The 72,089-nt window shown below is 47.1% G+C and overlaps 2 protein-coding genes across 12 annotated transcripts in view; one reads left to right on the top strand and one right to left on the bottom strand.

The window, feature by feature from the left end:
• znf704 (zinc finger protein 704) overlaps positions 1-2,785 on the top strand; it is a 95,994-nt gene extending 93,209 nt beyond the window's left edge. Inside the window, exon 9 of the mRNA XM_045694933.2 lies at positions 1-2,785. This exon is cut by the window's left edge and continues 4,401 nt beyond it. The gene's annotated coding sequence lies outside the window, so the exon portion shown is untranslated.
• A 19,656-nt stretch (positions 2,786-22,441) lies between these two features.
• Positions 22,442-68,378, bottom strand: LOC106590894 (tumor protein D52). 11 transcript variants are annotated; one of them, XR_014380454.1, is made up of 9 exons: positions 45,925-46,072; positions 38,895-39,019; positions 38,655-38,803; positions 38,281-38,382; positions 28,990-29,016; positions 28,303-28,344; positions 27,562-27,610; positions 25,067-27,337; positions 22,442-25,010 (listed from the first exon to the last, which is right to left on the bottom strand). XR_014380454.1 is itself a non-coding variant. In XM_045694938.2 (8 exons), exons 1-8 carry the CDS (start codon positions 68,238-68,240, stop codon positions 27,200-27,202), a joined length of 651 nt encoding a protein of 216 aa, XP_045550894.1. In that variant the 5' UTR covers positions 68,241-68,378; the 3' UTR covers positions 22,442-27,199. The 11 variants fall into 11 exon arrangements, 10 of the variants coding, with proteins under 10 accessions (XP_045550894.1, XP_045550895.1, XP_045550896.1 ...); XM_045694938.2 differs by lacking the exon at positions 45,925-46,072 and adding an exon at positions 68,222-68,378 and having other exon boundaries at positions 22,442-27,337; XM_045694939.2 differs by lacking the exon at positions 45,925-46,072 and adding an exon at positions 67,429-67,867 and having other exon boundaries at positions 22,442-27,337.
• Between the last annotated feature and the right edge of the window lie 3,711 nt (positions 68,379-72,089).

The following is a 72,089-nucleotide window of genomic DNA, read 5'->3' as shown; positions in this document are numbered from 1 at the left end:
ATAAACACACTATCATACAGTACCCACTCAGTACACAACCCAGCTTCCTCCTCACCTCGATTATACTCTATAGGACTATCCTTTATTTTACTCAACACTTTTCTATTTTTGGTCTTCTATTAGTATGTTTATGTAGATGGAGCTCTGATTCAATTGTTTATTAAGCTAAATGTTCTCCACTTTAAAGCTAAAATATCTATCCAACACTCAATGAACAAGAGAGGTTCAGTCGGAAGCGAAGAAGGGTGACAATTATTTAAGTGTTGTATCATTCATTCACCTGTAGGCTAAACCTATGTTGTAAACATGGTATGACCTGGGTCGCTCATTCATTCACCTGTAAGTTAAACCTATATTGTAAACATGGTATGACCTGGGTCGCTCATTCATTCACCTGTAAGCTACACCTATGTTGTAAACATGGTATGACCTGGGTCGCTCATTCATTCACCTGTAAGTTAAATCTATATTGTAAACATGGTATGACCTGGGTCGCTCATTCATTCACCTGTAAGTTAAACCTATATTGTAAACATGGTATGACCTGGGTCGCTCATTCATTCACCTGTAAGTTAAACCTATATTGTAAACATGGTATGACCTGGGTCGCTCATTCATTCACCTGTAAGTTAAACCTATATTGTAAACATGGTATGACCTGGGTCGCTCATTCATTCACCTGTAAGCTACACCTATATTGTAAACATGGTATGACCTGGGTCGCTCATTCATTCACCTGTAAGCTACACCTATGTAGTAAACATGGTATGATCTGGGTCGCTCATTCATTCACCTGTAGGTTAAACCTATATTGTAAACATGGTATGACCTGGGTCGCTCATTCATTCACCTGTAAGCTACACCTATGTTGTAAACATGGTATGACCTGGGTCGCTCATTCATTCACCTGTAAGCTACACCTATGTTGTAAACATGGTATGACCTGGGTCGCTCATTCATTCACCTGTAAGCTACACCTATGTTGTAAACATGGTATGACCTGGGTCGCTCATTCATTCACCTGTAAGCTAAACCTATGTTGTAAACATGGTATGACCTGGGTCGCTCATTCAAAGTCATTGTGTTTATATTATGTCATCTCTTCATTGAAGTTTCTTTAAGAGTAAAACAATATTTAGATTATCAAACAATTCACTGCCATTGTATTATTATGTGGACATATGGTTGTTTAGAGAGAAATCTATATATACTTAAAGAAGAGGACATGTTTCAATCTAAAGTGATGGATCTGGCTGTTGTTGTTTTTCTACTGTTTTGCGTTTATGAATGACTTATATTTCGTTTTTAAGTTCAGCTGAAAGAGGACAATGTAATTCTGAGGAGAATTCTTTCATTCTGGAACCAAGGAAAGCTTGTTTTGTTACATAGCATCAGCAGGTGAACCCCATAGTCGCCTAAATACACACACACACACACACACACACACACACACACACACACACACACACACACACACACACACACACACACACACACACACACACACACACACACACACACACACACACACACACACACACACACACACACAGTAACCCTCTATAATATCTGGAAGTGTCGTTTAGCAGCTCCAACCTGACAGCTCGCTCTGTGTGTGTGTGTGTGTGTGTGTGTGTGTGTGTGTGTGTGTGTGTGTGTGTGTGTGTGTGTGTGTGTGTGTGTGTGTGTGTGTGTGTGTGTGTGTGTGTGTGTGTGTGTGTGTGTGTGTGTGTGTGTGTGTGTGTGTGTGTGTGTGTGTGTGTGTGTGTGTGAGAGAGAGAGCGTGAGTGAGTGAGCTCTTCGGCTAGTGTCTGGCCCAATGATGTGTATAAACTCTGGATGACTGACAGGGGGCGCTGTATTGAAGCCACCACCCAGCCATCTTAGTATTCCTCCATTGTAAAAAAAAATTACATTAAAAGTTAAAAAAGACATGTTGAAAGCTATAGAAAAGCATGTATTAATGTCTATATTCATTTTGACACGTGTATTCTGTTACAGACACCTTAATGCAAACTTTGAAATTAGATTATTTGAGCTAAACATGACAATTTAATATGTAAAAATGTATTTTTTTAAGTCCTTAAAGTATCATTTTTAGAGTACTAATGTTACTGTCCTCACTACAACAAAAAATACTTAAATACATGTCATTTAGTCCTTTACATTTAATTACTGTAGAATTCCACTCATTCCTATGGAGGACTGATCTTACTGGGGAGTGGCAATATGGCCGACCACTGGCTTCAAAGCCTCTCATTGGTCAATACATAGCATCAGCAATCCAGGGTTTATATGCCCCCCAACGTGGTTGTTCCATCCTCGCCTCCTTCTGTTAAAAACAATAACACATATTATTTGTTATGAAATGGCAGGACGGGCAACATTTAAGCTACAGGAGTCCACCCTCACGGGATTCTGTTGTTTTAACGTTGACTGATGTTTTGTTTATTGTCAACGTTCCCTCTGTCTGGTATCTAATGGTGATGCCTTGTTTACCTCACTGTGGTGCTTTTTAAAAATGTTGTTTAATAAACTCGGTATCCCCGTTCACAGAAATATCGTTCTCGTCTTTTTCTATGTCGCCGTTGTTGTGTGTAGATTGTCAGCCTGAGAGGTGCTGTGCACTCCGCTCGCAGGAAACGCAGTGGAAGGGGGTGGTTCTATTCTGGTCCAATGCTGTTTCACTATAATGCCCTTTTATATTTCTATGCCCTCTGTTACACTGTAGAAGAACATGAAAATAAAAAACAGAGAACTTGGTGTGTCGTCACCAAAGCTGTGGTCTTCCTCGTCCTCTGGTTTACTGTGTGCGTTGTAGCCAGGTTATTTCAGTGGATATCAACCGACCACGTTCCAATTCTGACAGATATAGTACTGAACACAAAGGGGAAATATATAAGCTAAAATGTTGTTTACATGTAACAGTTAATGTCTTTATACCTATTATATATCTAGCTACAGTATTATTGAGCGAAGGCAGGTTTGAATCCAGTTCTTGTATAAAGTGTACATCCACCCTATCAGCCTACATCACCTTGTCTCTCTGAAACGGAAATACCTTTCAGCTAATTCTGAGTAACTGTGTTTAACCATCATGCTACTAAATAAACTAGGGTATATGGTTCACCTGATTTCCCTACAGGTGTCAGGTTCAATGATATATCATCCATTATTTACATCGGTCAGTGAAACAGAACAGAGCTGGATGAATGGATCCTGGGGGAATAACAGAACAGAACAGAGCTGGATGAATGGATCCTGGGGGAATAACAGAACAGAGCTGGATGAATGGAACCTGGGGGAATAACAGAACAGAGCTGGATGAATGGATCCTGGGGGAATAACAGAACAGAACAGAGCTGGATGAATGGATCCTGGGGGAATAACAGAATAGAGCTGGATGAATGGATCCTGGGGGAATAACAGAACAGAGCTGGATGAATGGATCCTGAGGGAATAACAGAACAGAGCTGGATGAATGGAACCTGGGGGAATAACAGAACAGAACAGAGCTGGATGAATGGATCCTGGGGGAATAACAGAACAGAGCTGGATGAATGGATCCTGAGGGAATAACAGAACAGAACAGAGATGGATGAATGGATCCTGGGGGAAGAACAGAACAGAACAGAGCTGGATGAATGGAACCTGGGGGAATAACAGAATAGAGCTGGATGAATGGAACCTGGGGAATAACAGAACAGAGCTGGATGAATGGATCCTGGGGGAAGAACAGAACAGAACAGAGCTGGATGAATGGATCCTGGGGGAATAACAGAACAGAGCTGGATGAATGGAACCTGGGGGAATAACAGAACAGAGCTGGATGAATGGATCCTGGGGGAATAACAGAACAGAGCTGGATGAATGGATCCTGGGGGAATAACAGAACAGAGCTGGATGAATGGAACCTGGGGGAATAACAGAACAGAGCTGGATGAATGGATCCTGGGGGAATAACAGAACAGAGCTGGATGAATGGATCCTGGGGGAATAACAGAACAGAACAGAGCTGGATGAATGGATCCTGGGGGAATAACAGAACAGAGCTGGATGAATGGATCCTGGGGGAATAACAGAACAGAACAGAGCTGGATGAATGGATCCTGGGGGAATAACAGAACAGAGCTGGATGAATGGATCCTGGGGGAATAACAGAACAGAACAGAGCTGGATGAATGGATCCTGGGGGAATAACAGAACAGAGCTGGATGAATGGAACCTGGGGGAATAACAGAACAGAGCTGGATGAATGGATCCTGGGGGAATAACAGAACAGAGCTGGATGAATGGATCCTGGGGGAATAACAGAACAGAGCTGGATGAATGGATCCTGGGGGAATAACAGAACAGAGCTGGATGAATGGATCCTGGGGGAATAACAGAACAGAGCTGGATGAATGGAACCTGGGGGAATAACAGAACAGAACAGAGCTGGATGAATGGATCCTGGGGGAATAACAGAACAGAGCTGGATGAATGGATCCTGGGGGAATAACAGAACAGAACAGAGCTGGATGAATGGATCCTGGGGGAATAACAGAACAGAACAGAGCTGGATGAATGGATCCTGGGGGAATAACAGAACAGAGCTGGATGAATGGATCCTGGGGGAATAACAGAACAGAGCTGGATGAATGGAACCTGGGGGAATAACAGAACAGAGCTGGATGAATGGAACCTGGGGGAATAACAGAACAGAACAGAGCTGGATGAATGGATCCTGGGGGAATAACAGAACAGAGCTGGATGAATGGATCCTGGGGGAATAACAGAACAGAGCTGGATGAATGGATCCTGGGGGAATAACAGAACAGAGCTGGATGAATGGATCCTGGGGGAATAACAGAACAGAGCTGGATGAATGGATCCTGGGGGAATAACAGAACAGAGCTGGATGAATGGATCCTGGGGGAATAACAGAACAGAGCTGGATGAATGGATCCTGGGGGAATAACAGAACAGAGCTGGATGAATGGATCCTGGGGGAATAACAGAACAGAGCTGGATGAATGGATCCTGGGGGAATAACAGAACAGAGCTGGATGAATGGAACCTGGGGGAATAACAGAACAGAACAGAGCTGGATGAATGGATCCTGGGGGAATAACAGAACAGAGCTGGATGAATGGATCCTGGGGGAATAACAGAACAGAACAGAGCTGGATGAATGGAACCTGGGGGAATAACAGAACAGAACAGAGCTGGATGAATGGATCCTGGGGGAATAACAGAACAGAGCTGGATGAATGGAACCTGGGGGAATAACAGAACAGAGCTGGATGAATGGAACCTGGGGGAATAACAGAACAGAGCTGGATGAATGGATCCTGGGGGAATAACAGAACAGAGCTGGATGAATGGATCCTGGGGGAATAACAGAACAGAACAGAGCTGGATGAATGGAACCTGGGGGAATAACAGAACAGAGCTGGATGAATGGATCCTGGGGGAATAACAGAACAGAGCTGGATGAATGGAACCTGGGGGAATAACAGAACAGAGCTGGATGAATGGAACCTGGGGGAATAACAGAACAGAGCTGGATGAATGGATCCTGGGGGAATAACAGAACAGAGCTGGATGAATGGATCCTGGGGGAATAACAGAACAGAGCTGGATGAATGGAACCTGGGGGAATAACAGAACAGAGCTGGATGAATGGATCCTGGGGGAATAACAGAACAGAGCTGGATGAATGGATCCTGGGGGAATAACAGAACAGAACAGAGCTGGATGAATGGATCCTGGGGGAATAACAGAACAGAACAGAGCTGGATGAATGGATCCTGGGGGAATAACAGAACAGAGCTGGATGAATGGATCCTGGGGGAATAACAGAACAGAGCTGGATGAATGGATCCTGGGGGAATAACAGAACAGAACAGAGCTGGATGAATGGATCCTGGGGGAATAACAGAACAGAACAGAGCTGGATGAATGGATCCTGGGGGAATAACAGAACAGAGCTGGATGAATGGATCCTGGGGGAATAACAGAACAGAACAGAGCTGGATGAATGGATCCTGGGGGAATAACAGAACAGAGCTGGATGAATGGATCCTGGGGGAATAACAGAACAGAGCTGGATGAATGGATCCTGGGGGAATAACAGAACAGAGCTGGATGAATGGAACCTGGGGGAATAACAGAACAGAACAGAGCTGGATGAATGGATCCTGGGGGAATAACAGAACAGAACAGAGCTGGATGAATGGATCCTGGGGGAATAACAGAACAGAACAGAGCTGGATGAATGGATCCTGGGGGAATAACAGAACAGAGCTGGATGAATGGAACCTGGGGGAATAACAGAACAGAGCTGGATGAATGGATCCTGGGGGAATAACAGAACAGAACAGAGCTGGATGAATGGATCCTGGGGGAATAACAGAACAGAGCTGGATGAATGGATCCTGGGGGAATAACAGAACAGAGCTGGATGAATGGAACCTGGGGGAATAACAGAACAGAGCTGGATGAATGGAACCTGGGGGAATAACAGAACAGAGCTGGATGAATGGATCCTGGGGGAATAACAGAACAGAACAGAGCTGGATGAATGGAACCTGGGGGAATAACAGAACAGAGCTGGATGAATGGATCCTGGGGGAATAACAGAACAGAACAGAGCTGGATGAATGGATCCTGGGGGAATAACAGAACAGAGCTGGATGAATGGATCCTGGGGGAATAACAGAACAGAGCTGGATGAATGGATCCTGGGGGAATAACAGAACAGAACAGAGCTGGATGAATGGAACCTGGGGGAATAACAGAACAGAGCTGGATGAATGGAACCTGGGGGAATAACAGAACAGAGCTGGATGAATGGATCCTGGGGGAATAACAGAACAGAACAGAGCTGGATGAATGGAACCTGGGGGAATAACAGAACAGAACAGAGCTGGATGAATGGAACCTGGGGGAATAACAGAACAGAACAGAGCTGGATGAATGGAACCTGGGGGAATAACAGAACAGAGCTGGATGAATGGATCCTGGGGGAATAACAGAACAGAGCTGGATGAATGGAACCTGGGGGAATAACATAATAGAGCTGGATGAATGGAACCTGGGGGAATAACAGAACAGAGCTGGATGAATGGATCCTGGGGGAATAACAGAACAGAGCTGGATGAATGGATCCTGGGGGAATAACAGAACAGAGCTGGATGAATGGATCCTGGGGGAATAACAGAACAGAGCTGGATGAATGGATCCTGGGGGAATAACAGAACAGAGCTGGATGAATGGATCCTGGGGGAATAACAGAACAGAGCTGGATGAATGGATCCTGGGGGAATAACAGAATAGAGCTGGATGAATGGATCCTGGGGGAATAACAGAACAGAGCTGGATGAATGGATCCTGGGGGAATAACAGAACAGAGCTGGATGAATGGATCCTGGGGGAATAACAGAACAGAGCTGGATGAATGGAACCTGGGAGAATAACAGAACAGAACAGAGCTGGATGAATGGAACCTGGGGGAATAACAGAACAGAGCTGGATGAATGGATCCTGGGGGAATAACAGAACAGAGCTGGATGAATGGAACCTGGGGGAATAACAGAACAGAGCTGGATGAATGGATCCTGGGGGAATAACAGAACAGAGCTGGATGAATGGAACCTGGGGGAATAACAGAACAGAGCTGGATGAATGGATCCTGGGGGAATAACAGAACAGAGCTGGATGAATGGATCCTGGGGGAATAACAGAACAGAGCTGGATGAATGGATCCTGGGGGAATAACAGAACAGAGCTGGATGAATGGATCCTGGGGGAATAACAGAACAGAGCTGGATGAATGGATCCTGGGGGAATAACAGAATAGAGCTGGATGAATGGATCCTGGGGGAATAACAGAACAGAGCTGGATGAATGGAACCTGGGGGAATAACAGAACAGAACAGAGCTGGATGAATGGATCCTGGGGGAATAACAGAACAGAGCTGGATGAATGGATCCTGAGGGAATAACAGAACAGAGCTGGATGGATGGATCCTGGGGGAATAACAGAACAGAGCTGGATGAATGGAACCTGGGGGAATAACAGAACAGAGCTGGATGAATGGATCCTGGGGGAATAACAGAACAGAGCTAGATGAATGGAACCTGGGAGAATAACAGAACAGAACAGAGCTGGATGAATGGATCCTGGGGGAATAACAGAACAGAGCTGGATGAATGGAACCTGGGGGAATAACAGAACAGAACAGAGCTGGATGAATGGATCCTGGGGGAATAACAGAACAGAGCTGGATGAATGGATCCTGGGGGAATAACAGAACAGAGCTGGATGGATGGATCCTGGGGGAATAACAGAACAGAGCTGGATGAATGGAACCTGGGGGAATAACAGAACAGAGCTGGATGAATGGATCCTGGGGGAATAACAGAACAGAGCTGGATGAATGGAACCTGGGGGAATAACAGAACAGAACAGAGCTGGATGAATGGATCCTGGGGGAATAACAGAACAGAGCTGGATGAATGGATCCTGGGGGAATAACAGAACAGAACAGAGCTGGATGAATGGATCCTGGGGGAATAACAGAACAGAGCTGGATGAATGGAACCTGGGGGAATAACAGAACAGAGCTGGATGAATGGATCCTGGGGGAATAACAGAACAGAGCTGGATGAATGGAACCTGGGGGAATAACAGAACAGAGCTGGATGAATGGAACCTGGGGGAATAACAGAACAGAGCTGGATGAATGGAACCTGGGAGAATAACAGAACAGAACAGAGCTGGATGAATGGAACCTGGGAGAATAACAGAACAGAACAGAGCTGGATGAATGGAACCTGGGGGAATAACAGAACAGAGCTGGATGAATGGAACCTGGGGGAATAACAGAACAGAGCTGGATGAATGGATCCTGGGGGAATAACAGAACAGAGCTGGATGAATGGAACCTGGGGGAATAACAGAACAGAACAGAGCTGGATGAATGGATCCTGGGGGAATAACAGAACAGAGCTGGATGAATGGATCCTGGGAGAATAACAGAACAGAGCTGGATGAATGGAACCTGGGGGAATAACAGAACAGAGCTGGATGAATGGATCCTGGGGGAATAACAGAACAGAGCTGGATGAATGGAACCTGGGGGAATAACAGAACAGAACAGAGCTGGATGAATGGATCCTGGGGGAATAACAGAACAGAACAGAGCTGGATGAATGGAACCTGGGGGAATAACAGAACAGAGCTGGATGAATGGAACCTGGGGGAATAACAGAACAGAGCTGGATGAATGGAACCTGGGGGAATAACAGAACAGAGCTGGATGAATGGAACCTGGGAGAATAACAGAACAGAGCTGGATGAATGGAACCTGGGGGAATAACAGAACAGAGCTGGATGAATGGATCCTGGGGGAATAACAGAACAGAGCTGGATGAATGGATCCTGGGGGAATAACAGAACAGAATAGAGCTGGATGAATGGATCCTGGGGGAATAACAGAACAGAGCTGGATGAATGGAACCTGGGGGAATAACAGAACAGAGCTGGATGAATGGATCCTGGGAGAATAACAGAACACAGCTGGATGAATGGATCCTGGGGGAAGAACAGAACAGAATAGAGCTGGATGAATGGATCCTGGGGGAATAACAGAACAGAGCTGGATGAATGGATCCTGGGGGAATAACAGAACAGAGCTGGATGAATGGATCCTGGGGGAATAACAGAACAGAGCTGGATGAATGGATCCTGGGGGAATAACAGAACAGAACAGAGCTGGATGAATGGATCCTGGGGGAATAACAGAACAGAGCTGGATGAATGGAACCTGGGGGAATAACAGAACAGAACAGAGATGGATGAATGGAACCTGGGGGAATAACAGAACAGAGCTGGATGAATGGATCCTGGGGGAAGAACAGAACAGAATAGAGCTGGATGAATGGAACCTGGGGAATAACAGAACAGAGCTGGATGAATGGAACCTGGGGGAATAACAGAACAGAACAGAGCTGGATGAATGGATCCTGGGGGAATAACAGAACAGAGCTGGATGAATGGAACCTGGGGGAATAACAGAACAGAACAGAGATGGATGAATGGAACCTGGGGGAATAACAGAACAGAGCTGGATGAATGGAACCTGGGGGAATAACAGAACAGAGCTGGATGAATGGATCCTGGGGGAATAACAGAACAGAGCTGGATGAATGGATCCTGGGGGAATAACAGAACAGAGCTGGATGAATGGAACCTGGGGGAATAACAGAACAGAGCTGGATGAATGGATCCTGGGGGAATAACAGAACAGAGCTGGATGAATGGATCCTGGGGGAATAACAGAACAGAGCTGGATGAATGGAACCTGGGGGAATAACAGAACAGAGCTGGATGAATGGATCCTGGGGGAATAACAGAACAGAGCTGGATGAATGGATCCTGGGGGAATAACAGAACAGAACAGAGCTGGATGAATGGATCCTGGGGGAATAACAGAACAGAACAGAGCTGGATGAATGGATCCTGGGGGAAGAACAGAACAGAACAGAGATGGATGAATGGATCCTGGGGGAATAACAGAACAGAGCTGGATGAATGGATCCTTGGGGAATAACAGTCATAATAGAATGACTTGTTTGCTTTATTCAGTATGCCCTCTAATGGCTTCCCACTAGAGAAGTCAGGAGGAAATGTCTGCATTACAGCGGCTCAAAACGAGGTCCCTGTAGTGGCTAAATGGGTGATAAGAATACATATAATGAGGAGGAGGACTCTTTCCTCCATCCCTCTCTCTTCCATCCCTCTCTCCTTTCTGTCCCTAGCACCATCCCTCTCTTCTCTGTTCTTAGCTCCATCCCTCTCTCTTCCATCCCACTCCTCTGCCCCCAGCTCCGTCCCTCTGTCCTCCATCCCTCTCTCCTCTGTTCCTAGCTCCATCCCTCTCTCCTCTGCCCCCAGCTCCATCCCTCTCTCCTCCATCCCTCTCCTCTGCCCCCAGCTCCGTCCCTCTCTCCTCCATCCCTCTCCTCTGCCCCCAGCTCTGTCCCTCTCTCCTCCATCCCTCTCCTCTGCCCCCAGCTCCGTCCCTCTCTCCTCCATCCCTATCCTCTGCCCCCAGCTCCGTCCCTCTCTCCTCCATCCCTCTCCTCTGCCCCCAGCTCCATCCCTCTCCTCTGCCCCCAGCTCCGTCCCTCTCTCCTCCATCCCTCTCCTCTGCCCCCAGCTCCGTCCCTATCTCCTCCATCCCTCTCCTCTGCCCCCAGCTCCGTCCCTCTCTCCTCCATCCCTCTCCTCTGCCCCCAGCTCCGTCCCTATCTCCTCCATCCCTCTCCTCTGCCCCCAGCTCCGTCCCTCTCTCCTCCATCCCTCTCCTCTGCCCCCAGCTCCGTCCCTCTCTCCTCCATCCCTCTCCTCTGCCCCCAGCTCCATCCCTCTCCTCTGCCCCCAGCTCCGTCCCTCTCTCCTCCATCCCTCTCCTCTGCCCCCAGCTCCGTCCCTCTCTCCTCCATCCCTCTCCTCTGCCCCCAGCTCCATCCCTCTCTCCTCCATCCCTCTCCTCTGCCCCCAGCTCCGTCCCTCTCTCCTCCATCCCTCTCCTCTGCCCCCAGCTCCATCCCTCTCTCCTCTGCCCCCAGCTCCATCCCTCTCTCCTCTGCCCCTCTGTTCCTCTGACAGTGGTCTCATTGTGCTCTTCAGAGGCACCGCTCAACAATAAGCTAACGGCAGGTGGGCTGGGCTGAACAGAAACCCACTGCACTGGTACAATACTGTGTGTATGTGTCTTGGTTAAATGGACCGCAAAGCAATGAGGAGAGGATTTATCAGCCACACGCACACACAGCAGGCCTTTATAATAAAGAAATTAATTAAAAAGTTGCTGATGTATTTTTCAGGAATTTAAATAAATAAATAAAACACAAGATGACCACCTGTAACCTTCACAAAAGTACAAAAGTTATTTGAGAGAGAGTTATGAGAATAGTCATGGGAATGTGGTTTGTATTGTACGAACCCAACAAAAGGTCTAACGACGCATTCCAACAGCTAACAGGGCTTCCACCAACAAACCATGAGAGCGTTTCCATGGCGCCTGCACTTGACGAACAGGTTATGTCTGTCTGGTCCCTCCCACTCTGTTAGTGGGGTTGGACACTATTGTTGTGTTCTGGGGTTTGGGGAGTGGGGGCTGCCACTCTGACTGCTTTCAGGAATGTTAAGTCATGTGAAACAGGATGATTCTTCAAATCAAATTTATTTGTCACATACACATGGTTAGCAGGTGTTAATGCAAGTGTAGCGAAATGCTTGTGCTTCTAGTTCCGACCATGCAGTAATATCTAACAAGTAATCTACCAATTCCACAACAACTACCTTGTACACACAAGTGGAAAGGAATGAATACGAATATGTACATAAAAATATAGAAATGAGTGATGGCCGAGCGGCATAGGCAAGATGCAGTAGATGGTATAGAGTACAGTATATACATATGAGATGAGTATTGTAGGGTATGAAAACATATAAAGCAGCATTGTTTAAGGTGGCTAGTGATACAAAGTGGCATTGTTTAAAGTGGCTAGTGATACATCTAATTACATCAAGATGGCAAGATGCAGTAGATGGTATGGCGTACAGTATATACATATGAGATGAATAATGTAGGTTATGTAAACATGATCTAATATAAATAATATAAAGTGGCTAGTGATAAATTGATTACATCAATTTTACCATTAATAAAGTGGCTTGAGTTGAGTCAGTATGTTGGCAGCAGCCACTCAATGTTAGTGATGGCTGTTTAACAGTCTGATGGCCTTGAGATAGAAGCTGTTTTTCAGTCTCTCGTTCTCAGCTTTGATGCACCTGTACTGACCTCGCCTTCTGGATGACAGCAGGGTGAACAGGCAGTGGCTCGGGTGGTTGTTGTCCTTGATGATCTTTATGGCCTTCCTGTGACATTGGGTGGTGTAGGTGTCCTGGAGGGCAGGTAGTTTGCCCCCGGTGATGCGTTGTGCAGACCTCACCACCCTCTGGAGAGCCCTGCGGTTGCGGGTGGTGCAGTTGCCGTACCAGGCGGTGATACAGCCCGACAGGATGCTCTCGATTGTGCATCTGTAAAAGTTTGTCAGTGTTTTTGGTGACAAGCTGAATTTCTTCAGCCTCCTGAGGTTGAAGAGGCGCTGCTGCACCTTCTTCACCACGCTGTCTGTGTGGGTGGACCATTTCAGTTTGTCCGTGATGTGTACGCTGAGGAACTTAAAACTCTCCACCCTCTCCACTACTGTCCCGTCGATGTAGATGGGGGGCTGCTCCCTCTGCTGTTTCCTGAAGTCCACGATCATCTCCTTTGTTTTGTTGACGTTGAGTGTGAGGTTATTTTCCTGACACCACACTCCGAGGGCCCTCACCTTCTCCCTGTAGGCCGTCTCGTCGTTGTTGGTAATCAAGCCTACCACTGTAGTGTCGTCTGCAAACTTGATGATTGAGTTGGATGCGTGCATGGCCTTCTTCATGGGAACCTGGAGTGTGACTGTGATGAGTTTGGGATGGATGTGGACGCCGGGTGTGTAGAAACACAGCTATGATGGAATGTCTCCAGTGTCGGCTTGTCTGAGTTCTGTCTATTCCTTCTATTAAGATAACGTGTGAGTTCAGGGGAGCCGTTTGGCTAGAGTGACTGACTCCTTGCTCTTGTTCGAGGACATTTAGAAGGGCAAGGAGGGAGGGACTTTTCATATCTTCACGTGTTCTTTATTAAACGGTTTTCGATCCGTGATCTTTTTTTTTTATTCTGCCTTATCAAACATGTATTTCCCCTTGAATGAGGGCTTGTTTCTAACATGAAGAATCACAATCATGATGGCAAAAAAGGTTGACTATATAATAGATATGTTTAGGAAATCAGGAACGCTTCTTTTAAATGTTTTGAATCCGTAAAATGACCCGTTCTATTCAGACTCAACAATACAACTACTGCACCAAAAGAAGTTGTGCAGGTACAGGTGTTCATTGTATCTTCCAAATGCTTACACCAAACCATTCCTCTGTGACCGGCACAGTCCAGGCACAGTCTAGCAGCATTTTGATCAGACCAACTAATGTGATCCAGAATAAGACACCTCAGCCCTCCCAACTAGCAGCATGTATTAGTGGCTCTCACGTTCTAGTCGTTGCACAAATACTTGTTTACTTCACAGAAAAGGAGAGACCAAATGGAGACTGAGCATCTCCTTCAGTGTAAATGGATCATCTCACTGTCCTGTCCTTTACCTGTCTTACACCTGTCCTTCACCTGCAGCTATAACCATGTTAACCTCAACCAACTCATTGACGGTCACACTGGATGTGGACAATTTTCCAATAGGGCTACAAACTCCATGATTATCTACCTGTATTTCTACATACTCCATGATTATCTACCTGTATTTCTACATACTCCATGATTATCTACCTGTATTTCTACAAACTCCATGATTATCTACCTGTATTTCTACATACTCCATGATTATCTACCTGTATTTCTACATACTCCATGATTATCTACCTGTATTTCTACATACTCCATGATTATCTACCTGTATTTCTACAAACTCCATGATTATCTACCTGTATTTCTACATACTCCATGATTATCTACCTGTATTTCTACATACTCCATGATTATCTACCTGTATTTCTATATACTGCATGTGCATGCAAAACTTTAAGAGAAATGTATTTCTAAATGTGCACATTATTGTGTTGTGTCCTTGCAGAGGGCAAGCAGGTTGCCATTCAAAATTCCTCCAAAGTCTCCTTGTCCGTGAGAGATTTCCATGGTTGTCAAAACGTCACCCCAGGGTAAAGCCTACACGAAACACAGCCCTTATTTAAAGTGTATCTAAAATCCCCTATGGGAAAAATGAATGGTGGAAAAACAATTGGAACCATTTCCCTGTTTGACCGCTAGGTTTTTATTTTGTTCTCTCTCTCGCTCGCTCCCACTTTTTTTCTCTCTCTCTCATATCTCTCTCCCACTTCTTTATTTCACTCTCTGTCTCTCTCTCTCTCTGTGTGTGTGTTATCGTGTGTAGAGTGGGTTGGTTACTCCTCTGAGACCCTGTTGGTTGGATGTGATTGGCAGGTCAGATTAATAGAAGTAGTGTGCTACATTTTACAGCTGTCCAGGACAACCAGATCTGGGCTTAGAGCCAGCCAGAGAGTTCTGTTGGTCCTCTCTCTCTCTCTCTCTCTCTCTCTCTCTGTCCCTCTCTCTCCCTCCCCCCTCTGTCTGTCTCTCTCCCGCTCTCTCCCTCGGTCTTTCTCTCTCTCTCCCTCTCTGCCTCTCTCTCCCTCCCCCTCTCTCTGTCTCTCCCTCTGTCCCTCTCTCTCCTATCTCTGTCTCTCTCCTCTCTCCCTCTGTCTCTCTCCCGCTTGCTGTCTCTCTCTCTCTCTGCCTCTCTCTCCCTCCCCCCTTTCTCTGTCTCTCTCCCTCTGGCCCCATCCTAACAATAGCAGCATGTGTACATATATTTTATAGTACATGGCTGAATTACTCCGATAAAACCAATATGGATACAGTAGAAAATGGCAGATTGATGCAATGCTGATGGTTAAACTAAGCTGGCACACGCCCAGGATATAAAATGGGCCATTATTTTACTCTAAGACTCTTCCAAGAGGACATAACCACCTGGCCTGCAGGGCACAGATCTAGCTAAGTGACTACAGTACCTGCTAGCTAAGTGACTACAGTACCTGCTAGCTAAGTGACTACAGTATCTGCTAGCTAAGTGACTACAGTATCTGCTAGCTAAGTGACTACAGTACCTGCTAGCTAAGTGACTACAGTACTTGCTAGCTAAGTGACTACAGTACCTGCTAGCTAAGTGACTACAGTACCTGCTAGCTAAGTAACACTAGCTAAGTGACTACAGTACCTGCTAGCTAAGTGGCTACAGTACCTGCTAGCTAAGTGACTACAGTACCTGCTAGCTAAGTGACTACAGTACCTGCTAGCTAAGTGACTACAGTATCTGCTAGCTAAGTGACTACAGTATCTGCTAGCTAAGTGACTACAGTACCTGCTAGCTAAGTGACTACAGTACCTGCTAGCTAAGTGACTACAGTACCTGCTAGCTAAGTGACTACAGTACTTGCTAGCTAAGTGACTACAGTACTTGCTAGCTAAGTGACTACAGTACCTGCTAGCTAAGTGACTACAGTACCTGCTAGCTAAGTGACTACAGTACTTGCTAGCTAAGTGACTACAGTACTTGCTAGCTAAGTGGCTACAGTACCTGCTAGCTAAGTGACTACAGTACCTGCTAGCTAAGTAACACTAGCTAAGTGACTACAGTACCTGCTAGCTAAGTGGCTACAGTACCTGCTAGCTAAGTGACTACAGTACCTGCTAGCTAAGTGACTACAGTACCTGCTAGCTAAGTGACTACAGTACCTGCTAGCTAAGTGACTACAGTATCTGCTAGCTAAGTGACTACAGTACCTGCTAGCTAAGTGACTACAGTACCTGCTAGCTAAGTGACTACAGTACCTGCTAGCTAAGTGACTACAGTACTTGCTAGCTAAGTGACTACAGTACTTGCTAGCTAAGTGACTACAGTACCTGCTAGCTAAGTGACTACAGTACCTGCTAGCTAAGTGACTACAGTACTTGCTAGCTAAGTGACTACAGTACTTGCTAGCTAAGTGGCTACAGTACCTGCTAGCTAAGTGACTACAGTACCTGCTAGCTAAGTGACTACAGTATCTGCTAGCTAAGTGACTACAGTACCTGCTAGCTAAGTGACTACAGTACCTGCTAGCTAAGTGACTACAGTACCTGCTAGCTAAGTGACTACAGTACCTGCTAGCTAAGTGACGCTAGCTAAGTGACTACAGTACCTGCTAGCTAAGTGACTACAGTACCTGCTAGCTAAGTGACTACAGTATCTGCTAGCTAAGTGACTACAGTACTTGCTAGCTAAGTGGCTACAGTACCTGCTAGCTAAGTGACTACAGTACCTGCTAGCTAAGTGACTACAGTACCTGCTAGCTAAGTGACTACAGTACTCGCTAGCTAAGTGACTACAGTACTTGCTAGCTAAGTGGCTACAGTACCTGCTAGCTAAGTGACTACAGTACCTGCTAGCTACGTGACTACAGTACCTGCTAGCTAAGTGACTACAGTACCTGCTAGCTAAGTGACTACAGTACCTGCTAGCTAAGTAACTACAGTACCTGCTAGCTAAGTGATGCTAGCTAAGTGACTACAGTACTTGCTAGCTAAGTGACTACAGTACTTGCTAGCTAAGTGGCTACAGTACCTGCTAGCTAAGTGACTACAGTACCTGCTAGCTAAGTGACTACAGTACTCGCTAGCTAAGTGACTACAGTACTTGCTAGCTAAGTGGCTACAGTACCTGCTAGCTAAGTGACTACAGTACCTGCTAGCTACGTGACTACAGTACCTGCTAGCTAAGTGACTACAGTACCTGCTAGCTAAGTGACTACAGTACCTGCTAGCTAAGTGATGCTAGCTAAGTGACTACAGTACTTGCTAGCTAAGTGACTACAGTACTTGCTAGCTAAGTGGCTACAGTACCTGCTAGCTAAGTGACTACAGTACCTGCTAGCTAAGTGACTACAGTATCTGCTAGCTAAGTGACTACAGTACTTGCTAGCTAAGTGGCTACGGTACCTGCTAGCTAAGTGACTACAGTACCTGCTAGCTAAGTGACTACAGTACCTGCTAGCTAAGTGACGCTAGCTAAGTGACTACAGTACCTGCTCTCTGCCCGCTCTAGGCCCAATTTACTGCTTTTATGTGTCGTTTTAAAGCTTTCTATGTAAATATGTTGTTTAGTTTGTGAAGTGTCTCTCTGGATAAGAGGTATACATCTGTCTCCCTTTGACATTCCTGGTTGTGAGCAGTGGGAGACAGGAAGGGGGATGCTTAACATTACAGTTACCACATTGTAGAATATTTGAAAAATAGACTTTGTTTGTTTTTAGTGACCCACCTGAATGAATATGGTTCTATTAGTTAAAATATATCTTGTGTAGAGCAAACCTGGGTTAAATATAGTATGTCAAATGATTTAAAAAGAGCTGCACTGAACCCATGGAACCAATGGAATAGTCCCCAAACGTTCAAACTCAAAGCTAAATCAAGCACACCTGGGAGGACGTCTAGGGAATATGGAGAGATACATATTTGACCCAGGCCTGTGTGTGGAGGGAAGGGAACCTCAGGATGTGTCCTTAATACGCGCCACTGTTGTTGGTGCAGTCTGAACCTGAAGCCATCGAGGGGGTGTCTAGCCAGTCCTCAGCCTCCACTAACAAAGTCCACAACCAGAATCCCAAGCTGCACGTTGACGTATCAGAAGCTCATATTGACATATAGCCCATACTCCTTCATCCATCCCTGTTGCTCTGCGTGACAGGCCTAAGCCAACGACCCCATTATGATTAAAGACAGGCAGCCAGAACTAATCAAACATCAATCCCTCTCTGTTATCCTAATGATATAGCAGGGCTCAAGGCATGGAGGGTGTATCATCTGTACGTTAAGTCTGTTAAACCTATGGATTAGACTCAAATTGGTGGATGCATTTTATATCTAGTTTAAGCCATAGGCGTTAGGATGTATGGATGACTTGGCATGGTGTGGCTATAGTGTGTGTGTGGGGCTACAGAAAGCGAGCCTTGTGGTCGCAGGGGGTTATCTGGGCTCCTCACACGCTGTGGGCTCGTCTGCTGGTCCCTGAGGAGCGGAGAAGAGCTGCTGGCTGCATATGTTTAAGGCACTCAAGCAGGAAGACACAGAGGCTGTTTACACAGGGAGCCCAATATCTTTCACAGTGTATATAGTGACTATGTTTATGCTCTCTCTCTCTCTCTCTCTCTCACACACACACACACACACACACACACGCACACACGGCCCCTTTTTTGTAAGATTGACTAACACACAGTAGAAGCTTGCTTAAAGGGGCCATCTGGTTGTTCTGTTTTGTGCTGATGGTTGATAAGAATCACTGTGGTCCATAAAATCAACAGCTTCCCCACATGAGAGGAGGACAAAGCCCCTCTCTCTCTCTCTCTCTCTCTCTGTTTAATGATGGGAGACAGACAGACAGACAGACAGACAGACAGACAGACAGACAGACAGACAGACAGACAGACAGACAGACAGACAGACAGACAGACAGACAGACAGACAGACAGACAGACAGACAGACGTAGGGGAGGCAGGGGGTGACATCAGAGTTGTTGTTATGGTCCTCATCGTGTCTGTATCAAGCCTGTTTTCCATTACAGTGTCCACATCTCCATATTCTCATCATGTTTTTATCATGGAAACTCCATTAGTGTCTTGGCCACAAATATCCATATTTCAATGTTGATAACATTTTTAGGGCTTGGCACATTAGACACCATTTAACCACCGTGTCTCTCTCCACAAGCACCCGTGTTTGAATGTTGAATGATTGTTTACGACTGCACATTGAGATGCAGACACCATTTAGGCTACACACAGAGATTTGATTTGATTATGCACCACGATCACACTTGGTCACACACACAAGCACACGGCTGTAGCTAAGACAATAGAATAGACAGTGGCAGAGTTGACAGTGTACTAGATGCCATTATCGTTATATCTGGGCATTCTACATATTATTGCGACCCATCAGCCTGTGTTTAGGCTGTGTATATCTCACACATTGTACCCTACTGCACCACGATGTTTCCTTTCTGCGTGTACAGCACTGTCCATTGAAGCTACAAATAAGTTGAATGTTGATTATATTTCTCTTTAGGAGAATCAACACATGGTGACTGTTACCTCTTCATATACTGACTGTATACTTCAGAATGTTGTTACTCGCAGTGTAAATAAAAACTCTACTTCAGAAAGTTGTTACTGAGCAGTGTAAATAAAATCTCTACTTCAGAATGTCATTACTGAGCAGTGTAAATATAAACTACACTTCAGAATGTTGTTACTGAGCAGTGTAAATATAAACTACACTTCAGAATGTTGTTACTGCGCAGTGTAAATATAAACTACACTTCAGAATGTTGTTACTGAGCAGTGTAAATATAAACTACACTTCAGAATGTTGTTACTGAGCAGTGTAAATATAAACTCTACTTCAGAATGTTGTTACTGAGCAGTGTAAATAAAAACTATACTTCCGAATGTTGTTACTGAGCAGTGTAAATAAAAACTACACTTCAGAATGTTGTTACTGAGCAGTGTAAATAAAAACTATACTTCAGAATGTTGTTACTGAGCAGTGTAAATAAAAACTATACTTCCGAATGTTGTTACTGAGCAGTGTAAATAAAAACTACACTTCAGAATGTTGTTACTCGCAGTGTAAATAAAAACTACACTTCCGAATGTTGTTACTGAGCAGAGTAAATATAAACTACACTTCAGAATGTTGTTACTGAGCAGTGTAAATATAAACTCTACTTTAGAATGTTGTTACTGAGCAGTGTAAATATAAACTACACTTCAGAATGTTGATACTGAGCTGTGTAAATATAAACTCTACTTCAGAATGTTGTTACTTGCCGAGTAAATAAAAACTACACTTCCAAATGTTGTTACTGGGCAGTGTAAATATAAACTACACTTCAGAATGTCAATTTGTAAGTCGCTCTGGATAAGAGCGTCTGCTAAATGATTTAAATGTAATGACTGAGCAGTGTAAATAAAAACTACACTTCAGAATGTTGTTACTGAGCTGTGTAAATATAAACTACACTTCAGAATGTTGTTACTATAAACTACACTTCAGAATGTTGTTACTGAGCAGTGTAAATATAAACTCTACTTCAGAACGTTGTTACTGAGCAGTGTAAATAAAAACTACACTTCAGAATGTTGTTACTGAGCAGTGTAAATGTAAACTACACTTCAGAATGTTGTTACTGAGCAGTGTAAATGTAAACTACACTTCCGAATGTTGTTACTGAGCTGTGTAAATATAAACTACACTTCAGAATGTTGTTACTGAGCAGTGAAAATATAAACTACACTTCAGAATGTTGTTACTCGCAGTGTAAATAAAAACTACACTTCCGAATGTTGTTACTGAGCAGTGTAAATATAAACTCTACTTCAGAATGTTGTTACTCGCAGTGTAAATATAAACTCTACTTCCGAATGTTGTTACTGAGCAGTGTAAATATAAACTACACTTCAGAATGTTGTTACTATAAACTACACTTCAGAATGTTGTTACTGAGCTGTGTAAATATAAACGACACTTCAGAATGTTGTTACTATAAACTACACTTCAGAATGTTGTTACTGAGCTGTGTAAATATAAACTACACTTCAGAATGTTGTTACTGAGCTGTGTACATATAAACTACACTTCAGAATGTTGTTACTGAGCTGTGTACATATAAACAGCCATTTTAATGACGGTGACGGTCATGTCCATGAAGTGGTTCTCGTCCATTCAGCTGTTGTTGTCGTCCTCTGTGTAAGAACTCTCCAGGGTTGTGTTCATTAGATACCAAACGGACTGAAACAGAGAGGGGGGAAATACATGGGCTTGTTGAAAGAGAAATGGTCATTTTAGTTTTCCGTTGCAAAATGTTTTGTAACACTTTTTGTTGCATGTCCTAATGAACATGGCCCAGGCTGTGTAACTAAAAGCTACTGTTGATCATTCACACTGATAAACAAAGATACTTTTTGGGAGCTGTTTTACTACTACCTGACATCTGCATGTGCTTTTCTTGTGTGTGTGTGTGTGTGTGTGTGTGTGTGTGTGTGTGTGTGTGTGTGTGTGTGTGTGTGTGTGTGTGTAAGCGAGAAAGAAGAGTGAGAGAGGGTGTGTGTGTGATCTGTGGCCTGATGATATTAAATACATACAGAGAAACAAATTCGCTCTCTCCCTTAAAACACCATTCTAATCCCATCATTATAAAGGTCTTCTGAATAATTTAAATGTAACATATTCCCTTTTCAAAAACTGTTGGAACAGAACAGTCCTGCAGCTTGTTGATACACATTAGTCTCACTTCTATAGTTCTATAGCTCTAGATACAGCCACTAGTTCCTCCTTATTGACCATGAAGGTCAATACAACAGCAGATGGCTTGGAGCAAATCTGGGATGAAACTATTTGTGAGGTTTTTGTTCCACACTGCTATCTGGTGGTTTTGGGTGGTAATACACTATGTCGCTGTCATTGTACACTGAGTGGACAAAATATTAGGAACACCTTCCTAATATTGAGTTGCACCCCCTTTTGCCTTACAATGCTAGGATTGTGGGTTCAATTCTTATGGGGGACCAGTACAAGAACAACAAAATGCTAAAACATAGCAATCGCGCTGAATAAGAACGACTGCTAAATTACAGTAAATCATCATGGAAAGAGCAGGTGTTCCTAATATTTTGTACACTCTGCATATTCCAGGGCCAAACACACACAAGTGAGGTGTCATTTGTTATGTTTTATTTGGCAGCAGACATACAAATAAAGTAGATAAGCAATTTGTGCAGACAAAGCATCACCATCATCGTCAACCCACTAGAGTGAAGTGTGGCCGTTTTATTACTATAGCTAACCCAAAACAAGTGAAGTGCACAATTATTCAACTCACGCTCTGTAAAAAGCCACCATGAAGATACACGTTCATGACTCATCATATACACATTCATCTAAGTGACCCTCACTCAACCCATAATATTGACCGTGTTCTGCAAACATACACAATGCATTCAGAAGCACCTGAGCTTGAATGATAAAATATAGGCGTGAAAATGTATAGGTTGACTAGTAGAGCGCAGAAAGTAAATGGCATTGTGGGTCAATTTCCTCAACAACTAAAAAAGTGTTGAAGCCGCGAGGATCAACTTCCCCCTCTGTTGTGATCCCGTACCTACCATGCTGTAACAGCGTGAAGCCAACCCGTGCACATGCACAGATACAGCGTGACTGTGTGAGAGAGGTGTTGCATCTCACTCAGATTAATATCTGTGGTGCTGCTGCTGGAAATGTCATTTTGCTGAGTCAACCTTGTATCCAGCTCTACAGTCAACACATGTAATAAATTCAGTAAATATGGCACTTTACAAAACAAAAGCAGTTCAAACGTTCTCATAGATTAACAGTGTAAATGCTTTCCTAAATATAACCAGGCCAGACTGAAATGTTATCACAAATCCAATTAACCATTAAGACTCAAATCAAGGGCAGGCTGCTTTGTTAATGGTAATGTCCCACATTCCTCAAGGCAGCCATATTTAAGATTTGCCACATTTAGCAACACACTGAGTGGTGTCAAGTGCCCAGTGTAGACTCTGAAGTTTCAGAACAGAACTCCCACGAATCAAGTTGGTTCTAGAAGGTTCTAGAATCCCATGCAGGTTCAGTAACCCCAGACAAAGAGTGTAGCTCCAAAATGAAACAACAGCCGCTCCAAAAAATATTGAATGTACTGTATCATCTACAACTTCTGAACTATACTGGCAGGTGTTACCCTGCTCTATTCACTATTAGTCATGTTAGTCCTCAGTATCATAGGCATCTTTAAACTTCTACAGACATTACAACAAAAAAAAATGTATGTTTCAAAATGAACCAAGGAAAGGAGATATCTATTATTCATATATCTATAGTACTGTATATCTATGTGGCCATTGGCACACATGTCCTCCTGACAACGTCTGAGCTTCTTATCCACCTCCTGAAGCCTGTCCTGCCCTCCAAATATCCTTTATGAAACAGTGGCATTACTATTGTCTCTGACAGTGTGACACCAGAGTGGATCTAAGGATTCCTCGTGATCATGCTTTGGTACAGATAAAAGGTGAAGAAGAAAAAAAATGGATGAGAAATGAATTCTCCTCTCATGCCTCCTAAAAGGGAGAAACAACATTTACAACAAAAAAATCCCCAATGTGTGTTCTCTTTACAAGAGTTTAGTTGAACATTGCCCTGTCTTTGTGTGTCTCCTTCAGCATCTCTCACAACCTTCCTAATGAGAAAATAAGGGACGTCAGCATTCCAGTTACAGACCAGATCAGGGGGCTGTTGAAGGCCTATCTGGCAGTCTCTATCAGGGGGCTGTTGAAGGCCTATCTGGCAGTCTCTACCAGGGGGCTGTTGAAGTCCTATCTGGCAGTCTCTATCAGGGGGCTGTTGAAGGCCTATCTGGCAGTCTCTACCAGGGGGCTGTTGAAGTCCTATCTGGCAGTCTCTACCAGGGGGCTGTTGAAGTCCTATCTGGCAGTCTCTACCAGGGGTCTGTTGAAGTCCTATCTGGCAGTCTATCAGGGGGCTGTTGAAGGCCTATCTGGCAGTCTATCAGGGGGCTGTTGAAGGCCTATCTGGCAGTCTCTACCAAATACTGTTTTATCATACAGATCATCTGACAGAAACTATTTGTGGCCACAACGAGGTGGGAAACCCCCTTTCCTGAGAGATATATCTGTGAAAAAAGTTATGATTAAACACACAAATGAACAGCATGTACTGTCGTACTGCCTTATTGTCCTACTGCCATACAACCCTACAGCTTTACTACTGCCTTACTGCTCTACTACTTTACTACTGCCCTATTGTCCTACTGCCTTAATATCCTACTGCTTTACTACTCTCCTACCCCCTTACTGACTTACCGTCCAACCGCCTTACTTTCCTGTCCTACTGCCCTATTGTCCCACAGCCTTACTGCCCTACTGCCAGACAGCCTGTCCTACTGCCCTATTGTCCCACAGCCTTACTGCCCTACTGCCAGACAGCCTGTCCTACTGCCCTATTGTCCCACAGCCTTACTGCCAGACAGCCTGTCCTACTGCCCTATTGTCCCACAGCCTTACTGCTCTACTGCCAGACAGCCTGTCCTACTGCCCTATTGTCCCACAGCCTTACTGCCCTACTGCCAGACAGCCTGTCCTACAGCCTATCCTACTACCTTACTGCCCTACAACCTGTCCTACTGCATGTCCTTCTACGCTATAGCCTGTCCTACTGCCCTACAACCTGGCCTACTGCCCTACAGCCTGTCCTACAGCCTGCCCTACTGTCCTACAACCTTACTTTCCTACTGCCCTACAGCCTGTCCTACTGCCCTACAGCCTGTCCTACTGCCCTACAGCCTGTCCTACAGCCTGTCCTACTGCCCTAGTCTGGCCTACTGCCCTACAGCCTGTCCTACAGTCTGTCCTACTACCCCACAGCCTGTCCTACTGCCCTACAGCCTGTCCTACAGTCTGTCCTACTGCCCTACAGCCTGTCCTACAGTCTGTCCTACTACCCCACAGCCTGTCCTACAGTCTGTCCTTCTGCCCTACAGTCTGTCCTACTACCCCACAGCCTGTCCTACTACCCCACAGCCTGTCCTACTGCCCTACAGCCTGTCCTACTGCCCTACAGTCTGGCCTACTACCCTACAGCCTGTCCTACTGCCCTACAGTCTGGCCTACTACCCTACAGCCTGTCCTACTGCCCTACAGTCTGGCCTACTACCCTAGCAGTTGGGTTAAATGAGGACAAGAGATTTTATTAGCCATAATTCATTCTTAATGGTGGAACCAAGGCTTTTCTCACAAAAGTTTTCACTTCCTCAATAAATCCATGCCATGATGTGGCCAGTCGTCTTCCAGTAGGGAAGGACTTGCATCAGGCATGTATTTACACCAAATATTCACTAGTGTCCAAGGCTGTATGTATCATCACCAATGTGGTTTGTAATAAAAAAAAATTGGTTACAGATTTGTTTAAATCAGAAGCCATCCCCTCACATAATGTAAAAAATGTATTATCACACTTTATATGGATATACTTTGAGAGTATAATTTTTTTTTAAATATCATTCAACAGTAGAGAAGTACACAGCATCCAGTGACTATCCTGTTTCAGCATTCCAAGCAGAGAGAAAATAGCCAAGTCCCTCACAGAAACCAATGAGACAAGTGGTCCAATATTGACTTTGGCCCCACCATGCGTGAGGCAGTGAGTGATATAGATTGGACTGAACGGAGAGGTAAGGCCAGCTGACACCATAATAAGAAACCATGCATCTACTGCTGTGACCACCATTTCACACAGATCTGAATGCATTGGCCCACCCTCTCGAATGGCAGAGTTGAGCACTATGAACTGCTTGGAGGTCAGATTTAGACCACCCCCCTATGATTAAGGTTTGAGAGGAGTGTGAGCAACACTGATCTGGGATTAACTCTGCTCAGCTGTGCTCTACACCACATTACTAGTGCTATTCAGACAGAGATGGACACGGTTTGAAGATATCGGTGAGAGTAACAAATGTCTTTAACCAAAGAAATGGTACGAGACGGAGACCATCACTTCATGTGTTAGAGGACCACGCGTTCTCTAGAAATCAAATCTTAAAGTAGTACAGTGATTCAGAATAAAATGGTACACTCCAAAATACACTCCAAAATACCTGTTCCAACTCAAAAGACATGCAAATATAAGGGCTCTGTGCTATTAATAAACAGAATAAATCCTCCCTCGCTATGTCACATTCTATCCTTTGTGTGACATATATTGTCTTCTACATGTGCAGGTTCCTAAACCACAGCCATTCTAATACAAAACACACAGTCATACAAACTTAAGTGTTATGATTTCACAACAATATTTTCAGCATTTTATTTGTATTCTTTGGTTGCTGGATCTGTTGCGTTGTGCTGTGGGGGTTTGTAGCGAGAGGAGGTGAAGAAGGGAGGAGGTGAGAGAGAGAGGGGAGACAGAAGGGAAGAGAGGAGGTGAGAGCGAGGGAGAGAGGGGAAACAGAAGGGAAGAGGAGAGAGGAGGTGAGAGCGAGAGAGAGAGGGGAAACAGAAGGGAGGAAGTGAGAGAGAGAAGGGAGACAGAAGGGAAGAGGAGAGAGGAGGTGAGAGCGAGGGAGAAAGGGGAAACAGAAGGGAGGAAGTGAGAGAGAGAAGGGAGACAGAAGGGAAGAGGAGAGAGCGAGAGAGAGGGGGGAAACAGAAGGGAGGAAGTGAGAGAGAGAAGGGAGACAGAAGGGAAGAGGAGAGAGGAGGTGAGAGCGAGGGAGAGAGGGGAAACAGAAGGGAGGAAGTGAGAGAGAGAAGGGAGACAGAAGGGAAGAGGAGAGAGGAGGTGAGAGCGAGAGAGAGGGGGGAAACAGAAGGGTAAAGCGGGTATAGTTCCAGCAGATGTCAATCTGGCTGGGGGTCAGGGGTGAAAGGTCAGGCTGGTCTCACTGGGGATGTTCTTCCTGGATGGCGATGGGCGTGGCCTCTGGCTGTTTCTCCACGACAACAGACGGGTCAGAGGTTGCTGTAGAGGTCAACACGTCGCCAAAGTCACCCTGAGACACCGTTGGACTCATCTTGACCTGCAGGAGAAAGAGATACAGGTGTTGAATGAGTGAATTGATGAAGGAACCAACAAATGTATGAATGAATGTATAAATTAACAAATGGACTGAACGGATGAATTATTTACTTTTTAATTGTCTGTTTTGTTTCGATAAAGTTCTCCCCAAATATTGAAAGAGAAATATTTTATGGCTCCTCCAAATGTACTGAGAAATTCTTCGTCACTTCTCTCATCCATTACCTTTAAATTCTCTACTTTCTCCTCAAACGACTTGAAGGTGGGTGTGTTCCTGTGAAGACAGTGACACCTGACGTGAGTAGAGAGGTACGAGGAGGAGTGATATCGCCCAGAGACAGGAGTGCAGTGTCTGAAATGGTACCCTATTCCCTATGTAGTGCATTACTTTTGATCAGGGCCCATATTAGTGCACTACGTAGGGAATAGGGAGCCATTTTGGACACGGACTAACAGACACCGCGCTCTTACATGAACACCACACCTAGAGGACTCTGAGAAAGCAGAGATGGGAGGTCGAAGGTCAGGGACATGACACACAAAGGACACACATTTATCATCATTGTTTTCAAACGTTAACCCGACAGCCCATCCAGACTGGTTAGTTAACTACTGATGATTCCAGAGTGGCTACATTCCATCCTCTTCTATTCACAGATCATTTAGTCTATTGTCCAGAGGGTAAAACAGTACAAATACAAGGACAAGGAAATAACCATACATTTTTATGGCAGCAAAGCACCTCAATCCCTATAGACTAGAGGGGTGTTGGCAGTGGCACCTTGACCGAAAGATACAACTCAGCAGTTTCCATAAAACACCTTCACAGTTCTACCATCCTGAACTTCTGCCAGTTTTTCAAGTCCGCAATGCTACAAAACGTTGTTGTAAAAGGTGCCACTGGGGAGTAGAGGGTTCCAGCAAGCCGCGGTTTGGTTGTGTGTGTGTGTGTGTGTGTTCCCTTACCTCATTACAGGCATACTAGCAGAATGCTGTAGGGAGCGTATGCTATCCGACAGCATGAAAGAAGAGAGAGAGAGAGATTAGTGAAGAATGAGAGTGCACTGCTGTTAGTATGGAGAGGTACAGACACATCCATTCATCCTTTATTCCATTTGTTCGTTCGTTCGTTCGTTCATTCATTCATTAATTAATCCATCCATTCATTCATCCATTCATCCATTCATTCATCCATTCATTCATCCATTCATTCATCCATTCATCCTTTATTCCATTCGTTCATTCGTTCATTCATTCATTCATTCAATCAATGTGTCTATTATCCCAGTGATCAATCTATTATTGATGATTGACTGTAAAGAGCATGTTGAGGTGACAGACATGACAACATGGATCAGTTACCATAGTCCTGTATGGAAATGTAGGCTTACATAGACAACCATTCAATCAAATGAAGCACTTGAATGAATCCTCACACAACCTCAAAATCACCCCAGCACAAGTTACCCCATGCGGGAGAGAGTGCGAGAGAGCGAGAGAGCGAGAGAGAGAGAGAATAGTCATAAACACTACAGAGAGTAGCCATGGATTAATACACTTCAGAAGACTGCCTGGAGAGTAATGATCTCAGCAGCATCCAAAATGACGTCGTATGAATTGACTGACTAACGGCACTACCGGGGACAGCCTTACCCAAAGGAACTGGAAATAGACTGCAATCTGTAAAGGCCAAGAATTGTATTAAAGACATGTAGAGACAATGAACAATGAAGATAAGATAGATTAGTACGTGTATTCTCCCTGCCTGACAATTCAGTCTCCACTCGATGCTTTATAGAAATCAGTAGCAAACTTCAGGGAGAAGCTTAGCTTACATTTATCAATCCATCTTGCTGCAAATTCACCATTATTTGGATACGGGCTCCATACAGTACATTCTGAAAGTATTCAGACCTCTTGACTTTTACCACATTTTGTTACGCTACAACCTTATTCTAAAATGGATTAAATTGTTTCCCCCCCTCCCACATCAATACCCCATAATAGAAAACTGAAATCTTACATTTACAGAAGTATTCAACCCCTTTACTCAGTACTTTGTTGAATCACCTTTGACAGCGATTACAGCCTCGAGTCTTGTTGGGTATGACTCTACAAGCTTGGCACACCTGTATTTGGGGAGTTTCTCCCATTCTTCTCTGCAGATCCTCTCAAGCTCTGTCAGGTTGGATGGGGAGCGTCGCTGCATAGCTATTTTCAGGTTTCTCCAGAGATGTTCGATCGGGTTCAAGTCCGGGCTCTGGCTGGGCCACTCAAGGACATTCAGACACTTGTCCCGAAGCCACTTCTGCGTTGTCTTGGCTGTGTTTTTAGGGTTGTTGTCCTGTTGGAAGGTGAACCTTCACCCCAGTTTTGAGGCCATGAATGCTCTGGAGCAGGTTTTCATCAAGGAGCTCTCTGTACTTTGCTCCGTTCATCTTTCCCTTGACCCTGACTAGTCTCCCAGTCCCTGCCGCTGAAAAACATCCCCACAGCATGATGCTGCCACCACCATGCTTCACCATAGGAATGGTGCCAGGTTTCCTCTAGAAGTAACGCAATTCAGGCCAAAGAGTTCAATCATGGTTTCATCAGACCAGAGAATCTTGTTTCTCATGGTCTGAGAGTCCTTTAGTTGCCTTTTGGTAAACTCCAAGCGGGCTGTCATGTACCTTTTACTGAGGAGTGGCTTCCATCTGGCTACTCTACCATAAACGCCTGATTGGTGGAGTGCTGCAGAGATGGTTGTCCTTCTGGAAGGTTCTACCATCTGCACAGAGCAACTCTTGAGCTCTGTCAGAGTGACCATCAGTTTCTTGGTCACCTCCCTGACGAAGGCTCTTCTCCCCCGATTGCTCAGTTTTGCCAGGTGTCCAGCTCTAGGAAGAGTCTTGGTGGTTTCAAGCTTCTTCCATTTAAGAATGATGGAGGCCACTGTGTTCTTGGGGACCTTCAATGCTGCAGAAATGTTTTGGTACCCTTCCCCAGATCTGTGCCTCAACACAATCCTGTCTCAGAGCTCTACGGACAATTCCTTCGACCTCATGGCTTGGTTTTTGCTCTGACAGCCACTGTCAACTGTGGGACCTTTTATATAGACAGGTGTGTGCCTTTCCAAATCATGTCCAATCAATTAAATTTACCACAGGTGGACTCCAATCAAGTTGTAGAAACATCAAGGATGATCAATGGAAACAGGATGCACCGGAGCTCAATTTCATGTCTCATAGCAAAGGGTTTGAATACTTTTCTTTTCAAACATTTATAAAGATTGGTATTTGATCCATTTTAGAATAAGGCTGAAACCTATCAAAATGTGTAAAAATTGAAGGGGTCTGAATACTTTCCGAATGCTCTGTAAATCAGCAGTAGTAGCTAGTATTATTGGTTCAGGATGTTAGTAGTAGACATATCACATTTTATTCCAATGTGTCTCATTGGTGCTAATGACCAAGGGATGGGCCAGGCTGGGGTAGAGGTGGCTGGGGTAGAGGGTAGAGGTGGCTGGGGTAGAGGTGGCTGGGGTAGAGGGTAGAGGTGGCTGGGGTAGAGGGTAAAGGTGGCTGGGGTAGAGGGTAGAGGTGGCTGGGGTAGAGGGTAGAGGTGGCTGGGGTAGAGGGTAGAGATGGCTGGGGTAGAGGGTAGAGGTGGCTGGGGTAGAGGGTAGAGGTGGCTGGGGTAGAGGGTAGAGGTGGCTGGGGTAGAGGTGGCTGGGGTAGAGGTGGCTGGGGTAGAGGTGGCTGGGGTAGAGGTGGCTGGGGTAGAGGGTAAAGGTGGCTGGGGTAGAGGTGGCTGGGGTAGAGGGTAAAGGTGGCTGGGGTAGAGGGTAGAGGTGACTGGGGTCGAGGGTAGAGGTGACTGGGGTCGAGGGTAGAGGTGACTGGGGTCGAGGGTAGAGGTGACTGGGGTCGAGGGTAAAGGTGACTGGGGTCGAGGGTAAAGGTGACTGGGGTCGAGGGTAGAGGTGACTGGGGTCGAGGGTAGAGGTGACTGGGGTCGAGGGTAGAGGTGACTGGGGTCGAGGGTAGAGGTGACTGGGGTAGAGAGTAGAGGTGGCTGGGGTAGAGGGTAGAGGTGGCTGGGGTAGAGGGTAAAGGTGGCTGGGGTAGAGGTGACTGGGGTCGAGGGTAGAGGTGACTGGGGTCGAGGGTAGAGGTGACTGGGGTCGAGGGTAGAGGTGACTGGGGTCGAGGGTAAAGGTGACTGGGGTAGAGGGTAGAGGTGGCTGGGGTAGAGGGTAGAGGTGGCTGGGGTAGAGGGTAGAGGTGGCTGGGGTAGAGGGTAGAGGTGGCTGGGGCAGAGGGTAAAGGTGGCTGGGGTAGAGGTGGCTGGGGTAGAGGGTAAAGGTGGCTGGGGTAGAGGTGGCTGGGGTAGAGGTGGCTGGGGTAGAGGTGGCTGGGGTAGAGGTGGCTGGGGTAGAGGTGGCTGGGGTAGAGGTGGCTGGGGTAGAGGTGGCTGGGGTAGAGGTGACTGGGGTAGAGGGTAAAGGTGACTGGGGTAGAGGGTAAAGGTGACTGGGATAGAGATGACTGGGGTAGAGGTGACTGGGGTCGAGGGTAAAGGTGACTGGGGTAGAGGGTAGAGGTGGCTGGGGTAGAGGGTAAAGGTGGCTGGGGTAGAGGGTAGAGGTGGCTGGGGTAGAGGTGGCTGGGGTAGAGGTGGCTGGGGTAGAGGGTAGAGGTGGCTGGGGTAGAGGGTAGAGGTGGCTGGGGTAGAGGGTAGAGATGGCTGGGGTAGAGGGTAGAGGTGGCTGGGGAAGAGGGTAAAGGTGGCTGGGGTAGAGGTGGCTGGGGTAGAGGTGGCTGGGGTAGAGGTGGCTGGGGTAGAGGTGGCTGGGGTAGAGGTGGCTGGGGTAGAGGTGGCTGGGGTAGAGGTGGCTGGGGTAGAGGGTAGAGGTGGCTGGGGTAGAGGGTAGAGGTGGCTGGGGAAGAGGGTAAAGGTGGCTGGGGTAGAGGTGGCTGGGGTAGAGGTGGCTGGGGTAGAGGTGGCTGGGGTAGAGGTGGCTGGGGTAGAGGTGGCTGGGGTAGAGGTGGCTGGGGTAGAGGTGGCTGGGGTAGAGGTGGCTGGGGTAGAGGTGGCTGGGGTAGAGGTGGCTGGGGTAAAGGTGGCTGGGGTAGAGGTGGCTGGGGTAAAGGTGGCTGGGGTAAAGGTGGCTGGGGTAGAGGTGGCTGGGGTAGAGGTGGCTGGGGTAGAGGTGGCTGGGGTAGAGGTGGCTGGGGTCGAGGTGGCTGGGGTCGAGGGTAAAGGTGACTGGGGTCGAGGGTAGAGGTGGCTGGGGTCGAGGGTAGAGGTGGCTGGGGTCGAGGGTAGAGGTGGCTGGGGTAGAGGTGGCTGGGGTAGAGGTGGCTGGGGTAGAGGTGGCTGGGGTAGAGGTGGCTGGGGTAGAGGGTAAAGGTGGCTGGGGTAGAGGTGGCTGGGGTAGAGGGTAAAGGTGACTGGGGTAAAGGTGGCTGGGGTAGAGGTGGCTGGGGTAGAGGGTAAAGGTGACTGGGGTAAAGGTGGCTGGGGTAGAGGTGGCTGGGGTAGAGGTGGCTGGGGTAGAGGGTAAAGGTGGCTGGGGTAGAGGTGGCTGGGGTAGAGGTGGCTGGGGTAGAGGGTAAAGGTGGCTGGGGTAGAGATGACTGGGGTCGAGGGTAAAGGTGACTGGGGTAGAGGTGACTGGGGTCGAGGGTAAAGGTGACTGGGGTCGAGGGTAGAGGTGGCTGGGGTAGAGGGTAAAGGTGGCTGGGGTAGAGGTGGCTGGGGTAGAGGTCGCTGGGGTAGAGGTCGCTGGGGTAGAGGTGGCTGGGGTAGAGGGTAAAGGTGGCTGGGGTAGAGGTGGCTGGGGTAGAGGTGGCTGGGGTAGAGGGTAAAGGTGACTGGGGTAGAGGGTAAAGGTGACTGGGGTAGAGGTGACTGGGGTCGAGGGTAAAGGTGACTGGGGTCGAGGGTAGAGGTGGCTGGGGTCGAGGGTAGAGGTGGCTGGGGTCGAGGGTAGAGGTGGCTGGGGTCGAGGGTAGAGGTGGCTGGGGTCGAGGGTAGAGGTGGCTGGGGTCGAGGGTAGAGGTGGCTGGGGTAGAGGGTAGAGGTGGCTGGGGTAGAGGGTAGAGGTGACTGGGGTAGAGGGTAGAGGTGGCTGGGGTAGAGGGTAGAGGTGGCTGGGGTAGAGGGTAGAGGTGGCTGGGGTAGAGGGTAAAGGTGACTGGGGTAGAGGGTAAAGGTGACTGGGGTAGAGGGTAAAGGTGACTGGGGTAGAGGGTAAAGGTGGCTGGGGTAGAGGGTAGAGGTGGCTGGGGTAGAGGGTAGAGGTGGCTGGGGTAGAGGGTAGAGGTGGCTGGGGTAGAGGGTAGAGGTGGCTGGGGTAGAGGGTTGAGGTGGCTGGGGTAGAGGTGTCTGGGTAGAGGGTAGAGGTGACTGGGGTAGAGGGTAAAGGTGACTGGGTTAGAGATGACTGGGGTAGAGGGTAGAGGTGGCTGGGGTAGAGGTGGCTGGGGTAGAGGTGGCTGGGGTAGAGGTGGCTGGGGTAGAGGTGGCTGGGGTAGAGGTGGCTGGGGTAAAGGTGGCTGGGGTAGAGGGTAAAGGTGACTGGGGTCGAGGGTAAAGGTGACTGGGGTCGAGGGTAAAGGTGGCTGGGGTCGAGGTGGCTGGGGTCGAGGGTAAAGGTGGCTGGGGTAGAGATGACTGGGGTCGAGGGTAAAGGTGACTGGGGTCGAAGGTAAAGGTGGCTGGGGTAGAGGTGGCTGGGGTCGAGGGTAAAGGTGGCTGGGGTAGAGGTGGCTGGGGTAGAGGTGGCTGGGGTAGAGGGTAAAGGTGACTGGGGTCGAGGGTAGAGGTGACTGGGGTCGAGGTGACTGGGGTCGAGGGTAGAGGTGACTGGGGTCGAGGGTAGAGGTGACTGGGGTCGAGGGTAAAGGTGACTGGGGTCGAGGGTAAAGGTGACTGGGGTCGAGGGTAGAGGTGACTGGGGTCGAGGGTAAAGGTGACTGGGGTCGAGGGTAAAGGTGGCTGGGGTCGAGGGTAAAGGTGGCTGGGGTCGAGGGTAAAGGTGACTGGGGTCGAGGGTAGAGGTGGCTGGGGTAGAGGGTAAAGGTGGCTGGGGTAGAGGGTAGAGGTGGCTGGGGTAGAGGGTAGAGGTGGCTGGGGTAGAGGGTAAAGGTGGCTGGGGTAGAGGGTAGAGGTGACTGGGGTCGAGGGTAGAGGTGACTGGGGTCGAGGGTAGAGGTGACTGGGGTCGAGGGTAGAGGTGACTGGGGTCGAGGGTAGAGGTGACTGGGGTCGAGGGTAAAGGTGACTGGGGTCGAGGTGACTGGGGTCGAGGGTAGAGGTGACTGGGGTCGAGGGTAGAGGTGACTGGGGTCGAGGGTAGAGGTGACTGGGGTCGAGGGTAGAGGTGGCTGGGGTAGAGGGTAGAGGTGGCTGGGGTAGAGGGTAAAGGTGGCTGGGGTAGAGGTGACTGGGGTCGAGGGTAGAGGTGACTGGGGTCGAGGGTAGAGGTGACTGGGGTCGAGGGTAGAGGTGACTGGGGTCGAGGGTAAAGGTGACTGGGGTAGAGGGTAGAGGTGGCTGGGGTAGAGGGTAGAGGTGGCTGGGGTAGAGGGTAGAGGTGGCTGGGGTAGAGGGTAGAGGTGGCTGGGGCAGAGGGTAAAGGTGGCTGGGGTAGAGGTGGCTGGGGTAGAGGTGGCTGGGGTAGAGGTGGCTGGGGTAGAGGTGACTGGGGTAGAGGGTAAAGGTGACTGGGGTAGAGGGTAAAGGTGACTGGGATAGAGGGTAGAGGTGGCTGGGGTAGAGGGTAGAGGTGACTGGGATAGAGGGTAGAGGTGGCTGGGGTAGAGGGTAAAGGTGGCTGGGGTAGAGGTGGCTGGGGTAGAGGGTAAAGGTGGCTGGGGTAAAGGTGGCTGGGGTAGAGGGTAGAGGTGGCTGGGGTAGAGGGTAGAGGTGGCTGGGGTAGAGGGTAGAGGTGGCTGGGGTAGAGGTGGCTGGGGTAGAGGTGGCTGGGGTAGAGGTGGCTGGGGTAGAGGTGGCTGGGGTAGAGGTGGCTGGGGTAGAGGTGGCTGGGGTAGAGGTGGCTGGGGTAAAGGTGGCTGGGGTAAAGGTGGCTGGGGTAAAGGTGGCTGGGGTAGAGGTGGCTGGGGTAGAGGTGGCTGGGGTAGAGGTGGCTGGGGTAGAGGTGGCTGGGGTAGAGGTGGCTGGGGTAGAGGTGGCTGGGGTAGAGGTGGCTGGGGTAGAGGTGGCTGGGGTAAAGGTGGCTGGGGTAGAGGGTAGAGGTGGCTGGGGTAGAGGGTAAAGGTGACTGGGGTCGAGGGTAGAGGTGGCTGGGGTAGAGGGTAGAGATGGCTGGGGTAGAGGGTAGAGGTGGCTGGGGTAGAGGGTAGAGGTGGCTGGGGTAGAGGTGGCTGGGGTAAAGGTGGCTGGGGTAGAGGTGGCTGGGGTAGAGGTGGCTGGGGTAGAGGTGGCTGGGGTAGAGGTGGCTGGGGTAGAGGTGGCTGGGGTAGAGGTGACTGGGGTAGAGGTGACTGGGGTAGAGGTGACTGGGGTAGAGGGTAAAGGTGGCTGGGGTAGAGATGACTGGGGTCGAGGGTAAAGGTGACTGGGGTCGAGGGTAAAGGTGACTGGGGTCGAGGGTAAAGGTGACTGGGGTCGAGGGTAAAGGTGGCTGGGGTAGAGGGTAGAGGTGGCTGGGGTAGAGGGTAAAGGTGGCTGGGGTAGAGGTGGCTGGGGTAGAGGTGGCTGGGGTAGAGGTGGCTGGGGTAGAGGTGGCTGGGGTAGAGGTGGCTGGGGTAGAGGTGGCTGGGGTAGAGGTGGCTGGGGTAGAGGGTAGAGGTGGCTGGGGTCGAGGGTAAAGGTGGCTGGGGTAGAGGGTAGAGGTGGCTGGGGTAGAGGGTAGAGGTGGCTGGGGTAGAGGGTAGAGGTGGCTGGGGTAGAGGGTAGAGGTGGCTGGGGTAGAGGGTAAAGGTGGCTGGGGTAGAGGGTAGAGGTGGCTGGGGTAGAGGGTAGAGGTGGCTGGGGTAGAGGGTAGAGGTGGCTGGGGTAGAGGGTAGAGGTGGCTGGGGTAGAGGGTAGAGGTGGCTGGGGTAGAGGGTTGAGGTGGCTGGGGTAGAGGGTTGAAGTGGCTGGGGTAGAGGTGGCTGGGGTAGAGGTGGCTGGGTAGAGGGTAGAGGTGGCTGGGTAGAGGGTAGAGGTGGCTGGGATAGAGATGACTGGGGTAGAGGGTAAAGGTGACTGGGGTAGAGGTGGCTGGGGTAGAGGTGACTGGGATAGAGGTGACTGGGGTAGAGGTGACTGGGGTAGAGGTGACTGGGGTAGAGGTGGCTGGGGTAGAGGTGGCTGGGGTAGAGGGTAGAGGTGACTGGGGTCGAGGGTAAAGGTGGCTGGGGTAGAGTTGGCTGGGGTCGAGGGTAAAGGTGACTGGGGTCGAGGGTAGAGGTGACTGGGGTCGAGGGTAGAGGTGACTGGGGTCGAGGGTAGAGGTGACTGGGGTCGAGGGTAAAGGTGACTGGGGTCGAGGGTAAAGGTGACTGGGGTAGAGGGTAGAGGTGGCTGGGGTAGAGGGTAGAGGTGGCTGGGGTAGAGGGTAAAGGTGGCTGGGGTAGAGGTGGCTGGGGTAGAGGTGGCTGGGGTAGAGGTGGCTGGGGTAGAGGTGGCTGGGGTAGAGGTGGCTGGGGTAGAGGTGGCTGGGGTAGAGGTGGCTGGGGTAGAGGTGGCTGGGGTAGAGGGTAAAGGTGACTGGGGTAGAGGGTAAAGGTGACTGGGATAGAGGGTAGAGGTGGCTGGGGTAGAGGGTAGAGGTGGCTGGGGTAGAGGGTAGAGGTGGCTGGGGTAGAGGGTAAAGGTGGCTGGGGTAGAGGTGGCTGGGGTAGAGGGTAAAGGTGGCTGGGGTAGAGGGTAGAGGTGGCTGGGGTAGAGGGTAGAGGTGGCTGGGGTAGAGGGTAGAGGTGGCTGGGGTAGAGGTGGCTGGGGTAGAGGTGGCTGGGGTAGAGGTGGCTGGGGTAGAGGGTAGAGGTGACTGGGGTCGAGGGTAGAGGTGACTGGGGTCGAGGGTAGAGGTGACTGGGGTCGAGGGTAGAGGTGACTGGGGTCGAGGGTAGAGGTGACTGGGGTCGAGGGTAGAGGTGACTGGGGTAGAGGGTAAAGGTGGCTGGGGTAGAGGTGGCTGGGGTAGAGGGTAAAGGTGGCTGGGGTAGAGGGTAGAGGTGGCTGGGGTAGAGGGTAGAGGTGGCTGGGGTAGAGGGTAGAGGTGGCTGGGGTAGAGGTGGCTGGGGTAGAGGGTAGAGGTGACTGGGGTCGAGGGTAGAGGTGACTGGGGTCGAGGGTAGAGGTGACTGGGGTCGAGGGTAGAGGTGACTGGGGTCGAGGGTAGAGGTGACTGGGGTCGAGGGTAGAGGTGACTGGGGTCGAGGGTAGAGGTGACTGGGGTCGAGGGTAGAGGTGACTGGGGTAGAGGGTAAAGGTGGCTGTGGTCGAGGGTAGAGGTGACTGGGGTCGAGGGTAGAGGTGACTGGGGTCGAGGGTAGAGGTGACTGGGGTCGAGGGTAGAGGTGACTGGGGTCGAGGGTAGAGGTGACTGGGGTCGAGGGTAGAGGTGACTGGGGTAGAGGGTAAAGGTGGCTGTGGTCGAGGGTAGAGGTGACTGGGGTCGAGGGTAGAGGTGACTGGGGTCGAGGGTAGAGGTGACTGGGGTCGAGGGTAGAGGTGACTGGGGTCGAGGGTAGAGGTGACTGGGGTCGAGGGTAGAGGTGACTGGGGTAGAGGGTAAAGGTGGCTGTGGTAGGTTGGAGGGCTTCTCTGTGGTATAAAAGAGCCTGTCTTTGGGTGCATCTGAAATGGAACCCTATTCACTATATAGTACACTACTGTTGACCAGGCCCCTATATAGTGCACTATTTTTTTACCATAACCCCATTGGGTACTAGTCAAAAGTAGTGCACTATAAAAGGAATAGGGTGCCATGTAATGTGTGTGCCTCACCTGACGTCCTCAAACTTCCTGCTGATGGCTGAGCCCATTATGTTCAAGGCAGCTGTGGTCTTCTGACTGGCCACGGACAGGCCCTCTGACGTCTTCTTATAGCTGTATGAGTGAGAGCAGAAGAGAGAGAGAAAGGGGGTTGGGGGAGGGAGAGAGAGAGAGGGGAGAGCGAGAGGGGAGAGCGAGAGGGGAGAGCGAGAGCGAGAGAGAGAGCGAGAGAGAGAGCGAGAGAGCGACAGAGAGCGACAGAGAGAGAGCGAGAAAAGAAAGTGTATGTACACATTAATTCCCTCTGACTAGTCAGCATGTAAGAACCGATTCTGCAGAACAGTGTGTGTGTGTGTGTGTGTGTGTGTGTTTGTACAGCCACGTACGCTGTAGAGGTGGTGACCTCTTGCCAGCTCTTGCTGAGGTTCTGTTTGAGCTCGTTGAGAGGAGTGATGCCCAGCTTCCTCTTGATGTCTGCCAACTGGTTCTCCTTAGTTGCCAGCACCTGAGACAGAGTCAAGATCTCATCCTCCACCTTCGAGAGATATGGAGAAAGACAGGGAGACCTGATGAGACGTGGTGGGAGAAAAGACTAAAGAAACTCTTTAGGTCTAAGGAAAGGTTACCCTGAGCAGCTCCCCTCGTAGCTCCTCCTGCTCCTCCTCTGTCAGGGTGGGAATGGAAGGGGACACGGTCACTGACGTCATTGCATCCTCCCCTAACTCTGGGATAGAGTCTGGTCTCACAGCACCTGGAGGGAGAGAGGGAGGGGGAGAGAGAATAGGAGAGAAAAGGAGGGGGAGGGGAGAGAGAAAGAGAGGAGAGAAAGAGAGGGAGGGGAGAGAGAGGAGAGAAAGAGAGGGAGGGGAGAGAGAAAGAGGGAGGGGAGAGAGCGAGAGCGCAGAGAGAGCGAGAAAGAGGGGGGAGAGAGAGAGAGAAGAGGGAGGGGGTAGAGAGAGAGAAGAGGGAGGGGGTAGAGAGAGAGCGGGAGGGGGTAGAGAGAGAGAGGGAGGGGAGAGAGAGGAGAGAAAGAGAGGGAGGGGAGAGAGAAAGAGGGAGGGGAGAGAGCGAGAGCGCAGAGAGAGCGAGAAAGAGGGGGGAGAGAGAGAGAGAAGAGGGAGGGGGTAGAGAGAGAGAAGAGGGAGGGGGTAGAGAGAGAGAGAGGGAGGGGGTAGAGAGAGAGAGGGAGGGGGTAGAGAGAGAGAGAGGGAGGGGGTAGAGAGAGAGAGAGGGGGGGTAGAGAGAGAGAGAGGGGGGTAGAGAGAGAGAAGGAGGGGGTAGAGAGAGAGAAGGAGGGGGTAGAGAGAGAGAGGGAGGGGGTAGAGAGAGAGAGAGGGAGGGGGTAGAGAGAGAGAGAGGGGGGGGGGTAGAGAGAGAGAGGGGGGGTAGAGAGAGAGAGAGGGGGTAGAGAGAGAGAGAGGGGGTAGAGAGAGAGAGGGGGGGGGTAGAGAGAGAGAGAGAGGGGGTAGAGAGAGAGAGGGGGGGTAGAGAGAGAGAGAGAGAGGGGGTAGAGAGAGAGAGGGCAGAGAGATAGAGAGGGGGTAGAGAGAGAGAGAGAGAGAGAGGGGGTAGAGAGAGAGAGAGGGAGGGGGTAGAGAGAGAGAGAGGGAGGGGGTAGAGAGAGAGAGAGGGGGGGTAGAGAGAGAGAGAGGGGGGGTAGAGAGAGAGAGAGGGGGGGTAGAGAGAGAGAGAGAGGGGGTAGAGAGAGAGAGGGGGTAGAGAGAGAGAGGGGGTAGAGAGAGAGAGGGCAGAGAGATAGAGAGAGAGAAATAAAGAGTTAAGAGAGACATCCTCACACTCAAAGGGTTTCCTGTCCTCACAGGCATAGTAGGACCATGGCAACATTAGCTGTCAACCTGAGTAGTATCTCTCCTTCTGAAGAGGAGGAAGATGATGAAGACATAAAGAAAAGATAGTCCACAGGGGGTGGAGGATGGGAGTTGGAGGACCAGCTAGATTAAGACATAGCCTCTGAAGATGGACACTAGCCCAGGGGGACACACACATATACCCAAATCTACTTGGATGTCTGACACTGAGCTTTGAGCAGCCAGTCAGGGCTGTACGCTGTAGGAAAGACAGCACATGAATAACCTTTCTGGACGGAGACATTCTGAGAAAGCAGGAGAGAGAAACAGAGGAAGTTCAGAACAGAGCTGTCAATCAACAAGACACACTGCCAAGTGGAATAACAACTCAAATAACTATGTAATTACTAGGTAACTAATATACTACTGTCAATATCACATTCTGCTGATTTTTTTATTTAACCTTTATTTAACCTTTATTTAACTAGTTAAGTCAGTTAAGAACAAATTCTTATTTACAATGACGACCTACCCCAGCCAAACCCTGCCCTAACCCAGACGATGCTGGGACAATTGTGCTCCGCCTTATGGGACTCCCGATCACGGCCGGTTGTGAGACAACCCGGGATCGAACCAGGGTCTGTAGCGATGCCTTAGACCGCTGCGCCAATCGGGAGCCACTGTCCCTAACTTCCTCTGATTGGCGAAATCTCGTGTTGGCCTGTGCAGTGTGAATCATGGAAATGATAGACTACATGACCAAAAATATGTGGACACCTGCTCGTCGAAATAATTTTAAATTTTTTAAAATTATTATTATTATTATTATTTATTTTATTTAACTAGGCAAGTCAGTTAAGAACAAATTGTTATTTACAATGACAGCCTAGGAACAGTGGGTTAACTGCCTTGTTCAGGGGCAGAAGGACAGATTTTTACCTTGTCAGCTTGGGGATTCGATCCAGCAACCTTTCGGTTACTAGCCCAACGCTCTAACCACTATGCTACCTGCCGCATTAATATGGAGTTGGTCCCCCCCTTTGCTGCTATAAAAGCCTCCACTCTTCTGGGAAGGCTTTCAACTAGATGTTGGAACATTGCTGCAGGGACTTGCTTCCATTCAGCCACAAGAGCATTAGTGAGGTCGGGAACTAATGTTGGGTGATTAGGCCTGGCTCGCAGTCGGCGTTCTAATTCATCCCAAAGGTGTTCGATGGGGTTGAGGTCAGGGCTCTGTGCAGGCCAGTCAAGTTCTTCCACACCGATCACTGACAAACCATTTCTGTATGTACCTTGCTTTGTGCACGGGGACATTGTCATGCTGAAACAGGAAAGGGCCTTCCCCGAACTGTTGCCACAAAGTTGGAAGCACAAAATCGTCTAGAATGTCATTGTATGCTGTAGTGTTAAGATTTCCCTTCACTGGAACTAAGCCCGAACCGTGGAAAAAAACTGCCCCATACCATTATTCCTCCTCCACAAAACTTTTGTTGGCACTATGCATTCATGCAGATAGATGTCTCCTGGCATCTGCCAAGCCCAGATTTGTCCTTCGGACTACCAGATGGTGAAGCGTGATTCCGTGATCACTCCAGAGAATGCGTTTCCACTGCTCCAGAGTCCAATGGCGGCGAGCTTTACACCAGTCCAGCCAACGCTTGGCATTGCGCTTGGTGATCTTAGGCTTGTGTGTGGCTGCTCGGCCATGGAAACCCATTTCATGAACCTCAGCAACAGCTGATGTTGCTTCCAGAGGCAGTCTGGAACTCGGTAGTGAGTGTTGCAGAAGACGGATGATTCAGCTTCAGCACTCAGCGGTCCCGTTCTGTGAGCTTGTGTGGCCTACCACTTCTCGGCTGAGCCATTGATGCTCCTAGATGTTTCCACTTCACAATAACAGCGCTTACAGTTGACCGAGGCAACTCTAGCAGGGTAGAAATTTGACAAACTGACTTGTTGGAAAGGTGTCCTTCTATGACAGTGCCACGTTGAAAGTCACTGAGCTCTTCAGTAAGGCCATTCTACTGCCAATGTTTGTCTAGGGAGATTGCATGGTTGTGAGCTCGAATTTATACAACTGTCAGCAACGGGTTTGGCTGAAATAGCAGAATCCAGTAATTTGAAGGGGTGTCCACATACTTTTGTATATATAGTGTATTAGGACCTCTGATCCTATAGTTGATTAGGATTAACTGTTGTTATGGTTACAGAGGTTCCCAATAATTGATTAGGGTTAGACAACTTTTGTTATGGTTACAGTAGTTTCCTATAATTGATTATATTGATATATATATATATAGCTCAAAAAAATAAAGGGAACACTTAAACAACACAATGTAACTCCAAGTCAATCACACTTCTGTGAAATCAAACTGTCCACTTAGGAAGCAACACTGATTGACAATAAATTTCACATGCTGTTTTGCAAATGGAATAGACAACAGGTGGAAATTATAGGCAATAAGCAAGACACCCCCAATAAAGGAGTGGTTCTGCAGGTGGGGACCACAGACCACTTCTCAGTTCCAATGCTTCCTGGCTGATGTTTTGGTCACTTTTGAATGCTGGCGGTGCTTTCACTCTAGTGGTAGCATGAGACTGAGTCTACAACCCACACAAGTGGCTCAGGTAGTGCAGCTCATCCAGGATGGCACATCAATGCGAGCTGTGGCAAGAAGCTTTGCTGTGTCTGTCAGCGTAGTGTCCAGAGCATGGAGGCGCTACCAGGAGACAGGCCAGTACATCAGGAGACGTGGAGGAGGCCGTAGGAGGGCAACAACCCAGCAGCCGGACCGCTACCTCCGCCTTTGTGCAAGGAGGAGCAGGAGGAGCACTGCCAGAGCCCTGCAAAATGACCTCCAGCAGGCCACAAATGTGTCTGCTCAAACGGTCAGAAACAGACTCCATGAGGGTGGTATGAGGGCCCGACGTCCACAGGTGGGGGTTGTGCTTACAGCCCAACACCGTGCAGGACGTTTGGCATTTGCCAGAGAACACCAAGATTGGCAAATTCGCCACTGGCGCCCTGTGCTCTTTACAGATGAAAGCAGGTTCACACTGAGCACATGTGACAGACGTGACAGAGTCTGGAGACGCTGTGGAGAACGTTCTGCTGCCTGCAACATCCTCCAGCATGACCGGTTTGGCGGTGGGTCAGTCATGGTGTGGGGTGGCATTTCTTTGGGGGGCCGCACAGCCCTCCATGTGCTCGCCAGAGGTAGCCTGACTGCCATTAGGTACCGAGATGAGATCCTCAGACCCCTTGTGAGACCATATGCTGGTGCGGTTGGCCCTGGGTTCCTCCTAATGCAAGACAATGCTAGACCTCATGTGGCTGGAGTGTGTCAGCAGTTCCTGCAAGAGGAAGGCATTGATGCTATGGACTGGCCCGCCCGTTCCCCAGACCTGAATCCAATTGAGCACATCTGGGACATCATGTCTCGCTCCATCCACCAACGCCACGTTGCACCACAGACTGTCCAGGAGTTGGCGGATGTTTTAGTCCAGGTCTGGGACGAGATTCCTCAGGAGACCATCCGCCACCTCATCAGAAGCATGCCCAGGCGTTGTAGGGAGGTCATACAGGCACGTGGAGGCCACATACACTACTGAGCCTCATTTTGACTTGTTTTAAGGACATTACATCAAAGTTGGATCAGCCTGTAGTGTGGGTTTCCACTTTAATTTTGAGTGTGACTCCAAATCCAGACCTCCATGGGTTGATAAATTGGATTTCCATTGATTATTTTTGTGTGATTTTGTTGTCAGCACATTCAACTATGTAAAGAAAAAAGTATTTAATAAGATTATTTCTTTCATTCAGATCTAGGATGTGTTGTTTAAGTGTTCCCTTTATTTTTTTGAGCAGTATGTATATATATATATATAAACAAACTGTTGCTATGGTTACATAAGTTCACATACAGAATCACAGCTGGCATGGGTCTGTGGTTGGTACCCGTTTGGATGATGGTTGATTGTCCCAGTACCTTATGGTTTCGATTGCCATTCATGAAAGCATGAAGAAATGTGGTTGGAGCTACTTGATACTAAACCAGTGATGAATCTGACTTAAAAAAGATGGAATTACCTTATTTTCCTTAGTGTGGTCGACCACACTATCACCTCCCCCTACATTCCTACAGCCAGACACTAGCATCTCCTCCTCACATTCCCAACATATTTCCAGACTTGATAGATGACAAATCATAGACTGTTCTCTCTACTATCGCACGGCAAGCAGTACCGGAGCTCCAAGTCTAGGACCAAAAGGCTCCTTAACATCTTCTACCCCCAAGCCATAAGACTTCTGAACAATTAATCAAATGGCCACCCGGACTATTTACATTGACACCCCAAATCAAAAAGGATATCCTGAGTGGTAACACTTTATTTGAATGATACCTACATAAGGACTTCATAACCCATACATAACACACTCATAACCCATTCATAACCCATACATAACCCAAGTGAAATTATTGTGACAACGGAAGTATAAACTTATGGTTGTTGAAATAAGCATTTATGAAAATTCTTATGTAGGCTACTGTTTATGTATGTGTCATATGATGTTGTTATGCAGTTATTGTGTAGGCCCTATGTAGGTTTCAAAGTGTTACCAGATGGTGTTTGTTAGCTACTGTCTGGAGGGCTGTTCAGGATCAGGAGTAAACAGGATGTACTATTCCATCAATCCGTCCTTTTTGACTTGAACAGTTAGTTCCAGGGTAAGGGACAGGAAGTAAGACGAACAACAGAGTGAAGAGTGACTTTCTCACTTATAGGCTACAGAACAGACTGGCTGGTCTCAAGAAGAAGTATTAACAAGTAGACGCATGCTCATCAATGTTGCTCAAAATAGTCTCAATCTAACAGAAATGTACCCAGTTTGGAATATCACAATCATAAATCACATTTCCATGAGAGAGAAAATTGTGCAGATCTATGCTTAATCAAATGAGATCAAATGCTCAAGACATTTTACACTCTCACCTCTTCCTGACCTTTCCCTTTCTATTGTCTCTCCTCCCTCCTCTTGATGACAAGGCAGTGCCACTCAGGTGTCAGCGGTCCAGGTCTCCATACTGCTGACAGTGACAGATCTGTGTAACCTACACCATCATCCCAGATCATGGGGGTTTCTACCTTACATGGCCTAGAGTCCTTGGTTTCTGTACTGACAACAGGCTCACTTCCTATTTAAACTCTCTCAAACCAGGAAATTCACTGAAATGGAATCAATTTAAAAGTATATTATAAAAACTTTTTTTTTTTCTTCTTCAATGCATGATTTTTCTAGCCTTTATCCCTGAACTGTGTTGACTGCTGAATCACCTAAGGCCACACGCACACACGACTGCCAGCATAGTTAAGAGTCACTTAAACGCTTTGTTATTCATTCTTTGACTAATATTTGTTTAAAGGGATTTGCCTATGATACCATCTTTGTAGAGTATTTCTCATGGCTTGATTAAGCTCCTGCGATGCCATTAAACCACTCTAGGTTTGACTAAACCACTTTAGGTTTGAAACCATTCTAGGTTTCTTTCTAGGAGTGTGTTCATTGTGGGCTTGTCAGAACTATGTCTGTTTGACATCTGCTCCAAACAGACCCTCTTACTCAACAGGTCAGGATGTGATGGCAAAAGTACGCAGTCTCACACACACACACACACACACACACACACACACAAATGCCCCCCACCCACACTCTCACAAATCAAGAAACTCAAATGATCCATCCCCCTCTCTCACATGACCCTCTCCATCGCTCGTTCCCTTTCCAAAACACCCTATAACAAATACAAAGTTCCTCACTCACTCCCCCACACACTGCTCTGGTTACCTCTGGCTCTGACAGTCACTTGCGGTGAGCCCGGTGGTGTAACATTGAAGCTGGGAGACAGATAGAGGTAGCTGCTATTCACGCCCTGCTCAAAGTCAAACGGAGACTTGTATTCCTGCTCCAGAGGGTCCATGGCTGTTGCCTGGATGGGTTAGGTGGCTGGCTAGCTGGCCGGCTAGCTGGCCGGGCTCCCACTACCACGCCTCATAGAACCCTGTTGCTGCTGCCACTAATTGTCTGCATGTGATAGGGCGCATGCAACTGGACCACAACTCACTCACTGCTCTGATTGTCCTCTCCTGTCTCCTGGTCTGGTAGCGCACGGCACTTCTGTTGTGTGTGTGTAGCAGTGTTACGTGACAGTGTGTGTTTTGTGACAGTGTGTCGTGTGGGTTATATGTCAGTATGTGTGTGTTGCGGTCGGACACACACACACACACACAGCTCCAGCCAAGGCTAGCCTCCTAGCCTGTCCGTCTGTCTCTGGGTCTGTCTGTCTGTCCGTCTCTGGGTCTGTCCGTCTCTGGGTCTGTCTTTCTGCTGCAGGCTCATTAGACAAGCAGCCTGACAGGGAGGCTGAGGCGGCATCACTACAGTCGTTCTGTTGTGTTAATGAGTTACCTTCCCTTTCCCCTTCGCTCTCTGTCGACGCTGCAATCACCAAAATCAGTCAGTCAGTCACCCGGTAACTAGGCTTGTCTGCTGTAAATAATTGCAAAGGCCACTGGTGGATTGCTGCCATGCACAGATTCTGATTCAGCACAATCAGGAGGTTTTTAAAGTAAAAGAGCATAAAGCCGCAAGGCTAGCTAGAGTTTATGGCATGCAGGAGCTCTTCTGTGATAATTACACCAATCTTCCAGCTCCAGTATCCAGCCCTGGTCACTCTCCCCCTCCCTCCATCCGTTGCACATCCGCCATCTAAGGAAATACGAGGTTCCATTTGTTGGTTGGTCACATGACAAGCTCAGGCCCGGGATAGGGCAGGCCCGTGAGATGGAAGCCGGCGTAATCTGCAGTGTCCCAGATTATAGCGAGCTGCTAATCCAGTTCAGACTGTCCAGCTTGGAGCTACACTGTACTGTTACTGAACAGAGAGACCAGGGAGCTAGGCTGTACTGTTACTGAACAGAGAGACCAGGGAGCTAGGCTGTACTGTTACTGAACAGAGAGACCAGGGAGCTAGGCTCTACTGTTACTGAACAGAGAGACCAGGGAGCTAGGCTGTACTGTTACTGAACAGAGAGACCAGGGAGCTAGGCTGTACTGTTACTGAACAGAGAGACCAGGGAGCTAGGCTGTACTGATACTGAACAGAGAGACCAGGGAGCTAGACTGTACTGATACTGAACAGAGAGACCAGGGAGCTAGGCTGTACTGGGCTCCCGAGTGGCGCATCGGTCTAAGGTACTGCATGTCAGTGCTAGAGGCGTCACTACAGACCCTGGTTCAATTCCAGGCTGTATCACAACCGGCCGTGATTGGGAGATCCATAGGGCGGCGCACAATTGGCCCAGCGCCAATCCGGGTTAGGCCGGGGTAGGCAGTCATTGTAAAGAAGAATTTGTTCTTAACTGACATGCCTAGTTAAATAAAGGTTAAATAAAATGTTACTGTACAGACAGCTGCGTGTGGAAAGAGCCGTAGCCTTGATGTCCTGCCAATGCAGTGAGAAAGTTACAGAAGCTCATATATCATACCCCCAAGACATGCTAACCTCTCACTATTACAATAACAGGGGAGGTTAGCATTTTATATCATACCTCCAAGACATGCTAACATCTCACTATTACAATAACAGGGGAGGTATGATATAAAATGCTAACATCTCACTATTACAATAACAGGGGAGGTTAGCATTTTATATCATACCCCCAAGACATGCTAACCTCTCACTATTACAATAACAGGGGAGGTTACATTTTATATCATACCTCCAAGACATGCTAACATCTCACTATTACAATAACAGGGGAGGTATGATATAAAATGCTAACATCTCACTATTACAATAACAGGGGAGGTTAGCATTTTATATCATACCTCCAAGACATGCTAACCTCTCACTATTACAATAACAGGGAAGGTTAGCATTTTACATCATACCTCCAAGACATGCTAACCTCTCACTATTACAATAACAGGGGAGGTTACATTTTTTGGGGAGGTGGTATGATATTCGTTCATCTGTAACTTTCTCACTCATTATTCACAATTCATTCAGGATTATTCATAATCATGGTAGCATCCAGATTAACGTATTAGTGTTTAGAAATGTATTCTATTCTTATTTACAATAAAATTGACTACAAAATAAAAGTACATTATTTACCATTTATTTCTATTGGGCACAAAATAATCTGAAATACAACCAAAACAAACAGTAAAGGCATCCAACAAATTTGTAGTCACAAGCTTGATGGTCACCTCATGCTATGAATATGGGACCAAATACTTAACTTACTACTTTCATACACATACAGTGCCTTCGGAAAGTATTCAGAACCCTTGACTTTTCCCACATTTTGTTACGTTACAGCCCCCTTACGTTTTTTTGAATGTACTCAATCTACACACAATACCCCATAATGACAAAGCCAAAAAAATGTTGCTAATAAAAAAATAAAACGGAAATATGACATTTACATAAGTATTCAGACCCTTTACTCAGTACTTTGTTGAAGCACCTTTGGCAGTGATTACAGCCTAGAGTCTTGTTGGGTATGATGCTACAACCTTGGCACACCTGTATTTGGGAAGTTTCTCCCATTCTTCTCTGCAGATCCTCTCAAGCTCTGTCAGGTTGGAGGGGAGCGTTGCTGCACAGCTATTTTCAGCTCTCTAGAGATGTTCGATCGGGTTCAAGTCCGGGCTCTGGCTGGGCCAGTCAAGGACATTCAGAGACTTGTCCCGAAGCCACTCCTGCGTTGTCTTGGCTGTGTGCTTAGGATCGTTGTCCTGTTGGAAGGTGAACCTTCGCCCAAGAGGTCCTGAGAGCTCTGGAGCAGGTTTTCATGATTGGTGGAGTACTGCAGAGATGGGGAAAACCTTCCAGAAGGACAACCATCTCCACAGAGGAACTCTGTCAGAGTGACCATCGGGTTCTTGGTCACATCCCTGACCAAGGCCCTTCTCCACTGATTTCTCAGCTTGGCCGGGCGGCCAGCCCTAGGAAGAGTCTTGGTGGTTCCAAACATTCCATTTAAGAATGATGGAGGCCACTGTGTTCTTGGGGACCTTCAATGCTGATGATCAATGGAAACAGGATGCACCTGAGCTCAATTTCGAGTCTCAGAGCTAAGGGTCTGAATTCTTATATAAATAAGATATGTTTTTTAGTTTTAATAAATGTGTAACATTCCATAGAACCTGTTTTCGCTTTGTCTTTATGGGGTATTGTGTGTAGATTGCTGAGGACTTATTTTTATTTAATCCATTTTAGATCAAGGCTGTAACGTAACAAAATGTGGAAAAAGTCAAGGGGTCTGAACACTTTCCGAAGGCACTGTAAGTGAATTTGTCCCAAAACTTTTGGTCCCCTAAAATGGGGGGACGATGTACAAAAAGTGCTGTAATTTGTAAATGGTTCACCCGATACGGATGAAAATACCCTAAAATGAAAGCTGACAGGCTGCACTTTAACCTCATAATCATTGTATAATTTCAGTAGAGAGCCAAAACATAACAAAAATTGTCAGTGTCCCAATACTGAGCTCACTGTATGTGTCCGTGATACTGATAGCCTATACGACACCTGAGCTGGTGTACAGTACAGGCCAGGGTTTCCGTTAAGAAAATGTGGCGCTGGACATTTGACCAGCAGCATTTAAAATGTACTCGACATTTGAGAAATTTACCAGACTCATATGCATTGGGTGCATAACCTGATAAGGGCGTCCACCCAAGGTGCTCAGAATGACAGGAATCACATTTAGATTATGCTAATTTATATTAAAAGAACATGCAACTCGAGGATGCAACAGTGTACGTCCTTCTTACCGAATTCCCATGCGCATTTGAAGATTTCTTTTTTAACTTTTCTGTCAGCCAACAAGACGAGTAACAAACAGCAAAAGCACTAGCCTTTGTCAATCTACTATCCCACATAGTAGACAAGTTTACTTAGTCTATCGGTCAGCTTGTCGTTCTGTGCGAGAAAGAAATAGCCTATTCCAAATAAACTCTGGGACAGTTATGGGATGATAGATCCCACATTCATACAACCAGTAGACCAATGAGGCTGACTTTGTCTTGGTAAGGGACATATGTCCTAGCAACCATGGGTGTTGAACTATATAAACTAGCCTGTACGGCTTCCTCTGTGGAGAATAGGGACCAGTGGGATATATGAAGCAGAGAGTCTGTTACAGTATCGCAAGGCTGTGATCGAGTTTGGTAACAATGAAACCTTACACTGCTTCCAATCAGCAAGTTCCTCACAGGCAGGCAGGCAGGCAGGCAGGCAGGCAGGCACACACACACACACGCACACACACACACAAATATAAAAATCAAGGACAGGTTAAGCTGGTCTCTTCATTCTCTCTGCAGTCAGTGAGAATCATTTTATAGGTCCCGGATGTTTGCTTTCCTGACTGGTCCTTGTTGGCGGGCTGCCAAAGCATGCATCACTCAATAAGATGACATTACAGAACAGCCTAGAGACACGCACGTAAACAAGCCTACATGAAAATACACAGCAAAATTCAGTCACGGGTCATCTTACAGGGAAAGCACGCTGAATAGACACACTTCCTTCCCAACTAGTATAACTGTACACTTGTTTTACCATTAGAGGAAATTGAGTAATAGACTAACTGTTTTTGAATCCATGCAGCTTCTCCATTTAGGCATAGGTTATCTTCTTGATTCAACCCAAGTTGTGGTTTCCCCTCCACAACCCCCCCACCCCCACAAAACAGCAGCCATCATGGTCAGACTGGAACAAAGACGTTCTTTAAGTGTTTAATACACCACAGTCTCTAATCCATTAGTTGATTATTACAGACGCACAGCGTCACATGATGGTGGTGAGGCCCAAAAAGGAATCATCATTGTCACATGATGGTCGTGAGGCCCAAACAGGAATCATCCGTGTCACATGATGGTGGTGAGGCCAAAACAGGAATCATCCGTGTTACATGATGGTGGAGGGGCCCAAACAGGAATCATCCGTGTCACATGATGGTGGTGAGGCCCAAACAGGAATCATCAGTGTCACATGATGGTGGTGAGGCCCAAACAGGAATCATCCGTGTCACATGGTGGTGGAGGGGCCCAAACAGGAATCATCCGTGTCACATGGTGGTGGAGGGGCCCAAACAGGAATCATCCGTGTCACATGATGGTGGTGAGGCCCAAACAGGAATCATCAGTGTCACATGGTGGTGGGGCCAAAACAGGAATCATGGGACATTGGCTGGCTGGAAGACGACTCTCTAGCCCAGACCCAGCACAGTCAGTCATTGGCAGGAGGGAAGCCAGACAGTGTGGAGACAAAGAGGCCAGGGATTTCTCCACACCAAAGGGGGACATCAACCCATGACCATGGGACACTGGACACAGCCAGGGGGACCATGTGACACTGCAGAGTGGTGAGCCCTGCGATTTCAAATTTGATGATGGGGGCTCATCACCCCATGGTAACCTTACTAGAGAGGTTATACTGAAGAACTTCAAGGATAAGAGGGGAACTTTCATTGGGCTTAATATATATTTTGGTGGCGTAATCTATGAGCTAGAATTCTGTTGCAGCTTCCTTTTCAGGCCCTTCTGAGAATTCTGTTGTAGCTTCCTTTTCAGGCCCTTCTGAGAATTCTGTTGCAGCTTCCTTTTCAGGCCCTTCTGAGAATTCTGTTGTAGCTTCCTTTTCAGGCCCTTCTGAGAATTCTGTTGTAGCTTCCTTTTCAGGCCCTTCTGAGAATTCTGTTGTAGCTTCCTTTTCAGGCCCTTCTGAGAATTCTGTTGTAGCTTCCTTTTCAGGCCCTTCTGAGAATTCTGTTGTAGCTTCCTTTTCAGGCCCTTCTGAGAATTCTGTTGTAGCTTCCTTTTCAGGCCCTTCTGAGAATTCTGTTGCAGCTTCCTTTTCAGGCCCTTCTGAGAATTCTGTTGTAGCTTCCTTTTCAGGCCCTTCTGAGAATTCTGTTGTAGCTTCCTTTTCAGGCCCTTCTCCTTGGGGATCTTCCTGCTCTACATTACTTTTTTTTTTTTAACAGGTTTCTGGTTTCCCCCCCTCACTGTAATGTTGGTGTTCCCCCAGCCACTCCGGGCCCCCTGGTTTCCCCCCCTCACTGTAATGTTGGTGTTCCCCCAGCCACTCTGGGCCCCCTGGTTTCCCCCCTCACTGTAATGTTGGTGTTCCCCCAGCCACTCTGGGCCCCCTGGTTTCCCCCCCTCACTGTAATGTTGGTGTTCCCCCAGCCACTCTGGGCCCCCTGGTTTCCCCCCCTCACTGTAATGTTGGTGTTCCCCCAGCCACTCCGGGCCCCCTGGTTTCCCCCCCTCACTGTAATGTTGGTGTTACCCCAGCCACTCCGGGCCCCCTGGTTTCCCCCCTCACTGTAATGTTGGTGTTCCCCCAGCCACTCCGGGCCCCCTGGTTTCCCCCCTCACTGTAATGTTGGTGTTCCCCCAGCCATTCCGGGCCCCCTGGTTTCCCCCCTCACTGTAATGTTGGTGTTCCCCCAGCCATTCTGGGACCCCTGGTTTCCCCCCCTCACTGTAATGTTGGTGTTACCCCAGCCATTCTGGGCCCCCTGGTTTCCCCCCCTCACTGTAATGTTGGTGTTCCCCCAGCCACTCCGGGCCCCCTGGTTTCCCCCCTCACTGTAATGTTGGTGTTCCCCCAGCCATTCTGGGCCCCCTGGGCCCCCCTCACTGTAATGTTAGTGTTCCCCCAGCCATCCCAGGCCCACTGGTCCCCCCTACAGCTGACTGTAATGTTAGTGTTCCCCCAGCCATCCCAGGCCCTCTGGGCCCCTCTACAGCTGACTGTAATGTTAGTGTTCCCCCAGCCATCCCAGGCCCACTGGTCCCCTCTACAGCTGACTGTAATGTTAGTGTTCCCCCAGCCATCCCAGGCCCTCTGGGCCCCTCTACAGCTGACTGTAATGTTAGTGTTCCCCCAACCATCCCAGGCCCTCTGGTCCCCTCTACAGCTGACTGTAATGTTAGTATTCCCCCAGCCTCCCAGGCCCACTGGTCCCCTCTACAGCTGACTGTAATGTTAGTGTTCCCCCAACCATCCCAGGCCCTCTGGGCCCCTCTACAGCTGACTGTAATGTTAGTGTTCCCCCAGCCATCCCAGGCCCTCTGGGCCCCTCTACAGCTGACTGTAATGTTAGTGTTCCCCCAGCCATCCCAGGCCCACTGGTCCCCTCTACAGCTGACTGTAATGTTAGTGTTCCCCCAGCCATCCCAGGCCCACTGGTCCCCTCTACAGCTGACTGTAATGTTAGTATTCCCCCAGCCTCCCAGGCCCACTGGTCCCCTCTACAGCTGACTGTAATGTTAGTGTTCCCCCAGCCATCCCAGGCCCTCTGGGCCCCTCTACAGCTGACTGTAATGTTAGTGTTCCCCCAGCCATCCCAGGCCCTCTGGGCCCCTCTACAGCTGACTGTAATGTTAGTGTTCCCCCAGCCATCCCAGGCCCTCTGGGCCCCTCTACAGCTGACTGTAATGTTAGTGTTCCCCCAACCATCCCAGGCCCACTGGTCCCCTCTACAGCTGACTGTAATGTTAGTGTTCCCCCAGCCATCCCAGGCCCACTGGTCCCCTCTACAGCTGACTGTAATGTTAGTGTTCCCCCAACCATCCCAGGCCCACTGGTCCCCCCTACAGCTGACTGTAATGTTAGTGTTCCCCCAGCCATCCCGGGCCCCCCTACAGCTGACTGTAATGTTAGTGTTCCCCCAGCCATCCCAGGCCCACTGGTCCCCTCTACAGCTGACTGTAATGTTAGTGTTCCCCCAGCCATCCCAGGCCCTCTGGGCCCCTCTACAGCTGACTGTAATGTTAGTGTTCCCCCAGCCATCCCAGGCCCTCTGGGCCCCTCTACAGCTGACTGTAATGTTAGTGTTCCCCCAGCCATCCCAGGCCCACTGGGCCCCTCTACAGCTGACTGTAATGTTAGTGTTCCCCCAACCATCCCAGGCCCACTGGGCCCCTCTACAGCTGACTGTAATGTTAGTGTTCCCCCAGCCATCCCAGGCCCTCTGGGCCCCTCTACAGCTGACTGTAATGTTAGTGTTCCCCCAGCCATCCCAGGCCCACTGGGCCCCTCTACAGCTGACTGTAATGTTAGTGTTCCCCCAGCCATCCCAGGCCCTCTGGGCCCCTCTACAGCTGACTGTAATGTTAGTGTTCCCCCAGCCATCCCAGGCCCTCTGGGCCCCTCTACAGCTGACTGTAATGTTAGTGTTCCCCCAGCCATCCCAGGCCCTCTGGGCCCCTCTACAGCTGACTGTAATGTTAGTGTTCCCCCAGCCATCCCAGGCCCTCTGGGCCCCTCTACAGCTGACTGTAATGTTAGTGTTCCCCCAGCCATCCCAGGCCCACTGGGCCCCTCTACAGCTGACTGTAATGTTAGTGTTCCCCCAGCCATCCCAGGCCCACTGGGCCCCCCTTTAACTTACAGCCAGTCGACAGCCCGGACAAATCTCACGCTCTGATGGAAAATTCACAAAGAAATAGATCCTGTAATGAATTCAATGGCAAGAGTTTACAGCACGGTGTTGTTGGAATCCTGTACAGTAATCCTGTCCATGGAACCCTGTACAGTAAGGAAGTGGGGCTATCAAGGGGTCTTGCCTCGAGAATAATAACAAAGTTAACAACTGAATAAGATCAAAGATGGGAGACTTACAGGCCTTTCTTCTGTGATCCTTCTCATACAGGCCTAGTCTTTGATCAGGAAACTGACTAGGAGGAAGTTATGTCAAGTAATATCAACAGAGATGAGCAGACCCTTCAGGGATAGAAGTATGGAATGGACATTCCATTACAGCTGACATGACAAGGAATCTGACAAGTCCTATCCTGTTATGATTAGGATAATGTTCTGCTGGAGATTTCCCTGAAAATAAACCACTATCTGGTCTGCTATATCACCATCTTCCGCTTGGTATTACCATAATGCACCTCTGTAGCCTATTTGTTACAGAAACATTTTGAGTTGCAACAACAGTTAGCATAACCTAAAGTTTCCTAAACCTAATTCACGCCAATAGCAGTTTTAGACCTAAAACAAGTTAGGTCTAAATGTAAAGTTAGTCTGATTGATCCTGTGCGTATATCTTAGGTCAACAGCAGCAGGTATAGCCCAGGCCAAGTTATACTGCAGGATTCCACAACTGGCAACCCGGTTTTATTTGGCCCCCCAAGTTCTGAGCAAATGTTTTATTTATTTTTTATTGTTTGACATAAAAGACTGCAAAAACACCAGGAAATGTTGCTCCAAGTGATTTTAATTTAAGAAATATTTTCCCAAGTATAATAGAGAGACACGTGATTGTATACAAATGTAAACAAGGTTTGAAATGATTGTTTTAGTCAAACATATCCATTTGGGCTACTTGCAGTCAATTTGAAATTATTACAAATGATTTGTAATTATAAACTGGGTGGTTCGATCCCTAAATGCTGATTCACAGACAGCCGTGGTATCAGACCATATACCACCACAGGTATGAAAAAAACATTTATTTTTACTGCTATAATTACATTGGTAACCAGTTTAGAATTGCAATAAGGCACCTCGGGGGGTTTGTGGTATATGGCCAATATACCATGACCTAGGGATGTGTCCAGGCACTCCGCGTTGAATCGTGCATAAGAACAGCCCTTAGCCAATGTTTATTGGCCATATACCACACCCCCTCGGGCCTTATTGCTTAATTATGTTCCGTTCCCCTGACCATCTGCTCAAGAAAACAAATTGAATCTAGTTGACGATCCCTGTTATATAGTATTTACATGGGAGGCTGCATGGCAGGTCCCCCTCACTGGAGCATTGGGTAAGCTGCAGTAGTAGAAGCTTAGAGAGAAAATGTTGGTGACAGACACTAAGAGGCAGAGCAAATGACATATGGACACATCATGAGTCATTCATCATGACACATCAACACACTGGGACTTCAACCAATCCCCTGCTTTTACTCACAGATTCAGGAAGTGAATGATGATTTTTCAAGAGTACAGGATAGGCCAAATGTCAATAAATCTAATGTCAATTCGAGCTTCTTGTTTCAATTACAAACATCTCTGATGGCAATTTCTGTCATTCAGCTATAATTTATATCCGCATACTTGTACACAAGAGACATGTGGTGGAAGGGTGTGAAAGTGTTTTGAATAGGTTTAAGTTTCATAAGGCCACTTATATCCTTCACTCATAGAAAGCTGCATATGGGCTGATCCACATCACTAAGGGAAATCAACAACAACCAAAAAATGGATGTAGGAATAGGTTAGGCTACTTCTGACGAAGACAGAAATCTTCAGTTCCCTCTGACGCTCCTTGAAGTTTTAACCAGGCCTTGCAGGTAGGGATGTGCCAGTGTCGGCTCAGTCGTGGCTGGAGGGGGCGGATTCTGTCGCCTCAGATTCTGAAAGACTTCCTACAAGAGTCAGACCTGCTACATTATTAAAGGAGATCATTTGGAAATCATTTCTTGTGAAGAAAAGTTCTGAATAATGTATTTAAGTGGATTATCTGGGTTGCGTTACTAAGGGTCATAGATAAATGATAACGTTGTCATAAGCTACACTACAGGACCAAAGGTATGTGGACACCTGCTTGTCGAACATGTCATTCCAAAATCATGGGCATTAACATGGATTTGGTCCCCCTTTGCTGCTATAAAAGCCTCCACTCTTCTGGGAAGGCTTTCCACTAGATGCTGGAACGTTGTTGCGTGGACTTGCTTCCATTCAGCCGCAAGAGCATTAGTGAGGCCGGGCACTGATGTTGGGCAATTAGGCCTGGCTCGCAGTCAGTGTTCCAATTCATCCCAAAGGTGTTCGATGGGGTTGAGGTCAGGGTTCTGTGAAGGCCAGTCAAGTTCTTCCACACAGATCTTGACAAACCATTTCTGTATGTACCTCGCTTTGTGCATGGGGGCACTGTCATGCTGAAACAGGAAAGGGCCTTCCCCAAACTGTTGCCACACAGTTAGAAGCACAAAATCATCTAGAATGTTATTGTATGCTGTAGTGTTAAGATTTCCCTTTACTGGAACTAAGGGGCCCGAACCACAAAAAACAGCCCCAACCATTATTCCTCCTCCAAACTTTACAGTTGGCACTATGCAGTCGGACAGGTAGCGTTCTCCTGGCATCCGCCAAACCCAGATTCGTCCGTCAGACTGCCAGATGGTCAACCGTGATTCATCCCGCCAGAGAAGGCGTTTCCACTGCTCCAGAGTCCAATGGCGAAGAGCTTTACGCCACTCCAGCTGACGCTTGGCATTGCGCATGGTGATCTTAGGCTTGTGTGCGGCTGCTCGGCCATGGAAACCCATTTCATGAAGCTCCCGACAAACAGTTCTTGTGTTGTCATTGCTTCCAGAGGCTGTTTGGAACTCGTAGTGAGTGTTGCATAGTCACATACTTTTGCATATATAGTATATAACATATCGGTTGTGTTAGGCTCTACGTTGCCATTCATTCAATAACCATATCTTATTTAATTGTCTGAGAAATAAAGACAGATTGCCAGCCTTAAACTTAAACTACATAAAATAGATCGGTTTCCGCTCGGCTCCGGGCAACCGAGCGGAAATGGAGGAAAACTCGCCTCCCTGCGGACCTGGCATTCTTTCACTCGCTCCTCTCTACATTTTCCTCTTCCGTCTCTACTGCTAAAGCCACTTTCTACCACTCTAAATTCCAAGCATCTGCCTCTAACCCTAGGAAGCTCTTTGCCACCTTCTCCTCCCTCCTGAATCCTCCTCCCCCTCCCCCTCTCTGCGGATGACTTCGTCAACCATTTTGAAAAGAAGGTCGACGACATCCGATCCTCGTTTGCTAAGTCAAACGACACCGCTGGTCCTGCTCACACTGCCCTACCCTGTGCTTTGATCTCTTTCTCCCCTCTCTCCCCAGATGAAATCTCGCGTCTTGTGACGGCCGACCGCCCAACAACCTGCCCGCTTGACCCTATCCCCTCCTCTCTTCTCCAGACCATTTCCGGAGACCTTCTCCCTTACCTCACCTCGCTCATCAACTCATCCTTGACCGCTGGCTACGTCCCTTCCGTCTTCAAGAGAGCGAGAGTTGCACCCCTTCTGAAAAAACCTACACTCGATCCCTCCGATGTCAACAACTACAGACCAGTATCCCTTCTTTCTTTTCTCTCCAAAACTCTTGAACGTGCTGTCCTTGGCCAGCTCTCCTGCTATCTCTCTCAGAATGACCTTCTTGATCCAAACCAGTCAGGTTTCAAGACTGGTCATTCAACTGAGACTGCTCTTCTCTGCGTCACGGAGGCTCTCCGCACTGCTAAAGCTAACTCTCTCTCCTCTGCTCTCATCCTTCTAGACCTATCTGCTGCCTTTGATACTGTGAACCATCAGATCCTCCTCTCCACCCTCTCCGAGTTGGGCATCTCCGGCGCGGCCCACGCTTGCATTGCGTCCTACCTGACAGGTCGCTCCTACCAGGTGGCGTGGCGAGAATCTGTCTCCGCACCACGTGCTCTCACCACTGGTGTCCCCCAGGGAGCTGTTCTAGGCCCTCTCCTATCCTCGCTATACACCAAGTCACTTGGCTCTGTCATATCCTCACATGGTCTCTCCTATCATTGCTATGCAGACGACACACAATTAATCTTCTCCTTTCCCCCTTCTGATAACCAGGTGGCGAATCGCATCTCTGCATGTCTGGCCGACATATCAGTGTGGATGACGGATCACCATCTCAAGCTGAACCTCAGCAAGACGGAGCTGCTCTTCCTCCTGGGGAAGGACTGCCCGTTCCATGATCTCGCCATCACGGTTGACAACTCCATTGTGTCCTCCTCCCAGAGTGCTAAGAACCTTGGCGTGACCCTGGACAACACCCTGTCGTTCTCCACTAACATCAAGGCGGTGACCCGATCCTGTAGGTTCATGCTCTACAACATTCGCTGAGTACGACCCTGCCTCACACAGGAAGCGGCGCAGGTCCTAATCCAGGCACTTGTCATCTCCTGTCTGGATTACTGCAACTCGCTGTTGGCTGGGCTCCCTGCCTCTGCCATTAAACCCCTACAACTCATCCAGAAAGCCGCAGCCCGTCTGGTGTTCAACCTTCCCAAGTTCTCTCACGTCACCCCGCTCCTCCGCTCTCTCCACTGGCTTCCAGTTGAAGCTCGCATCCGCTACAAGACCATGGTGCTTGCCTACAGAGCTGTGAGGGGAACGGCACCTCCGTACCTTCAGGCTCTGATCAGGCCCTACACCCAAACAAGGGCACTGCGTTCATCCACCTCTGGCCTGCTCGCCTCCCTACCTCTGAGGAAGCACAGTTCCCGCTCAGCCCAGTCAAAACTGTTCGCTGCTCTGGCACCCCAATGGTGGAACAAGCTCCCTCACGACGCCAGGACAGCGGAGTCAATCACCACCTTCCGGAGACACCTGAAACCCCACCTCTTCAAGTAATACCTGGGATAGCATAAAGTAATCCTTCTAACCCCCCCTCCCCCCCCTTAAAAGATTTAGATGCACTATTGTAAAGTGGTTGTTCCACTGGATATCATAAGGTGAATGCACCAATTTGTAAGTCGCTCTGGATAAGAGCATCTGCTAAATGACTTAAATGTAAATGTAGGTCTTTGGGTATGACCATTGAGATAACTACGAAACTGCTAGGTCTGTGCTTCCATCATATAGGCCCAGGCTTCTAGGCCTGTGCTTCCATCATATAGGCCCAGGCTTCTAGGCCTGTGCTTCCATCATATAGGCCCAGGCTTCTAGGCCTGTGCTTCCATCATATAGGCCCAGGCTTCTAGGCCTGTGCTTCCATCATATAGGCCCAGGCTTCTAGGCCTGTGCTTCCATCATATAGGCCCAGGCTTCTAGGCCTGTGCTTCCATCATATAGGCCCAGGCTTCTAGGCCTGTGCTTTCATCATATAGGCCCAGGCTTCTAGGCCTGTGCTTCCATCATATAGGCCCAGGCTTCTAGGCCTGTGCTTCCATCATATAGGCCCAGGCTTCTAGGCCTGTGCTTTCATCATTCTTCTTACTTTTGGTCCACATTCACACTTTCAGTCAAACCGTTAAAATAAAATATCCCTTTGGCCCACTTTTGAGGTCAATTGCAGCTCACACATTTGAGTACAATGTCTCCACATCCAGTACATCATAGCAAAGGGCTAGATAAAGTCAAAATAAATACATCCTATTTAACCGTCAGACATTCCCAGGGAGGGAGAGACATTTCCCGTGACCCCTGACACAGAACCAACCCAAACCGGCTGCGTGCGTGCGCCATCGTGCATAAATGCATTTTGTCCCCCCACACCAAACACGATCACGACATGCAGGTTAAAATATCAAAACAAACTCTGAACCAATTACATTAATTTGGGGACAGGTCAAAAAGCATTAAACATTTATGGCAATTTATCTAGCTAGCTTGCACATGCTAGCTAATTTGTCCTATTTAGCTAGCTTGCTGTTGCTAGCTAATTTGTCCTGGGATATACACATTGAGTTGTTATTTTACCTGAAATGCACAAGGTCCTCTACTCCGGCCAATTAATCCACACATAAAACGGTCAACCGAATCGTTTCTAGTCATCTCTCCTCCCAGGCCTTTTCTTCTCTTGACTTTATATTGCGATTGGCAACTTTCATAAATTAGGTGCATTAACGCCACCGGCCTCGTTCGTCTTTCAGTCACCCACGTGGGTATAACCAATGAGGAGATTGCATGTGGGTACCTGCTTCTATGAACCAATGAGGAGATGGGAGAGGCAGGACTTAGAAATAGAACTGACTTCTATTTTAGCCCTTGGCAACGCTGACAGTCGTTGGCGCGCGTGAGCAGTGTGGGTGCAATAATTGAATAACATGTATGTCTAAATTTATTTTGCAACACGAGAAGTGTAGTCAGCCTGTGAGAGGACACTGTAGTTACATTTTTTTTATACCTTTATTTAACTAGTTAAGTAACCGATGGAAACTATGGAACTGAGAAGGGGAAGAACAGGGTGTTTGTTATCAACTCAGGTCATCTAAACAAGCACAGGCGGAGAAGTATAGGACAACTGAACTGGAGCCATTCCTTGGGTAACTCTTCTCAGTTACACCAGTAAACAGTACAATGAAGCCCTTCCCTGCCTCCTGGTAAAACAGTTCCTTTTCAGGCCTTTGTCGTATAGGGTAGCTGAAACATATTTAAATGTATTTTTTTTGTTTTTTTTACCCCTTTTTCTCCCCAATTCCGTGGTATCCAATTGGTAGTTACAGTCTTGTCTCGTCGCTGCAACTCCCATACGGACTTGGGAGAGACGAAGGTCGAGAGCCATGCGTCCTCCGAAACACGACCCAACCAAGCCGTACTGCTTCTTGACATAATGCCCGCTTAACCCAGAAGCCAGCCGCACCAATGTGTCGAAGGAAACACCGTACACCTGGCGACCGTGTCAGCGTGCATGCGCCCGGCCCGCCACAGGAGTTGCTAGAACGCTATGGGACAAGAACATCCCTGCCGGCCAAGCCCTCCCCTAACCAGGATGACGCTGGGCCAATTGTGCGCCGCCCCATGGGTCTCCCAGTCGCGGCCGACTGCGACAGAGCCTGGACTCGAACCGGGATCTCTAGTGGCACAGCTAACAACTGAGATGCAGTGCCTGCAAAAGAGATAGCACTCTATATTTATACCAGGGGAATGCCTCAAAAAGGTGTCTTAAATAGCCATAAATGTACTCTTTCATCTGAATTTAGGCTTCATGTTTGAAACCTAGGCCCTGTGGCTGATAATAGTCATTTGGCTCCAGATCCAGATCAGCACTCCTGTTGCTTTTACCTGAAGCTCTGACAGCCAACTGAACCTCTCCCTCTGTTGCCATGACAGCTGCCTAAGAAGAAAAACCGTGGACTAGTGGTCACGACACCCTGATGAAAGCCTTGGCAACGGAGCCAATTCATATCCATACACAGCGTTCACTGTGACAAACTGTTCAGAGTTGAAAATGGAGGAAGGTAATAAAAAGGATTGCTATTTTTCATATTTCCAGTGGCATGTCAAGAACGCTGCCTTTTGCAGGCTATTAAATGCCAGGTCTGCTTTTGATAAAAACTACTTAGATACAATAGCATCATAAAAAGATGCCATGTTATCAAAAAAATACAGGCTCCACGTTTCTGAACCTCAAGACATATTACAAAATGAGCAGATTGACTGCAGGAAACAGCATCCATCACCTTTAAGATGCCCAAGGATTGCGATCCTGCATAGCAGATGACTCAAATTTCCGCTGAAAGAAAAGCAGGTCACAGAGGTCTTCCTACCTGGCAGCCCCTCCTGCAGAGTACACAAACCAGACTGTCTCTGGCATCAATCTGTTAATCTGCTGTTTAAACAACACGTGGCTCCCTGGCCTGTATACCTGCTGCAGCGAGACGTGACCAGGCAGACATGAAGGGAGAGGTGGAAGGAGAGGGAGCCACGAGGCAGATGGCTGCCCAGCAGGAGAGGAGAAGAGGAAGGGGAGAGGAAAGGGTGAGAGGGGAGAGAGAGAGATAGAGGGGGCGGGGGGAAGGAGTCAAAGCCAGGAAGGATGCATTCAGCTGCTACCTGTCTGACCCTGCATCGAACCACCTTCCAAGAGGAATGTTGGAAGGAATGGAAAACCGTGGGGAAGGAGGGAGGAGGGGAAGGAGGGAGGAGAACAGGGAAGTGGTCAGAGGGGTCATAGAGGACTGGAGAGAGGAAGCAGAAGTAGAGTGTTGCTGCTGCTCAACACGCTCAAGAGGCATAGGCTACTACCTGAATTGCTCTTGTGCAATGTGTAGCCTAGTTCTGGGCGTAAAATACTAGGCTAGACATGTAGAGACATGATTTGTTTACAACGTTTCAGAGATAGCAGGAAAACGGAAGAGTGCTGGTAGACTACTAGCCAACATCCTGTAAACAAATGAACCAAATGAACCACAAGAACAGTGGTAACAGTACACTTCAGTGTCGCTTATCAACTAACATTACAATGTCAATTGTCATCCAAAGTGTGACAATTGAATTATGACTCCTACATAAAGCTAAAAATGACTATCACAAACCTTTAAAAGGACGAAAGAGATACAGTAAACGGTAATCAATAGGTTATTGATTCAAGCCCAGAACAATCTGTATTGCGTACACAGTAAAGTAGGTGTGACACATCTAAAGGTGTGGTGTGTCGGCGTTCCAGAAGCAAACATATGCTAAGGCTTATTTTCAACCCACTTTAGTGAAAATAACTGCAAAGCAACAAAGCATAAATATATTTCTGTAAAATACTGGCTAAATGTTGATAACCAGTCATAATATTGGTTTTCTTTCTTAAATGTTTTCAAAAGCGTGCAACAAAGTAACAGTTAACTTGAGGTTGAGGTTGGGTTTTGAAGTTGAGGACCAGACAGAGACTTCCTTGTTCTTTGAATTTTGGAGTAAAAAAACAAGACATGAGCACTGTACAATATTGAACTACACTACATGGCCAAAAGTATGTGGACACCTGCTCTTTCAACATCTCATTCCAAAATCATGTGCATTAACATGGATTTGGTCCCCCCCTTTGCTGCTATAACAGCCTCCACTCTTCTGGGAAGGCTTTCTATTAGATGTTGGAACGTTGTTGCGTGGACTTGCTTCCATTCAGCCACAAGAGCATTAGTGAGGCCGAGCACTGATGTTGGGCGATTAGGCCTGGCTCGCAGTCAGCGTTCCAATTCATCAGAAAGGTTTTAGATGGAGTTCGAGGTCAGGACTCTGTGCAAGCCTGTCAAGTTCTTCCACACCGATCTCGACAAACCATTTCTGTATGGACCTTGCTTTGTACATGGGGCACTGTCATGCTGAAACAGGAAAGGGTCTACACCAAACTGTTGCCACAAATTTGGAAGCACAGAATCATCTAGAATGTCATTGTATTTTGTAGCATTAAGATTTCCCTTCACTGGAACTAAGTAGCCTAGCCCAAACCATGCTCCAGAGTCCAATAGCGGCGAGCATTACAGCACTCCAGCTGACGCTTGGCATTGCGCATGGTGATCTTAGGCTTGTGTGCGGCTGCTCGGCCATGGAAACCCATTTCACGAAGCTCCCGACAAATCGTTATTGTGCTGACGTTGCTTCCAGAGGCAGTTTGGAACTCGGTAGTGAGTGTTGCATAGTCACATACTTTTGTATATATAGTATATAACATATTGGTTGTGTTAGGCCCTACGTTGCATTCATTCAATAACCATATCTTATGTCATTGTCTGAGTAATAAAGACAAAGATTTCCATCACTAACCGGTCCCATTCTGTGAGCTTGTGTGGTCTAGCCGTTGTTCCTCCTATATGTTTCCACTTCACAATAACAGCACTTACAGATGACCGGGGCAGCTCTAGCAGGGCAGCACTGACGAGTTGGAAAGCTGGCATCCTATGACGGTGCCACGTTGAAAGTCACTGAGCTCTTTAAAAAAAAAAAAACTTTATTCAACTAGGCAAGTCAGTTAAGAACAAATTCTTATTTACAATGACGGTCCTACCACGGCCAAACCCGGATGACGCTGGGCCAATTGTGTGCTGCCCTACGGGTCTCCCAATCACAGCCGGATGTGAACAGCCTCTTCAGTACGGCCATTCTAATGCCAATGTTTGTCTATAAAGATTGCGCGGCTGTGTGCTCCATTTTATACACCTGTCAGCAACGTGCGTGGCTGATTTAGCCGAATCCACTCATTTAAAGGGGTGTCCACCTACTTTTGGCCATGTAGTGTATTTGTTTTACTTGTATTGATTGAGATGAAAGGCTGGTATATTATTTCTTCGGGGTATATCGAACATTTTTACAAGCTTCTGCAGAAGGCTGAACTTGCGTTAGCTAGCATATGCTACCAAATATGTAGTAAGAGGAAGCCCACTAGCGGGCAGTGGGAGAAGATGGATTTTGGCCAACATTCTGCACATTTTCTCATCAATGAAACATTTGATCTTAATACAATTTTCTGTTCCCGAAACTAGAAAAGGTTATGATAACACCAAACCGGCTGCGCGCGTGCGCCATCGTGTATAAATTTATTTTGTCCCCCCACACCAAACGCGATCACGACACGCAGGTTAAAATATCAAAACAAACTCTGAACCAATGACATTAATTTGGGGACAGGTCGAAAAGCATTAGCTAGTTAGCTTGCACTTGCTAGCTAATTTGTCCTATTTAGCTAGCTTGCTGTTGCTAGCTAATTTGTCCTGGGATATAAACATTGAGTTGTTATTTTATCTGAAACACACAAGGTCCTCTACTCTGACAATTAATCCACACATAAAACAGCCAACCAAATCATTTCTAGTCATCTCTCCTCCTTCCAGGCTTTTTCATCTTTGAACTTATATTGTGATCGGCATCTACACTTTCATAGTATTACCACAGCCGACAAAACAGTTTGTCTTTCAATCACCTACGTGGGTATAACCAGCGCGATCTGTGTCAGAAATAGAAAGGAGTTCTATTTTAGCCCTTGGCATCGCGTTCCCTGTGGCTCAGTTGGTAGAGCATGGTGTTTGCAACGCCAGCATGGTGGGTTCGATTCCCACGGGGGGCCAGTACAAATAAAAAAAATAATGCATGATATTAAAATGAAATGTATGTATTCACTACTGTAAGTCACTCTGGATAAGAGCGTCTGCTAAATGACTAAAATGTAAAATGCATCGCAGACGCTCGTTGGCGCGCGCAAGCAGTGTGGGTGCAATAATTGAACAACATGGATTTCTACATTTATTTTGTGACGCTCGCTCACGCGACATATCCGGTCTGGTCAGCATGTAAGAGTAGACTAAGTTGTGTAGACTTTAGCCTTTTCACAATCCTGCAATAAAGAGGGGAAGGGGTTCTGGCTCTCTGTTGTATTCTCAAATGAACATTGCCTTTTGGTCTAGTTGTAAGATCTCCAATCTGTATTATTTGATTGTCACTCTCTCAGTATATCAGCAATGTAAATCTGTTTTGCAGCTTATCATATGGCAGGACTATTCAACTGGTGGCCCGCGGGCCAGATCCGGACCGTTTCTTAATTTAGACTGGCCTTTTAATCAATTCTGAACATTAAAAGAAATCCCACACAAATCCAACATTCAGTGCCAAAATGACAAGCACCATTGTGTGGTTTCCATGATAATTTTTTCATCATTTGAATTTATCTCTAGCTTTGTAGTATTTATTGAGATACTTAGTTTTCAGATCATTTAAAAAAATTACCTAATTACTTAAGACAATTTTAATAGTTGTTTAAATAAAATAATTAGCAATGATTATCTAATTTTCAATTATTATCATCAACATGTTTTCATTGCACCTCGACCCGTGTTGGTTGAGCTCCTCCACTTCTTTCCTAATTACTTTCAGCAACATTTCCTTTTAAGAAAAAGTGCTTTATTGGTGGGTGTGCGTTTTTTTTATACAGTTCTTCCGAAGAATAATCGCATGTGGAAAACATCCGGCCCCCCTGCAATTAACCTTTTTTACAACTGGCCCCTGTAAGAATATAGTTGAATAGCCCTGTCAAATGGCATGCATCGCCAATGCTGCCATAGGCCTACAGTATGATGGCATTACTGGCCTAATGGGCATCTGAAGCAGAGAATAGCTAAACTCATTGTTTACATGTTGAGCTGTATGTTCTCAATTTAAAATGTTACCAGTAGACAATGTATATGAGGCAAACCATATACCAGATTTTGTACATGCCTTTAAAGTTCTGACATATAAAATAGTTTAGTGCAAATCCAACCCTTGTAACTTAGGTACATTATGAAAATAAAGAGATGACAATTAGGCTACAGGAGATGAGCATTACAGGTATCATTTTAAGTTCATTACATTTAATTTCATTCATTTTAGCAATATTGCTTTCAAAATGATTGCAGTCGTTCCCATAGATAGTAGTACATGGTTGTTCTGTCTGTGTATCACTGACCCTGAAGAAACTAGGGACTGGGCTAACACAGCTAACCTTTTAAGTAAATAATATGCTGTTTTAATAAACATTTTGTTGGCTTTATAATCGTGTGAGAAAATTAACTAGCTAGTAAGTTAGTTAACCTTGTACGCTACCAAGGTATTTCTGGCTTTTCTCAAAACGAACCTCACTGTGTCTAGCTTCTTGTTGTCCCTTATGCCAGCCTTTACAGTAAAACATCACTTCAGAACCGTCACAAATATTGATATGACCACCACTGTAGACCATTTCTCCCCTGTTGTCACAGATTTAGCTCATCTCGAAATAAAAGCTGGGAAAACCTGCAAACTTTGTAAAAATGTTTGTCACCAGTGTTATGTTGACATCGTTAGTCGTCACACGCGGTCTCTCCCACGACGATAACCTGGACAGCACCGTTGGAGCTCCGCCCGAGTAAAGCGACACTAACCTGGACAGCACCGTTGGAGCTCCGCCCGAGTAAAGGCGTTGGACGTGTTGTGAGGCGTCTGTGATTTACACCGGGTTCAAAACCCTCTTTAACTGATTTCTGCAATTAAACCAAAATGATAACGAACCCCGATGGGGTAACCCAGACACGCTACTGGGGGCTATAAAGTTGAAGCATCCGTTAATTAATAAACGTTGCTTTCTCACCACCACATATGGTAGTGGGAGAGGACGGAACTAGGTGAAACTGGGCAGACATTTTGCTAATTTTCTCATAGATGAAACATTTTTATTTCAATAGATTCGTCTGTTGCCAAAACATAAATATGTTACGAACACAACGCACTAAGTTTTAAAGAATTGCGTTTCTGCACACGCGCACTTCACACGTTTCTTAACGGAAATATGTAAATGATGCTGCAACGCGCCAATAGGATCTCGCTAGCTCGTGCTTGCCCACTTCCTTGCTTGTTTTGCTCACTATACTTAATTTGCTCCACTATAAAACGACACAGATGAACTACCTTGGTTACTTATAAATATATTTATGTCTGTGATTGAACTTCCACAGGCTTCCCGGGGCTAGCTTACAGCTAGCTAGCTAACTTTGGTTTAAAACAAACGAAAGTGTTCTAAAATCCTTGTCAGTAATATGAATGTAATTTTGCAATGTATGCTATAGCAAATACATTACCTTGATCTGCTTCCTCCATCTTTACGCTGTATGCTGTTTCTGCTATTGTGTTTTTGGTCAAAAAGCTTGCAGGTTCCCCACTTCGCTCCAGCAATATTGCGCACTTGCATGCTGCTAGGCAGCAGGGGTGGGGCCCTCTGTGACGTCAAGCCGTAGAAAGAGCACGTAGAAGTGTAAACAAGAGCCAGGCACGTGGTTAAAAACTCCACAGTGGTGTAATACAAAGCGGAGTCAAGGAGTTATCCAGCTAACTTGCCTAAATATTCTGAAAAACATGTTTTGGGGGAAAGATAAGCTTGAGATGGGCATGGTCTAATTGAGTCAACAGCCACAAACACATATCGAAGTTTAGCTCACCAAATGAACCAGAAAAGCAACAGTTATTTATTTTTCTGTCTGTTTATCAAAGTTAGCTGGCTAACTCATTGACCCTGGTTTATAGTATACCCCTCACTGCTCCCCAGCCGCGGCTCGAGCCCAGCCCCGCTTCGCACCCCAGTCCAACCGACCCAGCCCTTAGAGCCAATCCTTATCCCGAAGTTACGGATCTGACTTGCCGACTTCCCTTACCTACATTGTTCTAACATGCCAGAGGCTGTTCACCTTGGAGACCTGCTGCGGATATGGGTACGGCCCGGCGCGAGATTTACATCCTCTCCCCCGGATTTTCAAGGGCCAGTGAGAGCTCACTGCATTAATCAAACGATTTATTTCAGCACACAAAACTATCTATTTGGGCTCAAGAGTGGCACAGAGGTCCAAGGCACTGTGTCTCAGTGCTAGAGGCGTCACTACAGACCCTGGTTTGATTCCAGGCTGTATCACAACCGGCCATGATTGGGAGTCCCATAGGGCGGCGCACAATTGGCCCAGCGTCGTTAGGGTTTGGCCGGAGTAGGCCGTTTGCCTAGTTAAATAAAGGTTCAATTAAAAAAAATACTAAATAAACACCAAGCCTGATAAACTAATATTTCACATTTTGTTATGATATATTTCTTCATGTGCATGTAGGATAGCCTAATTGAGGTCTGTCTGAACATACATTCATGGATTTAATGTGTGGCAGACGGATCTTCTAGACTAAGTTCCAATCTGACCTGTAACCTAATTAATAGAAAGACACCCAATATGAGACTTGATTCAGACTATAACCATAGACTTCCTTGACCAGATCCATATATTAATATTTTAAGAAAGATCTAAGTACAGTTCCTTCAGAAAGTATTCATACCCCTTGACTTATTCCACATTTTGTTGTGTTACAGCCTGAATTCCAAATGGATTAAATATATTTTTTATCTCACCCATCTACACACAATACCCCATAATGCCAAAGTGAAAACATGTTTTAAGACATTTTTGCAAAATTATTGAAAATGAAATAGAGAAATATCAAATTTACATAAGTATTCAACCCCCTGAGTCAATACGTGTTAGAATCAACTTTGGCAACGATTACAGCAGTGAGTCTTTCTGGGTAAGTCTCTAAGCGCTTTCCACACCTAGATTGTGCAACATGTGCCCATTATTCTTTTCACAATTCTTCAAGCTCTGCCAAATTTGTTGTTGATCATTGCTAGACAACCATTTTCAGGTTTTGCCATAGATTTTCAAGTAGATTTAAGTCAACAGTAACTCTGCCACTCACTGTCTTCTTGGTAAGCAACTCCAGTGTAGATTTGGCCTTGTGTTTTAGGTTATTGTCCTACTGAAAGTTGAATTAATCTCCCAGTGTCTGATGGAAAGCAGACTGAAGCAGGTTTTCCTCTAGGATTTTGCCTGTGCTTAGCTCCATTACGTTTATTTTTTTATCCTGAAAAGTGATACACCATCGAAAGTGTAAGAACAACTTCACCAGGCTCAAAGGGATATTCAACGTCTGCTTACATTTTTTTTTTTACCCATCTACCAATAGGTGCCCTTCTTTGCGAGCCATTAGAAAACTTCCCTGGTTTTTGTGGTTTAATCTGTGTTGGAAATGTAGTGCTCGAATGAGGGACGTTACAGATAATTGTACTGTATGTATGGGGTACAGAGATGAGGTAGTCATTCAAAAATCATGTTAAACACTATTACTACACACAGAGTGAGTCCATCCACCTTATTATAAAACTTATCAAAATTTTCTCCTGAACTTATTTAGGCTTGCCATTACAAAGGGGTTGATTACTTATTGACTCAAGACATTTCCGCTTTTAATTTTTAATTAATTTGGAGAATTTTTTTAAAAAAACATTATTCCACTTTGATATTGTGGGGTATTGTGTGTAGGTCAGAGACAAAACATATCAATTGATCCCATTTTAAATGCAGGCTGTAACACAACAAAATGTTGAACAAGTCAAAGGGTGTGAATACTTTCTGAAGGCACTAGTGAAAGAGAAGAGGTGTGGCCTTGACACACCTGCCACCATTCATCATTATTGATCTATTCATTTCCATTCAAACAACAACAAAAAGACATGCATTCCAACCACAATTGTGTCAGTAGTTCAACAACACACATTTGAGCCATTTAAATGTAGAGACACTGATTGTTTTGGGCATGCACATTTTATTACCCTCCCTCTGTTTGGATTTAGACCTGACAAGGCTTTAAAAACACATGCCATTACCAGAAGCAGAGTCAAACACTGTGTCCTGGCTTAGTCCTTAATTTACTGACTTTGAAACAGGACACTGAACACTAGTCCTAACAATGCAACTCATTACTCTAACTGTGCTGTCATCTCAGTGAATCATGAAAGGCTTCCACCTGCTGGAGCAGCATAGCAGGAGCAAGTTTCAATGGGATTACATTCTCATAGGCTAGAATAGATCAATATCAATTCCCCTATTTTGTATGGATCTTTAACTTCAATAATCTAGAGGGGAAAAAACAACAGCAATGTAAAATCAGGCCTGACAATTAATGGTTTATGCCAAAACAAATGTTTTATAGACTATTGATGATGTTGATATAAACATATATATATATATTACTATATCATTATACATGTTTAAGCCAATGAATTAGGGCTACTTGTTTTGGTCTATTCATCAATAAAACCTAATTTGAATAGCTAAATATTCCACTTAGTCACATTTGACTGTGTACATTTCCAAGCAATTCATATTTACTTATTTTGATTGTTATTGATTGATGATAACATTATCTCTGATATAGCTGTGGTTTTTCACAAAATGTATTTTAATAAAATATATAGGCTACATTTGGACTAAATGAGTTTGAGTTAATTGTATTATAAGTATATAATAAAGAAAAGGGGTGATATTGGATTACATTTTTTTGTTGTTGAAAATATCGAAATAGTAGTGGGGGAAAAGTTGGTATGCAAAGAACCATGAAAGTGTTAATCATTCCCTAACCCTAGCCTCAACCCTAACACACTGCTAACCTTATGCCTAACCCTAACCTTAAATTAAGACCAAAAACCAGTGGTGTGAAATACTTTAGTAAAAATACTTGAACCACTACTTAAGTCGTTTTTTGGGGGTATCTGTACTTTACTTTGCTGTTTGTTTGATTGAAAAGATTTACTTCACTACATTCCTAAAGAAAATAATGCACGTTTTACTCCATACATTTTCCCTGACACCCAAAAGTACTCGATACATTTTGAATGCTCGTCAGGACATGGCCCAAATTCGCGCACTCAAGAGAACGTCCCTGGTCATGCTTACCCTACTGCCTCTGATCTGTTGGACTCGCTAAACACAAATGCTTTGTTTGTAAGTTATGTCTGAGTGTTGGAGTGTGCCCCCTGGCTATCCACAAATAAATTAAAAACAAGAAAATGGTGCCATCTGGTTTGCTTAATATAATGAATTAGGAATCATTTATACATTTACTTTTGATAGATGAGTG

The sequence above is a fragment of the Salmo salar genome, chromosome 14 (genome assembly GCF_965601325.2).
Source record: "Salmo salar chromosome 14, fSalSal1, whole genome shotgun sequence".
Lineage (NCBI taxonomy): Eukaryota > Metazoa > Chordata > Actinopteri > Salmoniformes > Salmonidae > Salmo > Salmo salar.
The sequence above is the reverse complement of the archived record's forward strand: the minus strand, read 5'-3'. Positions and strand labels throughout refer to the sequence as shown.

Coding starts and splice junctions, on each gene's coding strand:
- LOC106590894 (XM_045694934.2), bottom strand. CDS start 46,057: ATGGACCCTCTGGAGCAGGAATACAAGTCTCCGTTTGACTTTGAGCAG. Junction 28,345..28,989: donor TCTATTTCCAGTTCCTTTGG/GTAAGGCTGTCC, acceptor GCTGTCGGATAG/CATACGCTCCCTACAGCATT. Junction 27,611..28,302: donor GCTAGTATGCCTGTAATGAG/GTAAGGGAACAC, acceptor CTGTCTTCACAG/GAACACACCCACCTTCAAGT.